This window comes from Dendrobates tinctorius, unplaced genomic scaffold, assembly GCF_039654945.1.
Source record: "Dendrobates tinctorius isolate UK_male_01 unplaced genomic scaffold, ASM3965494v1 ptg000158l, whole genome shotgun sequence".
In the NCBI taxonomy this organism is placed as follows: Eukaryota; Metazoa; Chordata; class Amphibia; order Anura; family Dendrobatidae; genus Dendrobates; species Dendrobates tinctorius.
This window is the reverse complement of record NW_027361825.1, coordinates 11,508,727-11,580,815: the sequence shown is the minus strand read 5'-3', so window position 1 is coordinate 11,580,815 and position 72,089 is coordinate 11,508,727. Positions and strand designations below refer to the sequence as shown.

At 47.4% G+C, this 72,089-nt stretch overlaps 1 protein-coding gene across 3 annotated transcripts; it reads right to left on the bottom strand.

Annotated features, from left to right (window-relative positions):
* Positions 1-19,148: 19,148 nt before the first annotated feature.
* FLOT1 (flotillin 1) lies at positions 19,149-71,506 on the bottom strand. 3 transcript variants are annotated; one of them, XM_073548931.1, is made up of 14 exons: positions 71,282-71,506; positions 66,281-66,326; positions 42,244-42,319; positions 42,083-42,173; positions 41,846-41,989; positions 41,367-41,486; positions 41,195-41,290; positions 28,471-28,623; positions 27,980-28,161; positions 27,858-27,903; positions 27,633-27,770; positions 26,513-26,677; positions 24,252-24,317; positions 19,149-20,090 (listed from the first exon to the last, which is right to left on the bottom strand). In XM_073548931.1, the coding sequence occupies exons 2-13, from the start codon at positions 66,324-66,326 to the stop codon at positions 24,270-24,272; spliced, it is 1,305 nt and encodes a 434-aa protein (XP_073405032.1). In that variant the 5' UTR covers positions 71,282-71,506; the 3' UTR covers positions 19,149-20,090; positions 24,252-24,269. The 3 variants fall into 3 exon arrangements, with proteins under 3 accessions (XP_073405032.1, XP_073405034.1, XP_073405033.1); XM_073548933.1 differs by lacking the exon at positions 71,282-71,506 and adding an exon at positions 61,716-61,910; XM_073548932.1 differs by lacking the exon at positions 24,252-24,317 and having other exon boundaries at positions 71,282-71,505.
* Positions 71,507-72,089: the final 583 nt, after the last annotated feature.

Genomic DNA, 72,089 nt, shown 5'->3' with positions numbered 1-72,089 from the left:
CCAGGCTTGCATCCGCCGAGGCCTGAGTATGGATATTATAATGTTTGGCAAATGTGTGCAGGCTGGACCAGGTTGCTGCCTTGCAAACCTGTTCCGCCGAAGCCTGATGCCGAAGCGCCCAAGAGGCGCCCACTGCCCGAGTAGAGTGTGCTCTGATCCCTGCTGGAATCGGCGTGCCTCTAATGCAGTAGGACTCCTGAATAGTCAAACGAATCCATCTGGCTATGGTCGATTTTGAGGCAGCGAGTCCCTTCCTGCGCCCTTCGGGGAGCACGAACAGCGTGTCCGTCTGACGAAAGGGAGCCGTCCGCAACACGTACCTCCGAAGGGCTCTTACCAGGTCTAACGTGTGAAGATCAAGACACTAGAATGTCCTTAAGACTAATTTTGACACTTCAAACACAATAATACACATAGGGGTAAAAAGAATTCACTAATTATCCCCAAAAGAAGCGAACCAGCAAACCATATATATATAAAAAATATTATTTTATTGAATATCAAAAATATTCCACTTTTTATAAAAATTGCAGACTACATAGTACCTTGCTCATAGCATACCCCAACGGGGAAAAATGCACAGACCATAAACACGGACAAATAATCCTTCTATAAATAATCATAATATCCCTGCACAATTAATGGAATAAGACAAAAAACCGGTATTATAACAATCCTAAAAAGGAAGCAATCTAACCTTGCCGTTATAAGGCGCCACTAAGGCATATAGTGTACAATCATAAGTCTCACTCTATGTATAAAAATTCAGGGTAAAAGAAACCTTATATAATTACAGAGATGAGACAGTGCCGGTACCATATAAAGCCGTCATATCGACATAGTCGGGGAGAAATAATCTAACCCCGCTGTCATAAAGCGCCAATACAACATAGGCTAAAATAAACCTGTAACACATTAAATGACAAGGTAGAAAAGCTATCAAACTGATAATTACCTTAGACCAAATTATACAGGTGTAGATAATCCTGTGCAGAGATCCCCGCGCCCCGACGCGCGTTTCGCCCTCTAGCTTCTTCCGGGAGCGGAAGAAGCTAGAGGGCGAAACGCTCGTCGGGGCGCGGGGATCTCTGCACAGGATTATCTACACCTGTATAATTTGGTCTAAGGTAATTATCAGTTTGATAGCTTTTCTACCTTGTCATTTAATGTGTTACAGGTTTATTTTAGCCTATGTTGTATTGGCGCTTTATGACAGCGGGGTTAGATTATTTCTCCCCGACTATGTCGATATGACGGCTTTATATGGTACCGGCACTGTGTCTCATCTCTGTAATTATATAAGGTTTCTTTTACCCTGAATTTTTATACATAGAGTGAGACTTATGATTGTACACTATATGCCTTAGTGGCGCCTTATAACGGCAATGTTAGATTGCTTCCTTTTTAGGATTGTTATAATACCGGTTTTTTGTCTTATTCCATTAATTGTGCAGGGATATTATGATTATTTATAGAAGGATTATTTGTCCGTGTTTATGGTCTGTGCATTTTTCCCCGTTGGGGTATGCTATGAGCAAGGTACTATGTAGTCTGCAATTTTTATAAAAATTGGAATATTTTTGATATTCAATAAAATAATATTTTTTATATATATGGTTTGCTGGTTCGCTTCTTTTGGGGATAATTAGTGAATTCTTTTTACCCCTATCTGTACTATCGTGTGAAGAGCCTTTTCCACACGGTGCTCCGGTGCTGGACAAAATGAAGGCAAGACAGCGTCCTCATTAATATGAAACGAGGACACGACTTTCGGTAGAAAAGGAGGGGCTGGTCTGAGCACCACCTTATCCTTATGGAAAGTGAGGAACGGAGCTCGGCAGGATAGTGACGCCAGCTCTGAAACCCTCCTGATAGAAGTGATGGCCACTAGGAACGCCACTTTCCAGGAAAGGTACCTCAAAGAAATATCCTGAAGCGGTTCAAATGGAGCTTCCTGCAGAACACTTAGGACCAGGTTAAGGTCCCAGGCATCCATAGGTGCCTTATAGGGAGGTACCAAGTGGGAGACTCCCTGGATGAAAGTTTTAACCTGCAAATTGGTAGCAATTCTGCACTGGAACAGGACGGATAAAGCCGATATTTGTCTCCTGAGGGAACTTGGGGCCAGGCCCGAGTCTAGGCCCGACTGGAGAAAGGCCAAGATGTTGGGGATCGAGAATCTCAGCGGAGAAACACCACGGCCTCGACACCAAGCGAAGAACACATTACAGGTGTGGTGGTAAATTCGTGCTGAGGCCGGCTTCCGGGCGCTAACCATTGTAGCGACCACCTTGCTCCCAAACGCTGCCTGGGTTAGAATCCAAGATTCAATGGCCATGCCGTCAAACACAGGGCCTCTGAGTTCAGTTGGCAAATCGTCCCTTGAGAAAGTAGATCTGGGCGCTCTGGCAGTCGACAAGGAACGTCGGTGAGCAGCTGCATTAGCTCTGCGTACCACGCTCAATGGGGCCAGTCTGGGGCCAGCAGAATCGCCGGAACCCCTTCTGTCTTGATCTTTTTGATGACTCTCGGAGGTAGTGGCAGCGGGGGAAATAGATATGGGAGGCAAAACTGGTTCCATGGCAGAACCAACGCGTCCACAGCGATTGCCTGCGAGTCCCTGGCCCGAGCGACATATGTGGGCACCTTGGCATTCACTCTGGAAGCCATCAGGTCCACATCTGGAGTTCCCCACAGTTGACAAATCTGCTGGAAGACTTCGGGATGTAGAGACCACTCTCCGGACGCAAGACCCTGCCGGCTGAGAAAGTCTGCCGCCCAATTTTCCACGCTCGGGATGTGGACTGCCGAGATCACCGAGTGGTTTGCTTCGGGCCCACTGAAGAACGTGCCCCACCTCGTGCATGTTTGCTCTGCTGCGGGTGCCCCCTTGATGATTTATGTAAGCCACCGCCGTGGCGTCCGATTGAATTCGGACAGGACGGCCTGATAGAAAGTGATGAAACTGTTGCAGAACCAGACAAATTGCCCGTATCTCCAATAAGTTGATCGGGAGGTGGGCCTCCTGCGGGGACCACCGCCCCTGGGTCGTGTGGTGGTGAAACACCACTCCCCAGCCGAGGAGACTGGCATCAGCTGTCATCACCAACCAATGGTCTGGGGGAAAGGGTTTCCCCTGGGTCAGAGAGGAACTGGTTATCCACCATTCGAGCGACTGCCTGACTTGAGAGGACAGCCTGCACCGCCGATCGAGCGTGAAAGGATTCTTGTCCCAGGCTGACAAGAGGGCGTGCTGCAGGGGGCGAAGCTGGAACAGGCCGAACGGTATCGCTTCCATTGCCGCCACCATTTTTCCTAGAATCCTCATCCTGAACCGGATGGAATGAGGGACTGGTTGCCGAAGTGTCCAGACTCCCTGCCGAAGAGCTAGCGCCTTTTCCTGAGGGAGAATTACCAACCCTCGGCAAGTGTCGAAGATCATTCCTAAGAAGGAAATCCTCTGAGATGGCACAAGAGATGACTTCTTCGCGCTGACCAACCACCCTAAGCGGGCAAGAGTATCCAGCGTGATGTTGACATTTTCCTCGCATGCCCATATTGAAGGGCCCTTGACCAAGAGGTCGTCCAAGTAAGGCAAGATGACTATGCCTCGAGAATGCAGTATGGCCATGACAACTGCCATAACCTTTGTGAACACTCTGGGAGCTGTGGCTAGCCCGAAGGGTAGCGCTACGAACTGAAAATGTCGACCGTTGATGGTGAAGCATAGAAACCTCTAATGAGAAGTGAAAATGGGAATATGCAGATACACGTCCTGGATGACGATCGAGGTCAAGTATTCTCCCTGCTCCATGGCTGATATGACTGAACGGAGAGACTCCATCCGGAAATGTCTGATCCTGATGATTTTGTTCAGAAGCTTCAGGTCCAAAACAGGTCTGACAGACCCGTCCTTTTTGTGAACCGCAAACAGATTAGAATAGAAGCCCTGAGCTCTTTCATGTTCTGGCACGGGAACAATGACTCCGTTATGCTGGAGCGATTCGATGGCTCCTAACAGAGCCCTTGCCTGGGTATCCACCCTGGGAAGACGAGAAAGGAAAAAACTGTCTTCGAGGGCATCTGACAAATTCTATTTTGTAAACTGAGGCCACCAACTCCTTTACCCACGCGTCGCGTGCGACACTGAACCAGACGTGGCAAAACCAGAGTAGGCGGCCGCCCACCTTGCTGGTGTCATCTGGCAAACGCCTCGAGTCATTTAGCTGATGATCTTTGGGATCTGGATCCCCTCGATCTGGGCTGCTGAGTCCGCATTCTCCCCAATGGGATGGTTCTATATGAGACCTGCCGCTCCCTATCCTGGTTAGGGCGGCCTGATGCGGTGGAATTGGCCACTGTGGTCCACCCGGGGTTGCGAAAGGTCCAAAAACGTGCCTGAAAAGGGTGGCGAAAAGGCGGTTTGACCTTTTGTTGAGGGAGAAAACCGCTCTTTCCTCCTGTGGAGTCAGAGATAAGTTTATCCAACTTTTCCCCAAATAGACGGCCGCACTGATAAGGCAGGGAAGTCAAGGACTACTTGGAAGCAGAATCGGCCCGCCATGTCCTTAACCATAGAGGTCTTCTGATAGAAATTGCGTTAGCGGCAGCAAGTGCCGAGCAATTGGCCGCATCCAAAGACGCATTGATTACATAGTCTCTGGCCATCGCCATCTGACTCGCGATCTCCGATATCTCTGCAGGTAGCTCTCGCTCCTGCGCGACCTTGTTTAATGACTCTGACCATGAGATCATGGCCTTGGCTACCCAAGTTGCTGCGAATGAGGGAGAGAGGATGGGTGGGAGGAGGTTGCACCTCGTTTCCCTGTAGCATAGCCTCTCGGGCAGCACTTACCCCAGTCCTGTCCCCCCCACGTTCCTGGACGCCTCCACCACCGATATTGCGTGCCAACAGCTGTGGGGCGGACTGCCAGCATATAAAACGCTCCAGGGGCGGTACTTTCGGGTCTGCGGCCTAGCCGCACTCCCAAAGGCGGGGGCTAAATTTATTCGCCGCCCAGCCTGGGGGGTGGGCCACCGGAAGTGACGCGTGGTCCGGAGGCGGAACTTTCGGTTGCGGCCTAGCTCTGGCTAAAGCCGCAGCCTCGATTTTCTCCCCTGCCCGCGACAGTGTGGGGGGGAGAACGGGGGGCGCTTCTTACTGGCGCGGGCTTCATCGCACCGCGCTTCTGCAGCCACGCTCAGCCAGGAATGGCCGGTGGCATCTGACAGCTACGGGCTCCAGCCCTGGATCTTCGTCACAGGAGCCCTCCCAGGCCCTCTTCTCACTGGCGATCCTCTTCAGCTTCCCAGCTCAGGTATGTGAGGGGGCCTTGACAAAATAGGACGGTGCAGGCACCCTAGCTCCATCTAACCCCTTCAAGGGGTGAGGAGAGGGACTGTCCGTCGCCTTGAAGCACCGCAGTCTAAGCATTGGTGGAGCAGTGGGGGCCGCACGGACTAGTCTTGTGTCTCTGTACAGCACATGGTTTCAATACCTAGGGGTGGTCAGGGCTAAGTCCGGCATTGTGTCCCGCGTCGCGGGAGAGGATACGTGGAGGGACACTTGCATGTGCTCGACCGTTGTTGGTTTGGGGAAATCGGACCCTTTCAGTAGGATCCGTTGCCCCTGTCTCATCTTCATGGAAAAAGTCTGGAGCAAAAAAACAGACGTGTGCCTCCATGGACACTAAGCAAAAAACTGATTTCCGCCCGCAATAGGGGCGAGGGTGTATACGATGGAGGAGGAGCTAACCTCTTTTTTTTCACTTAGTGCCAGCCTCCTAGCGGCAGAAGCATACACCCACAGTATCTGTGTCCCCCAATGAGGCGAAGGAGAAAGAGTTAAGGTGTTGCGTGTCACATGAGCGCTGCAGCCGATGTGAGGTCACTGATCGGCTGCAGCCTTCACATTACGCCCACTTTGGCTACTTCCACTCTGAACGTGCAGGATACCATACAGAGTGGCCCGGTCCTGGTAGGTGAGTGTCAATTTTTTTTCTTTCTTCCCGCCCTGGCACCATTAAGAAAAGGTTTTAAAGTTGTGGATGACCCCAGTAATATCTGCAGTGACAGATGTCAGAGTACGCGGAGCGTCGTGTGCTGTGCAGGGGGCTGCGTGGTCAGAGCGCCAGTATGGAAAGTGCCCACTGAAAGGTCATGGATCTCCAAAGTGGAGCAATGGAGGATGGCGGCCCAGTCTGAGGAATTGGGTTTCCCATCATGTGGACGGACGATGTGTGCGACACCTAGATGGCGCCCACCATGGTGGACTATGGAAGGAGGCGACCGGCGGAGGCCGTGTGACCTTCTTACGTCATCTTATGTTAAATAATCAAGTTATTTTATATGGAAATTATTTCAGATAATAACTAATATGGGAAGCCCCCCCACGTACTTGACTGATGGGCTGCAATGACGTAATGCAGGATCTGCAGTGCTGGACATGCAAACAAAAGGGTGGGGGGCGGCGGGGCCGTACATCCTGTGTGTGGTGTGGGGGGGCTGTCAGTAAGTGCTGCTGAACGCCGCAAGAAATGGACTTTCTGCAGGTTAAGTATTCATGAGGCAGAAGGAAGCCTTAATGGAAACTGCAAATTGTGATGTATGTGCAGGAACAGCCGGCGTCCCACAGGAGCTCTGCTGATGCAACCACCATCCGGGGGTCTGCTGTGGATATATAGAGGGGCTGGGGAATGCTGTGGATATATAGAAGGGGCGGGGGTCTGCTGTCGCTATACAGAGGGGCTGGGGGTCTGCTGTGGATATATAGAAGGGGCGGGGGTCTGCTGTCGCTATACAGAGGGGCTGGGGCCTGCTGTGGATATACAGAGGGGCTGGGGGTCTGCTGTGGATATATAGAAGGGACAGGGGTCTGCTGTGGATATACAGAGGGACTAGGGGTTTTCTGTGGATGTATAGAAGGGGCAGGGGGTCTGCTGTGGATATATAGAAGGGGCAGGGGGTCTGCTGTGGATATATAGAAGGGGCAGGGGTCTGCTGTGGATATACAGAGGGGCTGGGGGTCTGCTGTGGATGTATAGAAGGGGCAGGGATCTGCTGTGGCTATATAGAAGGGACAGGGGGTCTGCTGTGGATATATAGAAGGGACAGGGGTCTGCTGTGGATATACAGAGGGGCTGGGGGTCTGCTGTGGATGTATAGAAGGGGCAGGGATCTGCTGTGGATATATAGAAGGGACAGGGGTCTGCTGTGGATATACAGAGGGGCTGGGGGTCTGCTGTGGATATACAGAGGGGCTGGGGGTTTGCTGTGGATGTATAGAAGGGGCAGGGGGTCTGCTGTGGATATATAGAAGGGGCGGGGGGTCTGCTGTGGATATATAGAAGGGGCAGGGTCTGCTGTGGATATATAGAAGGGGCGGGGGGTCTGCTGTGGATATATAGAAGGGGCAGGGGTCTGCTGTGGATATATAGAAGGGGCAGGGGTCTGCTGTGGACATAAAGAGGGACTGGGGGTCTGCTGTGGATATACAGAGGAGCTAGGGGTTTGCTGTTGATATATAGAAGGGGCAGGGGGTCTGCTGTGGATATATAGAAGGGGTGGGGGGGTCTACTGTGGCTATACATAGGGGCTAGTGGTCTGCTGTGGATATAAAGGGGCATGGGGTCTGCTGTGGATATATAGAAGGGGGTGTCTGCTGTGGATATATAGAAGGGGCGGGGGGTCTGCTGTGGATATATAGAAGGGGTGGGGGTCTGCTGTGGATATACAGAGGGGCTGGGGGTCTGCTGTGGATATACAGGCGCTCTGGGTCTGCCGTGGATATATAGAGGGGGCGGGGGTCTGCTGTGTATATATAGAAGGGGCGGGGGTCTGCTGTTGATATACAGAGGGGCTGGGGGTCTGCTGTGGAGATACAGAGGCGCTCGGGGTCTGCCGTGGATATATAGAGGGGGCGGGGGTCTGCTGTGGAAATACAGAGGGGGCGCAGGTCTGCTGTGGATATATAGAAGGGGCGGGGGTCTTCTGTTCTTCTGTGGATACACAGAGGGACCGGGGTCTGCTGTGGATATACAGAGGGGTCGGGGGGTCTGCTGTGGATATACAGAGTGGTTGGGGGTCTGCCATGGATATACAGAGGGGCTGGGGGGTCTTCCGTAGATATACAGAGGGGGCAGAGGTCTGCTGAGGACATATAGAGGGGCCGTGGGTCTGCTGTGGATATACAGAGGGGTCGGGGGTCTGCTGTGGACATAGAGAGGGGTTGGGGGTCTGCCGTGGATATACAGATGGGCCGGGGGTCTGCCGTGGATATACAGTCATATGTAAAAGTTTGGGCACCCCTATTAATGTTAACCTTTTTTCTTTATAACAATTTTGGTTTTTGCAACAGCTATTTCAGTTTCATATATCTAATAACTGATGGACTCAGTTATATTTCTGGATTCAAATGAGGTTTATTGTACTAACAGAAAATGTGCAATCTGCATTTAAACAAAATTTGACCGGTGCAAAAGTATGGGCACCCTTATCATTTTCTTGATTTGAACACTCCTAACTACTTTTTACTGACTTCCTGAAGCACTAAATTGGTTTTGTAACCTCATTGAGCTTTGAACTTCATAGCCAGGTGTATCAAATCATGAGAAAAGGTATTTAAAGTGGCCACTTGCAAGTAGTTCTCCTATTAGATTCTCCTATGAAGAGTGGCATCATGGGCTCCTCAAAACAACTCTCAAATGATCTGAAAAGTCTTAGTTACTCACCGGTTAACGGTGTTTTTCGGAGTCCATGACAGCACCACCTGAGAGAGGGGATCCGCCCTTCAGGAACAGGAAACCTACAGATACAAAAGGGCGGCACCTCTCCCACGCATCAGTTGGATTACAGAGCACAAGAGGACCACAATGGTTAATAGCAAAATTTATACACAGTGTTTTTTATACAACTATTCCTTACTAGTGTACATATAAGAGAAAGAAGTGCATATCCAAAATTAAACTACAAAAAGGGAGGGAATATACGGGTGCTGTCATGGACTCCGAAAAACACCGTTAACCGGTGAGTAACGAAGACTTTTTCGGTCGTCCATGACAGCACCACCTGAGAGAATTACAGAGAGTAATAACTATTTAGGGAGGGACTACAGCCTGCAGTACCCTTATACCAAAAGAGAGGTCTGTGGAAGCACCCAAGTCTAGCCTATAATGATTATAGAAGGTGCTCGGAGAGGACCAAGTAGCCGCCTTACATATCTGGTCAATGGAGACTTCTGATCTCTCGGCCCACGAGGACGCCATGGCTCTGGTGGAATGCGCCCTTAGTTTTGCAGGTGCCGGTCTGCCCTTTGAGGTGTATGCAATTGAAATAGCCTCTCTAATCCACCTAGCTAGTGTATTTTTTGACACTCTTCAGCCTTTCCTGGGACCCTGATGGGAGATAAATAGGGCATTTTCCTTTTTCCAGGGGTCAGTAACCGCCAGATATTCTTTAAGGCATTCTCTAACATCTAAGGTGTGTAATTTCTCTTCCTTCTCATTAGCTGGATTAGGGAGGAAGGATGGAAGGACTATTTCCTGTGTTCTATGAAAGCTAGAAACTACCTTCGGTAAGTACGCCGGGTCAGGTCTGAGTATTACCCTATCGTCCATAAACTGTAAATAAGGAGGACGCCTAGATAATGCCTGGATGTCGCTTACTCTACGAGCTGAGGTTAGAGCTACCAGGAAGGCTACCTTGAGGGACAGGTTTTTTATAGAGGCTGATGAGATGGGTTCGAATGGAGCTTCTGTCATGGCCGTAAGGACTAGGTTCAAGTCCCAAGGCATGAATCTATCCTTCACCACTGGCCTGGATCTACCTGCTGCTTTGATGAATCTACTGACCCAGTAATTACCCGCGATGTTGCAGCTAAAGAGGGCCCCCAAGGCTGAAGCTTGTACTTTGAGGGTACTAGTGGAGAGCCCCATTTCTAGACCTTTCTGAAGAAATTCTAAGATTTGATTTATAGGAGCCGAACCCCCAGCGACTACTCTAGAGTTCTTTAGGAATCTCTTCCAAATTCTGACATAGATCTTGGTAGTAGTGATCTTTCTACTTTTAAGTAGAGTGTCAACCAGGTCTGGGGAGAAGCCTTTATCTTTCAGCAGTGTCCGTTCAAACTCCACGCCGTCAGATGTAGGCCAGCCACCTGAGGATGAAAGACTGGGCCCTGGGATAGGAGATCCGGGATCTCCGGGAGGACCCAAGGATCGGACACTGACATGGTCCTGAGGCATGAGAACCAAGCCCTCCTGGGCCAAAACGGAGCGATCACGATAACTTTCGCTCTGTCTCTCCTGATTTTCCTCACCACTAGAGGTAATAGCGATAGGGGAGGGAAGGCATAGGATAGCTCGAAATCCCACTTTATCAGCAAGGAGTCTACCGCCAGGGGGTCTTCTCTGGGATTTAGTGAGCAAAATTGTCTTACTTTCCTGTTTTCTCTGGTGGCGAAGAGATCTATCTCTGGCAGTCCCCACTTCTGAACAATCAGGTCGAAGATAGAGTTTTTTAGGGACCATTCTCCTTGCCTTAAGAGATTGCGGCTCAGGAAATCTGCCGTGGTGTTGTCTTTCCCCTTTATATGTAGAGCTGTTAATGATAGGAAATGCTGCTCTGCTAGCTGGAACAGCCGTTCTGCTACATTCATCAGGGATTTGGAACGGGTCCCGCCTTGGTGGTTGATATACGCTACGGTGACCAGATTGTCGGAAAACACTCGCACATGATGGCCCTGTAGATACACAAGCAGTTCTTTAGCCGCCAGCTCTACTGCTGTCAATTCTTTCAAGTTGGATGACATCTCTATCTGATGATGCTCCCATAGGCCCTGGACCAGAATTTCCCCCATATGAGCCCCCCAACCGGAAGGGCTAGCATCCGTGGTGATTATGCGGGATATGTCATATTCCCAGGGAACCCCTCTGGATAAATTATTCTCATCTAGCCACCATTCTAGGGACTCCCTTGTGTTTCGGGACAAAGTTAGCTGGCCCTCTAAGTAACCCCCAAGGATTTTTTGATGCCTTAAGACCTCGCCCTGTAGAGTTCTTGAATGAAACTGGGCCCACTGGACCGCCGGGATACAGGAGGAAAGTGAACCTAGAAGGGACATGGCTTTCCTGAGGGACATGGTCGGGTTATTGGATGCGTTCAGGACCTGACAGTGTAGGCGAACTAGCTTCTCCGGGGGCAGACGGCATTCCTGTTTTACGGAATCTAGGATGAGGCCCAAGAATTGTTGGATTCTCATCGGCTGTAATCGAGATTTTTTAATGTTAAGCAGCCATCCTAACCGTTCTAGGGCAGACATTGCCCTTTGTAGCTGTTCCAAACAATGGTTAGCCGTTTTCCCTACAATCAAGAAGTCATCTAAGTAGGGGACTACTAAAATGTCTGATTCACGTAGATGGGCCATAACTTCCGCTACTACTTTCGTAAACACACGGGGAGCAACTGCTACCCCAAAGGGGAGGGCCGCATACTGGAAATGTTGAACTGACCCATCTAACTGCACTGCCACTCTGAGAAAACTCTGATGATCTGCATGAATGGGTATATGGTAGTAAGCATCTTTCAAATCTAACACCACCATGAAGCAGTTTTGAAACAGTAATTTTATTGTTGAATTAATTGTTTCCATCTTAAATGGACGAGTGACCAGGAAATCATTGAGGGATTTAAGATTTATTATGGTCCTAAAGGAACTGTCTGGCTTGCGGACCAGGAACAAAGGGGAGTAGAAACCTTTCCCCCTTTCTTCATCTGGAACTGTAGTTAGGACCTTTTTATGGCAAAGATCCCGAACTTCAGCTTCCAGGGCAGACTGTTCTGATGAGGATGACCTAAGAGGAGTGACCTTAAAACGATCTTGGGGAACCCGGGAGAATTCTAGTCGTAGGCCCGCAGTTACCACCCCCAGTATCCAGTTGCTATTAGAGATTAATGCCCAGGCCGGGTAGAAGGCAGCTAGTCTCCCCCCTACCGGAGCAACTAGTCATTGGGGCGGCTTTTTAGTGTCCCGTGCTGGACCTTCCTGGCGCCCCCCTCCTCCGAACATGAATCCAGTACCTCTCCTTCTTTTGTCGTCCCATCTGCCCTGATCCCTGGACGGCCTCCTACGAAAATATCCTTTCCTAGTAAAGGGGCGTCTAAAAGAGGGGTTCGGCAGACTGGGGAACTTCTTTTTATCGTCCCCGGCCTTCTCTAAAAGTTCATCCAGGACGGGCCCAAACAGGTATTCGCCCTCACAAGGAATGGAACAGAGTCGAGATCTGGCCTGGATGTCTCCTGGCCAGCATTTTAACCAGAGAGCCCTTCGAGCTGCGTTGGATAAACCTGCGGTTCTAGCCGCCATCCTCGCAGAATCTGCTGACGCATCAGCCAGAAAAGCAGCAGCACTTTGGATAACTGGTAAGGCTTTTCGAATGTATGCTCTTGAAGTTCCATCCTTCAACTGGGAATCCAGCTGATCCAGCCAGACCATCAAGGATCTGGCCGTACATGTGGCCGCTACCGCTGGTCTCAATGCACCCGCTGACGTCTCCCATGTTCCTTTCAGAAAAGAATCCGCTTTTTTGTCTAGCGGGTCTTTTAAGGAGGCCATATCATCGAAAGGTATGGAGGAGTTTTTGGAGGCTTTGGCCACTGCCGCGTCCAGCTTAGGGGCCTTGTCCCATTTGGTTACCACTGGGTCATCAAACGGGTACCTTCGTTTGAAGGCAGGTGGCAAAGAACCTCTTTTTTCAGGCTTTTTCCATTCTCTATTTATTAGGTTCTGGACTTTATCATTCAACGGGAAGGATCTACGCTTTCTGGGATCTAGGCCTCCGAACATCACATCCTGTACTGAAAGTTCCGGTTTTGTGTCTGCTACCCCCATAGTAGACCTTACTGCTTTAACTAACTTATCCATCTGGTCTAAGGGAAAGCAGAAACGGCTCGAGTCTTCCTCTGAAGATGATGAAGTGGAGGCCGGGGAATCTGAGGAGATATCGATTCCAGGTGCGGCCGAGGACTCTGAACCAGAGAGGTTAACATCTCTTCCCTTAGAGGAGTCTTTTTTTAGATAGGGCCTTCATTTCTGTCCTGATTATCTCCCTCAGGCTTGTGGTGAAGTCCGGTGTTTCTTCCGCCACCTGTATGGACGGGGAAGAGTGTAAGGGCCTGTCAATCTACCCCTAGGGTACCCTTATCCAACCCCTACCGTTGGTCGCACGCATGGCTGACACAACTTTTTAGGGTGGCCGTCTGGCAAAGGGCAATTACAGAGGGCACATTCCCTGTGCTTCTGCTTCCCCGTAGCTTTCCTTGCCTGTGAAGGAACAAAAATAAAACACTGCATCAGGGTACATTCACGGAGATCTCTTACCCATGCAGATGAGGCAGGTACCGGGTCACGGAGGGAGGCAGGAGGGTCCTTTAGCCTGGAGGAACTTCTGTGGCTCTGTTCGCCAGTCCGTTTCTTCTTCTGCTGGCCACTCGCCTGTGAATTCACAGTGGCCTGTTTCTCTGGGCGCTCCTGCGCCTCGTCCTGCTGCTCTGTGGGGGCTTCTGTCGAATCCATTGCTGGGCCTTCAGAAGCACCCCAGCAGCGTCACCTCCTGTGTTTTAATGCCTCCCACAGTGTCCGGATTAGCAGGGCTGTGGCGCGGCACCTCCCCCCCGGGTCCTCCCCCCCCGCGACTCCCCCCCACATGCTCCGTTCCTCCCCCCCCCGGGTACCGCGCGCCGCCCTAGACCGCCGAGCAGCGGCGGCGCAACCCGGAAAGCCGGCCGGCATCCGACTTCCGGTTTCGGCGTTCCCGGCCCCGCCCCTTCCGCTGCGTCACTTCCGCAGCGCGATCAAGAGCGCGGGAGCGCGCGGAAAGGAGCCGGCACGGCGCCCCCGGCTCCGGAATGCCCGCCGCCCCCCATGCGCCGACCCGCGCCCGCCGCACAGGCGCGACCGCCAGCCCCCGGAGAGAGAGAGAGAACCAAGCGGAGACCGGGTGGACGTAACAGGAGGGGTTCCAGGGGTCATACATACCTCGTGCCGGCCCTATGGAGACGGCTGTCCACCGGACCCTCTGCTCCGCCTGCTCCAACCACTGTCGTGGTGACCTACCCGGCCCCACCGTGGCGCATCCAGGGACCCGAGCTTGACCGAGGTAGGAGACCCCCCCGCTACCTGGGTCGGTCAGCCGGCCTGGGAATCCCTCGACGACTCCATGATGGATCATCTGTAGGAAGTCCCGTCCTATAGGAACAGGAAACCAACTGATGCGTGGGAGAGGTGCCGCCCTTTTGTATCTGTAGGTTTCCTGTTCCTGAAGGGCGGATCCCCTCTCTCAGGTGGTGCTGTCATGGACGACCGATAAACAAAGATTATTCAACATAGCTTTTCAGGGGAAGGATACAAAAAGTTGTCTCAGAGATTTAACCAGTCAGTTTCCACTGTGAGGAACATAGTAAGGAAATGGAAGAACACAGGTACAGTTCTTGTTAAGCCCAGAAGTGGCAGGCCAAGAAAAATATCAGAAAGGCAGAGAAGAAGAATGGTGAGAACAGTCAAGGACAATCCACAGACCACCTCCAAAGACCTGCAGCATCATCTTGCTGCAGATGGTGTCACTGTGCATCAGTCAACAATACAGCGCATGCATAACGCCTTTTTGTATGACCAAACAACTCAATCTTTGTTTCATCAGTCCACAGGACCTTCTTCCAAAATGTAACTGGCTTGTCCAAATGTGCTTTTGCATACCTCAGGCGACTGTTTGTGGCGTGCTTGCAGAAACGGCTTCTTTCGCATCACTCTCCCATACAGCTTCTCCTTGTGCAAAGTGCGCTGTATTGTTGACCGATGCACAGTGACACCATCTGCAGCAAGATGATGCTGCTGGTCTTTGGAGGTGGTCTGTGGATTGTCCTTGACTGTTCTCACCATTCTTCTTCTCTGCCTTTCTGATATTTTTCTTGGCCTGCCACTTCTGGGCTTAACAAGAACTGTACCTGTGGTCTTCCATTTCCTTACTATGTTCCTCACAGTGGAAACTGACAGGTTAAATCTCTGAGACAACTTTTTGTATCCTTCCCCTGAAAAGCTATGTTGAATAATCTTTGTTTTCAGATCATTTGAGAGTTGTTTTGAGGAGCCCATGATGCCACTCTTCATAGGAGAATCTAATAGGAGAACTACTTGCAAGTGGCCACTTTAAATACCTTTTCTCATGATTTGATACACCTGGCTATGAAGTTCAAAGCTCAATGAGGTTACAAAACCAATTTAGTGCTTCAGGAAGTTAGTAAAAAGTAGTTAGGAGTGTTCAAATCAAGAAAATGATAAGGGTGCCCATACTTTTGCACCGGTCAAATTTTGTTTAAATGCAGATTGCACATTTTCTGTTAGTACAATAAACCTCATTTGAATCCAGAAATATAACTGAGTCCATCAGTTATTAGAGATATGAAACTGAAATACCTGTTGCAAAAACCAAAATTGTTATAAAGAAAAAAGGTTAACATTAATAGGGGTGCCCAAACTTTTACATATGACTGTACATAGGGGCTGGGGGTCTGAAGTGGATATACAGATGGGTCGGGGGTCTGCCGTGGATATACAGATGGGTCGGGGGTCTGCCGTGGATATACAGAGGGGCCGGGGGTCTGCCGTGGATATACAGAGGGGACAGGGGTCTGCCGTGGATATACAGATGGGTCGAGGGCCTGCCGTGGATATACAGAGGGGCCGGGGGTCTGCCGTGGATATACAGATGGGTTGGGGGTCTGCCGTGGATATACAGAGGGGCCGGGGGTCTGCTGTGGATATACAGATGGGTCGGGGGTCTGCCGTGGATATACATAGGGGCCGGGGGTCTTCCGTGGATATACAGATGGGTCAGGGGTCTTCCGTGGATATACAGATGGGTCAGAGGTCTGCCGAGAATATACAGATGGGCGGGGATCTGTCCATCCCTAGGATAGAGGTACAGAAGTTATATCCTGACCATTTTGTGCTAATATACATAAAGCTGAGAGATCAGATTTGTGGACAGGGACCATTTACCGTAATTTATATGTTCTTGATCACATCCGATATTGGGATTTGTGATCGTCCCTGTTTCACATGAGTCGGACATGCCACAAGGGTGGAGGTCTAGTAATTGGGGTCCCATTGATTTTTGTGAGGGTCTGCTCTCATTGGCGACTTCTCCACATGGGTATAATGCAGACATAACGTCCCATGGTGATCACGTCCAAGGGTCTTGTGGAAACACATAATAACACCTGTGAGGCAGATATATACAATGGGTGTCCACAAGAGGTTAAGTGAGTGGGCGCTCAGTGCCGCCATCATGTTGCACATTGACCTGCAGTTCAGGATGTTGCACTTTGATACTAGCAGCGTAGTGTAGCAGCTGGATCTGGCAGATGGTCGGCAAAGTGTCATAAATTCTGTCTGCCGACCCTTGTCCTATCAGTGACACAGAGTCCTGGTGATGCCCCAACGGCCCAAGCACCACAGGGGCCGGATACTGAGCCCACCCTGCCATCATTTACTCCCCTTCTCTTATTTGCCTCATAATATAAGCGATTGTTTTTCTCTGTCAGACATTTTTGGTTCTGATGGATATTATCAAGTGCTGCAGATACACTGGTATCAGGACACAGGTTAGCTGAATTCAGGTTTTCAGCCGGCCCCTCAGTGTATAACCTATGGTCCCCGCCATGCCGTCTGACTGTACCACCATATGATAGAACGGCCGGTGATGCAGAGGTCACTGATACCAGCAGGGTCCATTAATAGGAGCCCCCTGGGGTAACAAGTTCGTCCATGACATTTCTTCCCCATCACCTGTGAGTGAAATTATTGAGACACGGAAGGAACTGCAACTCAGCCACGAAGTGGAGACCACCTAACGTTACAGAGTGGGGGGGGGGGGGGGCGAGTGCAGGAAAGTCACCACTGCTCTGCTGACCCCATAACTGCAGAGTCCAGGACATCAGCACAAACACTGATCCCCCACAGGGAGCTTCATGGCTGAGCAGCTGCATGCAGCCATACATCACCAAGCACAATGCCAGGCGTCAGATGGAGTGGTGTAAAGCCGCCACCACTGGACTCTAGAGGAGACGTGTTCTGTGCAGTGATGGATCACACTTCTCTATCTGTGTCTGATGGAGGAGTCAGGGTTTGGTGATTCCAGGAGGACGTTATCCCCCGACTGCATTGTGCTTCCTGTACAGATAGTGGAGGAGGATAATGCTATGTATGGGCTGTTATCAGGGGTCAGCCATTTAAGCACTAGACATTGTGGACAATTGTCGCTTCAGCCCTGTGAGAACAGTTTTGGGACTACCCTTATCTGTTCCCCATGCCTGCCCAGTGAACAGGGTCCATACAGATCTGGGTTTACATGAGCGGCCGCACAGAGCCCTGACCTCAGCCCCATCTAAGACCGGAGATCATGAGCCCGGCCTCCGCTAACATCAGGGTCTGACCTCACAAATGATCATCTGGATGAATGTGAAAAAAAAATTCCCACAGATGCCGCCAAAATCTTGTAGAAATCCTTCCCAGAATAGCGAGAGGCGAGAGCCATTATATATGCAGAGGGGCGACTCCATATTAATGTCTATTGATTAGAGGTGAGAAAATCTCCTGGAGGGGAATGTGGCCTGGACTTTTCTCCTAAGGGCCCCGTCACACATAGCGACTCACCAGTGATCCCGACAACGATATAACCTTGTCAGGATCGCTGGTGAGCTGTCAAACACAACTTCATCAGCGATCAGGACCAGCGACGCACGTCGCTTTGTTACCCGCAGTGTATCTTAGTTACCAGCGTGCTGGTGCAGGGAGCTGGTAACCAAGGACAACATCAGGTTTCTAAGGGGCGAGCAGCACTTTGAAACCCGATGTGTACCTTGGTTACCAGCTCCCTGCATCAGCGTGCTGGTAACTAAGGTACACATCGGGTTTCTAGGCACAACACGTCCCCTTAGAAACCCGATGTGTACCTTAGTTACCAGCTCTCCCGCCTGTCACACGCAGCGATGCATGCTGGCCAGCGGGAGACCAGCGACCCCAAAAATGTCCAGACATTTCAACAGCGATCAGCGATACCCGGCAGGGGGCCGGTCGCTGATCGCTGTCACACAGCGATCTCGCTGGTGAGATCGCTGTTGCGTCACAAAACTTGTGACTCAGCAGGGATCTCGCTAGCGAGATCGCTGTGTGTGACGGGGGCTTAAGGGCAGTGTCAGACTTGCGAGAAACTCACATGAGTTTCGCGCCTCAATACCCGGCACTGCCGCTGGCACTCGGGACTGGAGTGTGCGGCTGCATGTATTTCTATGCAGCTGAGCGCTCTGGGTATTGAGAGTGCTGGGTATTGAGATGCGAGACTCATGCAAGTTTCTTGCAAGTGTGACCACGGCATCATTAAAAAAAGGGATGTATATCCAGCTCACCGACAAGTGTGTCCTGTTCCAGCTGTAGTGCAGGGACGTGATGCTTGGGTTGGCCGCCAGGTAGAAAATTAGTCAAAATGTACATGAAGCAATGGTTCCGGAGGAAAAATATTGTAAAAAAAACAACTATTTAGAAAAAATATTTTAAATAAAATGCATGGTTTATAAGGTGTTCAGTTCATCTAGGTATGCTGGCACCAACGCGTTTCGAAGTTCATAGTGTAGCACAAGCAAAAGGAACCAATATTTCTCCAGAACCGTTACTGGATGCAACTTTTGAGTCATTTTCTCCTTATAGTGGATGTACAGTATATATTTCAGCATGGCCAAGAATCCATCTCTGTATGGAGGTTACTGTGGGACGATTCCCCCATGTTTAGGACTTGAGCATACAGTGATACTGAATATTGGGGAAATGCTTCCAGCGCATGACACCTGCGGGGTCAGACCATGCCACAGACTATTCTGCATGAATCTAATGGACAGACGCAGTGACACCTGTACTGCAGCGTCGAAGGGTGTATGGCGCCATACTACAGCCCTATTCTGTGAGGACAGGACAACGGACGCTGCGCAGGGAGTGCCAGTATATGCTGGCATTATACAATCAGTATAATGGAGTAGCATTTTTTTTTGTGTAACCAAGTCCTTGGATGTCGCCCCTCCATATAATATAAGCACAGGATCAGTAAGATATACAATGTTTATTCGGCCGTCACGACAATAAACGGATAGATATAAGGCGTTTTTCATCTACAGGCACAAACTTCACAGTTAAAGGGTTCTCATCTGTCCATGGACAATCACTATAATATAAGGATCCTTCACAAGCATCTCGGGACTGGCACAAGCGTGGTGAAGAGCAGCCATTGGGGAGAAAGGAGGGCACATTCTGGGTGGCGTGGTGGTATGTTCTGGAGACAGCGGTATTTCTATCTAGGGCAGGGCCCTTTAAGGATTATTTCTAACCCTTTTTGCAGATGTTCGGCACAGTTACGCCATTACTTTCGATGTGACGAGGCTTTAAAGTAGGAGATTACATATGTAAGTAGGTCAAATAAAAACCTACAGTTCTTCCAAATCTAGCCTTGACAGGGCCGACAGATCCTGCTTGCTGCCCCCTGCTGGGGGGAAACCAGCGTGACAGTCGATGTGATGCTTAGCCGTCAGGTACAGGGCTGGCTAATAATAAGTCATTCGCTCAGCTCGGACATGGTAATTACTGGCACTGAGAACAAGGTCCGTGGCTTTTCTGGATTCAGAAACTAATAGGATCATGAGCAATTTTGCATAGTTCAATAGCGGCGTGACGTCTCGTATACGGAATATATAGGGTACGTGGTAATAAAATCAAATCTTAAAAAACATGAAAAAACGCACAGCAATCAAACCAAGCTACATGTAACAATAGGAAAAGGGGAAATGGCCGTCTCCGATACAAAGACGGATATAAGGGCCCAAATCTGTATATATCCGGAGCGCGGCTTCATCCGAATACACGGAGATCATCAGATGAGACTCGGCCATAATACATGTGAACACAGATACATCTCAGAGGCACCAGAAGAGTAAGGGAAGGACGCCACAGCCAGCCACACTTAGGACATGCGTCCGGGCTTCCTCTTTAGACTCTGGAAAAGAAAAAGAACAATGGTGTCAGGTGGCAGCAGTGAAAGCTGGAAAAGAACAATGGTGGCAGCGGTGAAAGCTACCACAGGGGACATTACAAAATTATTTCACGGCCCGATGTGTCAAACGGATAGATCTTAAAGGAACACTAAACGGAGAAGGAATGGGAGTTATATTTAATGAAGGGAACACTACCCTGCATTAAACGGTTACCATCAATTTAAGATTCTATCCCAATATGTAGTAGATGTAATAATATTAGCAACTACCATCAATTAGAAATGTAGTATAGTTCTTCTGATTCGCCATGTCTTTCCTTATGTGCAGGCATTAGGTATCCATGGTTAAAACCATTAGCCACTAGCTCTCACTGTATCAGTGGCTGTAACCATGGATACCTAAGGCCCTGCACATAAGGAAAGAGACATAGTGAATCAATTGAACCATACTACATTTCTAATTGGAGGTATTTGCTAATATCATTATTACACATCTAATATATAAAGCTCAAGTGTGTGTGTGTGTGTGTGTGTGTGTGTGTGTGTGTGTGTGTGTGTGTGTGTGTGTGTGTGTGTGTGTGTGTGTCCGGGATTGGCATCCGCACCGTCGCAGCTACAGCCACAAAATTTGGCAGTGTCACGCGTCTGGACCCCGAGAGTGTCCTAGGCCATGTTGCGAGGCGAAATTTTAACCCAGCGCGTTCTAATTCACCAAACAATTTTGCCCCTATCTACATAATGGGAAAAAAGTGTGTGCGTGTCAAGCCCTGCCCCTCATTATATCATAATGGTTGCCATGGCGACGCTGATGTCATCATAGGTTGCAAGCCCTGCCACTCATGATGTCATAATGGTTGACTATGGGATGGAGGATGTGTGATGGGTATATGGGCACGGGACTATGAGATGGCGGATATGTATGATGGGTATATGGGCACTGGACTATGGGATGGCGGATATGTATGATGGGTATATGGGCACTGGACTATGGGATGGCGGATATGTATGATGGGTATATGGGCACTGGACTATGGGATGGTGGATATGTATGATGGGTATATGGGCATTGGACTATGGGATGGTGGATATGTATGATGGGTATACGGGTACGGGACTATGGGATGGAGGATATGTATAATGGGTATAGAGGCACGGGACTATGGGATGGAGAATATGTATGATGGGTATATGGGCATGGGACTATGGGATGGAGGATGTGTGATGGGTATATGGGCACTGGACTATGGGATGGAGAATGTGTGATGGGTATATGGGCACTGGACTATGGGATGGAAGATATGTATGACGGGTATATGGGCACGGGACTATGGGATGGCGGATATGTATGATGGGTATATGGGCACGGGACTATGGGATGGAGGATATGTATGATGGGTATATGGGATGGAGGATGTGTGATGGGAATATGGGCACTCGACTATGGGATGGAGGATATGTATGATGGGTATATGGGCACGGGCCTATGGGATCGTGGATATGTATGATGGGTATATGGGCACGGGACTATGGGATGGCGGATATGTATGATAGGTATATGGGCATGGGACTATGGGATGAAGGATATGTATGATGGATATATGGGCATGGGACTGAGATGAAGGATGTGTGATGGGTATATGGGCACTCGACTATGGGATGGCGAATGTGTGATGGGTATATGGGCATCGGACTATGGGATGGAGGATGTGTGATGGGTATATGGGATGGAGGATGTTTGATGGGAATATGGGCACTTGACTATGGGATGGAGGATATGTATGATGGGTATATGGGCACGGGCCTATGGGATCGTGGATATGTATGATAGGTATATGGGCACAGGCCTATGGGATCGTGGATATGTATGATTGGTATATGGGCACAGGACTATGGGATAGAGGATAATTATAATTTGCTATAACTAACCACAGTTAGTTACTATGCCCGGGCAGCGCCGGGTTCTTCAGCTAGTACTACATATTGGGACAGGATCTTAGAGATGGGAATACCCTTTTAAGAGGGTAAAATTGCAAAGTGCAACTTTTTTTTTTTTTCCACTCAAATAGATGTTTATTAAGAAGAACATCACAGTATTCATAGAAGAGTGGTACAAGCATTTTTGATTTTCCCATAAACCACCCCCCCTCAACAATGCAAACTTACCCCCCCACCTTCCCCCTTTAGACAGCTCGTAAAGTGCAACTTTATAATTTATTTATAAAACAAAATTCCTTCGTTGTCAATTTGCAATGTGGTTTAATACTCTTTGTCTAGACCACAGGGGTGGCCAAATGTGTGCAGCATTTATAAACAGTTTCCAGTAAGAGCTTGTAAGCGCTGCCCAGGATGGCTGGAGTGCACTGGTCGCTGCCAGTCTGGCCAGCTGCAGTGCCGCAAAGCCTCATACAGAAGTATCAGAGGGCAACTACCATGCTGCTAGTGTGGACTATCAATCATCCCTACTCCCAGGATAATGGGGAGCAATATAGACTGCCCGTCACCCAGCAATCTACTCTGGAAAATAGCCGACTAGTGTCAGAAATCTCTTGCTTTCGGAGGAGACTCTGGCTTGGCTAAACATCTGGAGTTACGTGGTAAGGCTCGCTGACTTGTAGGGCGGTCCTCTGGTTTGGCAGAGACGCAATGGCACCTTGTCTGCACCTATAAGCCCCTTGAAATCCAACTGTCTGATCTCCAGAGCGACTGATGCCCGTCTAGGCTAATAAAGTGGCTGTCTTCGCTCAGGACTGCGCCGCTCATGAACACTTCAGACGGACACTTACATTTCTGCCACCTCAAGTTGAGTGTTCCTTGAAGATCGGGTGTCCATGAGCGGAGATTGCCCAAAACTAAGGAGCAAAGCTCCTCCAGTCCTGCCAGAGCCACCAAGTGCGAGAAATATGGGATCGGTGGCTGAATCTCAGACACCCTCACATCCCCCCCAGTGATGACGGCTTTGTCCTTCCCTTGGACAGTAAATGGCAACAGGTGTATAGAAAAAAAAACATGCAGATTCTGGTGTTCCCCTAGGTGCATGCAGAGATAGAGAAAAAGCGGGGGGCATAATGGCTTATGTTAGAGCAGGGTGCACGATGGGCTCATTGTCAGTTTGTACCACTCCCAAGGGCTGGCGATTCCGCATTACTCCCGCCAGGGCTGTGGAGTCGGTAAGCCAAACCTGCGACTCCGACTCCTCAATTTCCCTTACACCGACTCCGACTCCAACTCCACGACTCCGACACATATTGCTTATATTTAAGTGAAAAATTTATTGTATATATATTGGTGTACTACCCGGTTTTCATTCTTTTTGGTACAGATACGATATGGATAGACAGATATGGATAAATGGATAGATAGAGCAGATTTCTAATCTGTTTTTGCTATTGAAAACATTATCTATGAGCTCAAAAACCTTTCAGGTGATGCAGTTTTTTAAAAAGTTGATCAACTTTTGCAGCTGAAAAACGTATCCTCAAAAAACACAGGAAAAACGCTGTGTGTGAATGTAGCCTTAGATCAGGAATAGAACAGCCATTTATAGGACATTTCATAACTTTCCCAAATTCCTATGAAAAAATATTCAGCACATCCTGCATTGAATTACTGTACCCAATTTATTATATATTTTAGGAGTCGGAGTCGGTCCATTTTATACCGACTCCGACTCCACCAAAATGAGCACCGACTCCGACTCCACGACTCCGACTCCACAGCCCTGACTCCCGCGTACACTTTTATGTAACAGAGGGGCCATTATACCCCCACGGGCCCAGAGACAAGCGCCCTCTCTGCACCGCGCTAATAGTACATAAGGATAAGAGTGAAGACACATCTATACTCAGGGTCCTTTGTTTGTAGATTTTTGGGAGTGGCACAAGCCGACCAAAATAATGCACAAGGACACAAAGACATCCACAATGGAACGGGCAGTAAGGGATTGCAGACATGAGAGGTGAGGGGGAAAAACAAGAAAATCGCTCTGATCCAGCACATCTTGTGGGTTACTGCAATGCAACTCAGGCCCATTTGTAGCGGTAAATCTGGGGGATGGATGGTGCCACAGACGGGGACTACAGATATCTATAGGAGCTAGCGGCAGGGGGGAGCAAACAAAATGGAGACTTAACAGAAATTAGGTGCAAAAACACAAGGACGACTCACGGTGTTGCTGGCCACCGATCACGCTGAGATCAGTGGCTGGCCCACTTTTCCATTTTGCTGTAGGTTCTTCCCGCGATAGGAGAGCACAATAAGAGAAAATGCATTTCAATATCACAGCGGATCAGTCATTGTATGTCCATCCATGACCTGGGAGCTCCGGCCGCCCATACAGACCCGGGGGATCTAGATATAAGGACCTTCAGAATCATTCTCTGACCCTGGAGATCCAGCAGAAATCTGGGTGACCGACTTTCTTATAAGATACTGGTCCTTTCCTCCGGTATCCAAGGACTCTTGGGAGATAAAGCTCTAAGATGCCACCCGCCTATTATGGGTAACAGCGTCTGGGGGTCCAAATCTTTAGATGCTTTATGCCGGAGCCCTCGAGTTATGGAAGGACATAGGTGAAGACGTCCTTCATTATGAACCATGATGGATTTACTTTAAAAGACGAAGGAGAACGGTGAAGGATAAAACAAAGGGATTGCGGTTACATAAACTGAGCTGCAATACCAGACGCTGCCTACAGACGGATAACGTTCTTACAGGGACATAAAAAGCAGACCCTTTTATCTAATCCCTTTAGTCGGATTGTGACACCCCCTTTTTATATATGTCCTAATAGAGGGTTCTCCCACTCATAACCCAAAAAAACAGCATCTCTAGCGCAGGTGGACTCGGGTCCATCCATGTTGGACAATCATTCTCCCATCGCAATGGAGATAAGCAGGGTCCTATGATTTCTCCAGGAAGAAAAATAAGTCCATTTTTGTGGCCATAGGATCCATTGAGTGTGATTGAAAGGCCGACTAATTGTATTTATTTTTTAATAAATTTGTCATAATAGCATAAAAAGTGACTTTTACGTTCCGATGTTCCCCTGGTCCCCGCTGGTCTCATCATCATCTTCTTAACGCACAGGAAACGACTGCTCAGCCAATCACTGGTCGAGACGAGTCACCTCTGTGGCCAATGATGGGAAGAGACCAGTGGGGGGCTGGAAAAATACTAAACAAGAGATAAGCGAGGAGGGTATCCCCCTTTTCTATTTTTTTTTTACGCCATTCTGACCTTTGTCCTGGACAACCCCTTACTGACATCGGACGGTATAGTACTGTACTAACAGAAAAGTTCAAATATAAAATAATAATAATAAAAAAATCAAACAGACACATTTGGTATCGTCTCATTCAGAATTGCCTGATCTATCAATAAAAAAAGGATTAACCCGACTGCTAAATGGCGTAGCGAGGAAAAAAAAAAATCGAAACGCCAGAATTATGTTCTTTTGGTCACCGCGACATTGTATTAAAATGCAATAACGGGCGATCAAAAGATCGTATCTGCACAAAAGTGGCATCATTAAAAATGTCAGCTCGGCACGCAAAAAATCCCAAAAAATGGAGATGCTACGGGTCTTGGAAAATTGCGCAATTTTTTTTTTTTTTTAGCAAAGTTTGGATTTTTTCACCACTTAGATAAAAGAGAACCTAGACATGTTTGGTGTCTATGAACTCGTAATGACCTGTACAATCATAATGGCAAGTCAGTTTTAACATTTAATGGACCTAGCAAAAAAACAAAACAATGTAGAATTGCACTTTTTTTGCAATTTCACCGCACTTGGAATTTTTTTCCCCATTTTCGAGTACACGACATGGTAAAACCAATGGTGTCATTCAAAAGTACAACTTGTCCCTCAAAAAAATAAGCCCTCACATGGCCATATAGACAGAAAAATAAAAAAAGTTATGGCTCTGGAAAGAAGGGGAGCGAAAAACGAAAACCGAAAGAAGGGGTTAAATTCCCTGGTGGGGGTGGGATTGTCTATAAAACATCTGACTACATTTTTCTCCTAAGAGGTAAAATAAACCAAACAGATGAAAAATAACACATTTTTCATCAAGGTCATATGATAGGATGCCGCGGGTCCTGCCCGTCCTGTACCACGTGGCTTGTGAGCAAGATTTTGCTTTTGCTTGGCAGCACCGTGGAAAATAACGACTTTCTGTAAGGACTTCCCCTTAAAGTCATTTTAGGTATTAAAAAATACAATAAAAAAGGAAATGCTCAAGACCCTTATGGATTAAAAACGTAGAATATATTGGTTTTTGGCCGGTTGCATGGATCCTGCGGATATGATCACACACATGTGGGACTGGACGCCACTTCTAAGATTCCTCTTCACGAGACTTTACCATGGTCTGATACTTGCAGACACTTTGAGAAGTGGACGGAGCACAAACCCGACATCTACTGACCTGGATGATGTTGATGCCCGTTAGCTTCTCCACCGTGTCCGGGAGGCGGTTGAGTATATCCAGCACTTCTCCTGTGATTTTGGCAGCTCCAATCTCACTTCCACCACTGGACACCATCTTAATCTTCTTCACCTCAGTTAATGGCTTACTGATCTCCTCCACAACCTGGAATAGAAAACGTGAGAGCAACGTAAGGGGGACACAGTGGGCAGAGGGCACCGGTGGGCTTGTGACGTGTCAGACTGCAGGGAACACGCGGCCCACCCGATGCCGGGCTCTAGACCATGTGGGCTGCTGGCAGTGGTATTCAATCAGATCACCTGATTAAAGGGGTCTTCCTCCTTACTTGTTAAAAGGGATAAATGCCCTCCAGTTAGGAGCCCGATCTGTGACAACCTCAAATTCCTTGCATGGTTTGGGGGGGGGGGGGGGGGGGGGAATTGAAAATTCTGACTTTATTGTCCATTTTTTATGGTTTACATTATGGGTTAAAATATATATATATTTTTTAATTTGAAAGAATGCAGCAAAGCTATTTTTTTTCCGTATCTAGTCTGGATCTCGGTATGAACCTGAATACTACCACAGCATGGAACAGCTACTTTTCCAGCAGGGGCGGAGCAGTGTCAACCAGAAACATCCATCTCCTTTGGAATTGGAAAAAAGGTGCGATTTATTTTTCATATTTTTTTTTAAAACATAATTGAACTTTTTTTTGCTCTTTTATTTTTTTATTTTAGGAGCCCAAGTCCTCAGGGGTTGGGAGGGATCTTGAACCTACTGCATTATATTTACTTATTTTAAAGCCCAGCAATAGGAGATGATGAGGGTCTTCAGCAGACCCCTAACTGCCATGACAACACAGTCAGCGCAACAAATGCAATCTCCAGTTACTACAATTAGTGTATGATGGGGCCATACACCTGCACCAAAAGATGTATATCCCATGCCGGGAATGGATTAATGGAGACACTTATCTTACAGAATATGAAGACTGTATGGACATCAGGATTATGTGGGACCATAACACAGGACTTCCTGTCACCTACATGAGCGCTGCTCTGGGCAGGAGACATTTATACAAGCAGCAATAAATACTAGCGGGTCATGGACAATTTACCTCCGGCAGCTTCTCCAGCAGCATGTCCACTATGGCTGCCTCCTGATATTGCTGGAAGGCGTCCGCCTTCTTGGCCATCTGCTCAGCATCGGCTCGAGCTCGAACCTCCACGGCGTAGGCCTGCGCCTCCCCTTTTACCTGCGGTGACGAGGAGAGAAAGGAGCGATGTAAAGACACTGACTGGCCTCTGTTATTCTTGTGCTATCCACGTGAGACAAGACAGACCCTGATGGACTCTGCTTCTGCCTCAGCTTCAGTAATGAGCTTCATCCTGAAAGTCAAGAATATAAGTTGTGAGGAGATGACGGTACAGCGCCAATCAGGAGACCAGAGTGAACACAGCCCACCTCTCGGCCTCTGCGATTTTCTCCAGTCGATAGCGCTCAGCCTCCGCTGGCTTCTTGATTTTGGCCTCCAGTTCCTTCTCCTTGCGAATGATTTCTTGATCTTGCAGTTGGATCTGCTGAGCCCTTTCCACCACCTGCACCTGAACCTTCTGCTCCTCGATCATCTGCTTTGTTTTGGCGACCTATGATGAAACGAGGGACAGGTTCTCAGTGATGCTCGAGTTATATGGGCTCGGTCAGGGTATGTTCACACGTAACGTATTCGATGCATGAAAACCGCAGGTCAAAAGCTAGAAAAATGCAACAAATTCTGATGTCGACAGTGAAAAACCGACTAAAAAAATTGACATGGGCCAAAAAAATGCAAAGAAACATATCAGTATGTGTGACTGAGATTTTAGGAACTTCATTCTCCCCTTACAGTTAAACATTCTTTTTCGTCACAAAAAATACATAAGATAACCATTGTGAATAAGTCGTGATGGTTGTACCTGTAGTTGATAGGCCAGGTCACTCTCGGCTTTCCTGCTGTTCACCTGCAGGTCGTAAGTGGCTTTTTTCAGCTCAAAGTCTCGCTGTGCTTTCGCCATCTCTATTTCATTGATGTACTGAGCGGACACCTTCGCCTGTTGAGCCTCTGCTTCCTGTAATGGGGGGGGGGGGGGGGCAGCACAACAACAGTTTAATAATTGCCCACCTTTAACCACTGTGTCGCTTTCTGTCTGAAATCTGACCGTGAAAGTGAAAAGGCAAAAGCAGCAAATCCTCTGCACAGACATGATGGCATTGTAGCTTCCACCAGCCACCACTAGAGGGATCCTACTGCATGCTATAAGCTTTATAGCTTCCCCTGGTGGTGAATATGATCATGTAAACTGTCTATTTGCAGAATTTGGAGAACACCAAAGTTACTTACCGGTAGCCGTTTTTTCCAGAACCCATGACAGCACACCTGAGAGAGCAATCTGCCCTCCAAGGACAGGAAACCTACTGATGTAAAAGGGTGGCACCTCTCCCCCACATCAATTGGGTTCCAGAGCACGATAGGACCTCCAAACAGATTATACACAAACGACGCATGTAAAGTGCACACCAATATGGTGAGGAAGGTGGGGAACTATATGGGTGCAGTCATGGCTTCTGGAAAAAAACGGCTACCGGTAAGTAACCTTGGTGTTTTCCCTTCATCCATGACAGCACACCCGAGAATTGAAACACCTACCTTAGGGAGGGACCACCACTTGCAGCACCCTTCTAGCAAAGCTTAAGCCAGGAGAGGAGGATAGATTTCTCTAGTGCCTAGAGAAAGTAGATGATGGGGACCAGGTAGCGACCTTACAAATCTGATCAAGCTATATCTCTACTTTCTCTGCCCAGGAGGTCACCATGGCTCTGGTAGAATGAGCCTTGAGGTACTCAGGAACTGGACTAACGATAGAGTGGGCTACACTAATGGCCTCCCTGAACCATCTTTCAATGGTACTTTTGGATACCCCGTACCCCTTCCGGCTACCCTGAAAGGCTACAAATAGGAACTGGGCATAGATATGTACTCTATGAGTGTTCTCCTAACATCTAGACTGTGAAATTTCTCCTCCCCAGGATTCCTGGGGTTCTTACAAAAGGAGGGCATGATATTTTTCTGGACTCCTATGAAACTTTAAGGCTAGCTTAGTAAGATAAGCCGGATGAGGTCTCGGTATAACTCTATCCTCATATCTGTGTATAAGGACTTGTAGAAAGTGCGTGTATACCGTTTACCCTGCGGGCTGACGTCAGTGCTACCAATATGATAGTTTTTAGGGTAAGATACTTAGCCAACAGTTACTGTAGTGGTTTGATTGGATCTTTGGTCAATGCTTCTAGTATTAGGTTTAAATCTCATGGGGAAACCTTTGAGATTAGGACTGGCCTGGACCTATCGCAAGATTTTATAAATCTTGATACCCACTTATTGTACACGAAATTACAACTGCACAATTCCCCCAAAGCTGACACCTGAACCTTGAGGGTACTAGTAGCTAATCCTAGCTCAGACGCCGACTGGAGGAACTCTACGATGAGGCAGATTGGAGCCTTTTGTCCCAAAGAAATCCTGAAAATTCCAAAAATGTTTTCCATATCTTGCCGTAAATCTTTGTTGTTATAGGCTTTCTACTTTTTAGCAAGGTGGAGACTAACCTTGGCGAAAAGCCTTTCAGACTCAGTATTGCCCTTTCAAACTCCATGCTGCTAGATGGAAGCCCTTCACTTGAGAGTAGCATACTGGAACCCGAGAAAGACGGTCCGGGATCTACGGCCGGATCCACGGATCTGACACGGACATTGACCTCAATAGGGAAAATGGTGGTCTCTTTGGCCAGAATGGGGCAATCAAAATCACTCTCACCTGATTCTCCCTGATCTTTTTCACAACTCCTGGAATCATCGCTATCGGAGGGCAGGCATAAGTCATCCTGAAGTTCCAGGGGACCTGAAGGGCATCTACCGTATATGGGTTTTCCCTTGGATTTAGCTAACAGAACTTTTTACTTTTCTGTTCTGTTTGTCGGCAGACAAGTCTATTTCTGGCCACCCCCGTGACAGAACTATCCGCTGCAACACCAGGGAGTTTGGGGTCCATTCCCTGGGCCCCTTGATTCAGCCTGTTGAGGCTTGGGAAGTCTGACTTGGTGTTCTCTGCCTTTATGTGCAGCGCTGTCAGGGACAAAAGGTGTTGTTCTGCCAGTTGGAAGAGTTTGTTTGCAGCTTCAATTCACAAAGTGGGATCTATATACACCACCGTAGCCTGGTTGTCCAACATGACACAATGTATTGACCAAGGAAGAAGGCAACAAAGCCCTTTAGAGCTCTTCCTACGGCCCACAGTTCTATTAGGTTTGACGACTAGCCAATCTCAAAGAGTGATCGAGACCCCTGAATTGTATGATTCCTAAGGTGCACCCCCCAACCTGAGTTGCTTGCATCGGTTGTATGTTGTCTATTGGCCATTGGACTCATAATATTTTTTTTAGGCCCTGTCTGCCCACCATAAGAGGGAGTTTCTGACTTCTGAAGAACCTTTGTGCAGACAGAATTTCCCACTGAAGCTGCTTCGTGTGGAGCTGGGGAAATTTGATTGCTGGGATTCAGGAAGTTAGGGTTCCCAACTGGGACATTGCCTTCCTTAGGGTCATTTTTGGAAGATCTAATCGCTGCTGAGGTGAGGTTTACTACCCTGTTCACTTTGTCCTCAGGTAAGAGACAAGCCTGAATCTCGGAATTTAGAACAAGACCCCAGAAAAGATTGTACTCTTATTGATTTTAGCCTCGATTTGTGAGAGTGTCCACCAACCCAGCCCAGATCTTTTAAGACGGCTCTCATATCTCATCTGTGTTGCGCAGCAGTCTTCCGATCTCCCCTCTATGAGCAAGTTGTCTAGGTAAGGAACGATAACCGTGTTCCGAATGTGAAGGTAGGCCGTAATTTCGGATATTATCTTGGTGAAGACCCACCGACAACCCAAATGGAAGGCCTCTGAATTGGTAATGTTTGATTTCCCCCTGTACATACAGGGATACTCTTTAGGTACCTCTGATGGTCTGGATGAATCAGGATGTGGTAATAAGAATCGATGACCACCATAAGACAATTGTGAAAGAGCAGTTTCATAGCCGCGTTCACCGATTCCATCTTGAAGACGTAACTTTTTTGTACACCGATTGAGGTTCTTCAGATTGATGATGGTTCTGTATGAACCATCTGGGTTTTATTTGATCAAAAAGAGGGGGGCATAAAACCCCCTTCATTTTTATTTCAGACCTCGCACAGAACATGCTTCTTTATTAGGCCCAAGCTCTCCAACTCTAGGGCTAGCTGTTCTTCCACTGACTTCCTGGAGGGTGCCGCTATGAAGGTTTTAAGCGTCAGATGATAAAATCCTATTCTGAGTCCTTCTCTTACTATATCCAGAACCCAGGTGCTGGAGATGTGCTCCCAGGCCTGGATGAAGAGGAAAAGCATTCCCCTCTACTGCTAGTCCAGCATCATTGTGAGAATTTTTGGGATGTTGAAGAGGGACCCCCGAACATAAGTCCGGCCTCTTTCCTATGTTTAAACTCCCACTTACTTCTCTCCCCCAGAGGACGTCCCCTATTAAGTTTTTTCCTTCGAAAGGAAGTCTTCCTTGTATTACTTGTGAATCCGGGAAAGCCCTTCTTTTTATCACAGGCCTTTTTTAAGATGCTGTCCAATTTCTTCCCGAACAAATATTGGCCATTACATGGTATAGAGCGAAATCCGATTGGCCCCCTCAGTAGATAGAATGTTCTCACTAAATTATGAAGCTCTCAGACAGAAGATCAAAGGCGACATGCTGCGCATGAGACAACATAACATGTCCGGGTTAGGAAGAATAGCATCTGTAAAAATATTCATAATCCCCCAGATACTGTACGTATTCTGCAGCCTCCCTATCACAGTCCCCATGAAAATACTCAGAGTTACAAACAATCATATTAAAATACATATGGCAGGAAAAACAGCACAGAGTTAAAGCATATAATCTATGTATCCCAATAAAAGAAGGAGGACTGGGCTGCCCCTCAGTGGTGAGGTATTATAGGACAGCCATATTGGAACAACTGAGGTTGATGTGGAATGATAAGGATGACAGACATTGGATAGAAATCGAGAAACAACTCAAAGTCCTCAAACGCTGCATCGTTTTTTTTTATTCATATATCATTACTGGGCCTAATCCCGGCGATGATAAAAAATTGTGTCTGCCGCCAACGGTGGAAGCGGCGCTGGGAGTGTGGAACATTCTGTCAATAAATTGCATACTATTAATTTGGCGCTCTCTAAGGCCCCCATAGAGACTTTGGAGATGTGTATTCTGGACCTACAGATTTGTAACTGGAAATCCCTGGGAATCCTGATGGTTGGGGATATGTATGAGGAAGGATTATTATTGGCCACCTCTACGATCAGGGAGAGGTATCTCCTTCCACACAGAGATTATAAATACCTACAAATAAGACATTTCTTACAAGGAAAAAAAGGATATAGTGTTTTCACAACCCTCCAAATTATATGCAATGCTCCTCGCCCCAACGAGGCAAATACGAGCGCTGTCCGTAAGCTACAACTATATGTTGGAGGAGACCTTTCCCTCTCTGGACTCGTATCTCCATAAATAGGAGACTGATCTACAAAGCGGAATTCATCCCGGGTCAGTGGCGTACGTCCTTCTCAATGATAGGGACACATTCTAAGTGCATCAATCACCTGGAGAATGCCAGAAAGCTGCTGTACAGGTGGTACTTCACACCATTTAGATTGTCTAAGATCTACCGCAGCTCCCCAGTTGTGTGCTGGAGGTGCGAAGACGCCAACGTAGATATGTTACATGTCTGGTGGATGTGCTATAAAATTGAGCAGCTCTGGGACACAATCTCCCATTTAGTGTCTCAGACTAGAGGTATCCCAATTAAAATTGGGAGAGAGCAGGCGCTTTTGGCCATTGACCTGGATTTGATTCCACACGAATTCAGGACTGTGATTACACACATCCTCATAGCTACTAGAATTAAAATTGCAGGATATTGGAAAAACCTCAAATGTCCATCATTGTCTGAGATAGTAGCATTGGTGAATGATAATTGCTTCATCCACCAATAATACAACATCATATCTCAGGAAATGGGACAGCTGGCTATCATTCAGACTTAATACTGTGGTTATAGAGGTGTAAATAGAGCTATTAATGGTAAATTATGGGTACAGTAATATGTTGTCATCACCCCCTTCCCTTTTCCTTTTTGTTTCCCATAATGTTTAGTTATGTTAAAATACTATTATATTTGGCCGAAAAATGATTGAGGTAATTTTTGCAACAATGTTCAATGATTGGAAAGCTAAATGGTTGTTAAATGATTTTATTTAAAATCAATAAAATTTATGGTTAAACCCCCCCCTCCCTAGAAAAAAAACATGGTATAGAGCAGAGTTTATTTTTTGACTGAAGTTTCCCTGGACAGCCCTTGAGCCACAAAGCCCGTCTTGCCGCATTCGATAATCCACCAGACCTAGAAGCTAGTCTCAGCAGATGTGTCTGCTAGGAACAATGGGGCTAATAAAGCCAGGTTGGCCAAAATGCTATCCCTTGGGGTTTTTTCTTTGGGCTGTTCCTCCACTTGTTGCAGCCAAATCATAAGAGAACAGGCGGTACAGGTTCCGGCAATTGCCATCTTCAGGCCTCCTGCTGCCGCTTCCCAGGTGTGCGTCAGATATCGATCCACTTTTTTATCTAATGGATCTTTAAGCTCTCCAGATTCTTCAAAGGGTAGGGCTGACCTCTGAGGAATTTGATTCGGCCCCATCAATCCTAGGGACCTTATCCCAGAACGGAGTCCTTTTTCTCATAAAGACGTCTCCTTTTTGCAGATGAGGGCAAGACACCAGTTTTCTCCACTCCTTGTTAATGAGTGCCTGGATTTTACTATTAACTGGAAAAGACTGCTTGTTTCTCTGCCTCAACCCTCCAAACATCACGTATTCCAGACTTCTCCTTTAGGCCCATTGTTAATCTAATGGCTGTAACTAGGACTGTCCCACAAGGGTTGCCGTGACGTGGCGGGATGGCTTCTACATTATTTTGATCAAAATTATGTTAACTAAATACCCTTATTATTACTATTATTACTACCTTCATGCAATTTTTGCAATATATTTTTTTACTTTTTTATTCCAGGATATTTGTTTTGTGTTTTGCTTTTGGTTTTCTCTGTGTAAAGGTCATGTGTTCATATGCAATTACATTTTGCATGCACATTAATTTACTTTTTCTGCTCAGACCCAGTTTCTCATTTGTTTCATTGTGCATTCTGTGCATATAAGGGTGTGACCGCCCTGTTTCTGAGTTGGAAAATCCATCCTGTCTGGCCTATACTATTACTGGTGGTTCAGTCCCTCTGTCCTTGTTCACATTCACGTCACTTGACAAGTGGAAAGGTTTTAAATACAAGAGTTAGGACTGTCCCACAAGGGTTGCCGTGACGTGGCGGGATGGCTTCTACATTATTTTGATCAAAATTATGTTAACTAAAGTATTATTACTATTATTACTACTTATTATTACTTATTATTACTAATAAGTATTATTACTATTATTACTACCTTCATGCAATTTTTGCAATATATTTTTTTACTTTTTTATTCCAGGATATTTGTTTTGTGTTTTGCTTTTGGTTTTCTCTAATGGCTGTAACTAGCCTATCTGTATCCTCTGCCAGAAAACATGGTCTGCCCCCGATGTCACTGTCCAAGGAGGATGAGGATGAAGATTCAATGAGGTATTGCTCCTCTGATAACGGACAAGAGTCAGAATCAGATACTGCCCTAGGTTTTTTCTTTCCTTTTTAAATAGGGTTTTTCAGGAGTAATCTACTTTAGCTCTGGTGACGGATCTAAAGCTTAGTGCAAAGTCTGGGGTCTCCTTACTGATTGTTTTGTGGATGCAGTCTGACCAGAGACTTTTCTGACAGTCCACAGCTAGTGGGGGGGCTTACATAGTGCACACTCCCTGTTCTTCTTAGCGCTAGCTTTTTTAGATCTCTAATAGGAGACAAGGAGCCTATTAAAATGGTGACATTCATGGAGGTTCACTCGCCACCCGATGTCACTTTAAGGGTACTGAATTCGGAGGCTGTTCTGGGATACGTAAAGCATGCTCTCTGGACCCCATATTTCTCTGGCTGGGATGGCTGCTGCAACATGAACGGCTGCCCCCTTTACGGTGTCCACGCTTGTAAGCTGGTGGTTGCGGCTGCCGTCTCTAATCCTCCATGGTAGACAGGGAGGAGAGGTTGAGCCAGAGAATAAGCGCCATCCTTGTGGAATGTTCCCTTTTTTCAATGGGATCCACAGCGCTGTATTCAGAGTCCACCTCCTCCAGTCTCTCCAGACAATTGCCCTCGCGTGTGCCCCTTCTTACATCTAAAGAATGGAGTTTTTGTTCCTTTTGATTAGTGGGATTAGGGCAGAAATAGGGGAGAACTATTTCTTGCAGTCTGTGAAACTTTGAAGCTCCTGAAGGTAAAGGGGGTCTGGCTTCAGAATAACTCTATCCTCTCTAAACTGAGTGTATGGGGGGTTGTCCAGAGAGAGCCTGCAGGTCACTAACCCTCCTCACAGATGTGAGCGTGACTAAAAGGGCAGTTGTAAAGGACAGGATTCTTATTGGAGCAGAATCGATAGGCTCAAATGGAGCTTCTGTTAATGCTGTAAGCACCATGTTTAGATCCCACGGAACTAACTTCTGTTTAACAATGGGTCTGGACCTAGCCGCTGCCTTAATGAGCCTGGCTATCCAGTAATTGCCCACTAAGTTACAATTGTACAGTGCTCCCAGAGCTGATACCTGGACTCTAAGAGTGCTCGTGGCTAGACCCATTTCTAATACTTTCTGCAGGAATTCCAGTATCTGGCTAATACAGACCCTTTGACCAAACTCCGCCCCTGAGATTGCTAAAAATTTCTTCCAGACTGACAAATATTTGTTGCAGAAGCCTTCCTGCTTTTCAGCAAGGTATTAGCAAGTCCCCGGGAAAAACCCCTCTCCCTTAGTAGTGCCCTTTCAAATTCCAAGCTGCCAGATGTAAATTGGACACTCGTGGATGGAGAATCGGACCTTGGGAGAGGAGAACTGGGAGCTCCGGAAGAATCTATGGTCAGGAGACTGACATCTTCCTCAGCCAGGGAAACCATAGTCTCCTGGGCCAGAATGGAGCTATTAAGATTACCCGAGCTCTGTCCTCCCATACCTTCCTCAAAACTATCGAGATTAGGTTTAATGGGGTAAAGGTGTAAGCCAGATTGAAGTCCCATGAGATTAGGAGAGCGTCCACTGCATACGGATTTCCCATGGGATTCAAGGAACAAAACCGGTGCAGTTTTCTGTTCCCTTTGTTGGCAAAAAGGTCTATATCTGGGGGCCCACACATCTGCACCATCTGACTGCAGACGGCATGATTTAGTACCCATTCTCCTTGTCTGAGTCTGTTGCGGCTTAGGTAATCGGTCATGATATTGTGTTTTCCTTTTATATGAAGAGATGTGAGCGACAGCAGATGAACCTCGGCTATCTGAAAGATACGATCCGCCACTTCCATTAATGACTTTGACCGAGTCCCCCCTTGATGGTTAATGTAGACAACAGCTACCTGGTTGCCTGAAAAATAGCCTGACCTGCTGGCCCTGTAGGGATATATGGAAACTACTTAGAGCCCGTTCTACAGCTAACAGTTCTTTTAAGTTAGATGATAAATCTTGTTCAGATTGCATCCATATCCCCTGGACCCACATATCTCCCATGTGTGCTCCCCAGCCCTTGGGGCTAGCATCCGATAGTTACTACTCGAGATATAGGATTTATCCAGGGAACTTCTTTACGTAGGTTTGGCAAGTGTAACCAACAACGTAAGGACTGTATAGAAGTAGCAGACAAAGAAAAACTACTTTCAAGATAGCCCTCTAGACAACGAGCATTGTGTAATACATCCCACCTGCAGGGTTCTGGTGTGATATTGGGCCCAAAGAACCAACGGAATACATGACGTGAGTGAGCCTAACAGTGACATTGCTCCTCTTAGTGTGACTGATGGAATATTCATGACCCTGAGCGTCTGTCGTCGAATACTGTCCACCTTCGACTCCAGTAGGCGACATTCCTGCACTCTAGAATCTAGGACAAGACCCATGAACTCTTGCACTTCCAGGGGCTGCAACCGTGATTTTTTGAAATGAATAATCCACCCCAATTTCTGCAAGGCCGATATTACCTTCTACAATTGGGCAGTGCAGTGTGATTCTGAGTGTCCCACAATTAACAGGTCATCCAGATAGGGAATCACTAGAATGTCCTGTTCATGTAGATGTGCCATGACTTCAGCCATTATTCTAGTGAAAACCTGGGGGGCAATAGCAACCCCAAAGGGGAGTGCCCTGAACTGGAAGTGATCAAATACTCCACCCAGTGAAACTGCTACTCATAGAAACTGTTGATGTTATGTGTGTATTGGGACATGATAGTAGGCGGCACGGTGGCTCAGTGGTTAGCCACTGGGTTCGAATCCCACCAAGGACAACATCTGCAAGGAGTTTGTATGTTCTCCCCATGTTTGCGTGGGTTTCCTCCCACATTCTAAAGACATACTAATAGGGAATTTAGATTGTGAGCCCCATTGGGGACAGTGATGACAATGTGTGCAAACTGTAAAGCGCTGCGGAATACGTTAGCGCTATATAAAAATAAAGATTATTATTATTATTAGGCGTCTTTGAGATCTAAGACTACCGTGAAGCTCTATTGCTGATTTCAGACTCCATCTTGAATGAATGGACCAGTAAGAATCTATTCAGGTTCTTCAAATTGATAATGGTACGGAAGGAAACGTCTGGTTTCTTGACCAGGAAGAGGGGTTGAGTAGAACCCCTTACCTCTTTGTATGGCAGGAACCTTCACCAAGACCCCTTCTGCTGAAGTTCCTGGACCTCAGATTCTAGCACCAGTTGTTCTGTAGGTGAAGAACGGATGGGAGTTAGGAGAAATTTGTCTTGAGGTGTCCTCTGAAATTCGAATTTAAGCCCTGTCTTGATAACGCTAAGAATCCATGGGCTATTTGAAATATTTAACCAAGCCAGATAGAAGGCTAAAAGCCTGCCTCCAACCTGGTCCGGCAGTCATTGTGGTTTTCTGCGGTCACGGGAGGAATTGAACATATATCCTCTACTTTTCTTCCTGTTGCTATCGTATCTGGTCTTCTCCTTAGTCGACCTTTTACGGTTGGACCACCTTCTATTAGAATCTCGCCTGTATGAGGGTCTTCCCATGTAAGGGAGCCGTTTTCTACTATCACCTGCTTTCTCCAACAGCTCGTCCAATACAGAGCCAAACAGATGTACCCCTTCACATGGAATGCTGCACAGCTTTGATCTGGCCTGCATGTCCCTCGGTCAACACTTCAACCACATACCTCTATGGGCAGCATTGGAAAGGTCCGCTAACCTGGCTGCTAGCTTTACGGAGTCTGCAGACGCGTCTGAAAGAAAAGCCGCAGCTCCCTAGATCACAGGAAGGGAGGATAGGATCTCATCTCTAGGGACCTTATCCTTAAGTTGCTCCTCTAGGCGGTCTAGCCATACCATTATTGATCGGGCTGTACAAGTGGCTGCAATTGCTGGCCTGAGGGATCCGGCCGACGTTTCTCAGGCCCCTTTTAGAAACACATCGGCTCTTCTGTCTAGCGGGTCTTTTAAACTCCCTAAGTCCTCAAATGGTAGAGAGGTTCTTTTACATGCCTTGGTCACAGCCGCGTCTAGTTTTGGGGCTTTATCCCATGCGGATGAGGCTGTCTCCTTGAATGGGTACCTCCTTTTAAATGCGGGCGGTAGAGAACCCTTCCTTTCGGGTTTTTTCCCATTCCCGTGTTATCAGGGAGCTTACTTTATTAATCACGGGAAAGGACCTATGAGCTCTTCAGTCTAGTCCTTTAAACATCACATCCTGCATGGACTTTTCTGACCGGGGTTCTTCAATCCCCATGGTATTGTTTACTGCTTTCACAAGCCGATTTATCCGATCAAGCGGGAAGCATGAGCGACCCGATCTGGCCTCTGAAGATGACAAGGATGAAGGGGATGAATCTGACCTTAGTTCTCTCGAGTCACTCTCTGAAATTGAAACCGGGAATCTGGGCTCTTTCCCCTTAAATCCTCTTTCCTGAAATAGGGACTTAACCGAACCCCTGACCTCCTGTCTGGCCATCCTCCTCAGGCTGGTGGTAAAGTCTGGGGTCTCCTCCGCTACTAAATACTGAATGCAAGGTTTACACAGTTTCCTTTCATGGCCATCCGCAAGTGGAACCCCCGGACTCCGCACACTCCCTGTGCTTAGCTTTAGCGAAACACTTTTTATCCTGACAGATAAGGAGAGGGGGAACATAAGGGGAAACAGTACATCACCTAGTGAATTTTCTCGAAGATCACTTACCCGTGACGTGTGAGTGAGTGGTACCGTAATCTGCGGGGGGGGGGGGGGTCCTTCCCAGCCGATGATACATCTCTATGGCCTGAAGACTTGCGGGGCTTAGATTTTTGACTGGCTTTAGCTCCTCCAGGGTGACTACTGCCGCTAGACCGCCGCTGGGTAACTGTTACGTGGGGCTTCTCTGAGAGCTGACATTGCTGCTGCTGCTGCTGCTCAGGTGCGTGCTGCTGCGCTTCTTGCTCCGGTGACTCCATCTTGAAGAATGGGCCTAGAAGCACCTGGCAGCCATTGTAGCCCTCTTAAGTGGCAGGGCACCCAAAAGGTACTGCCACTGGACGGGGCCAGCAGGCAAGTCCGGGTGGTCTGCCCGGTACTATAATGCGCGCTACTGGGCGCCCGCCCTACTCCCGAGACCGCACCCCCAGCCGAAACCCGGGCCTCCCATTCGCCCGAACGCGTGCCCCCGCTCATCAGACAGCACCGGCGCCCGCACCGTACACCGCACTTGGACCACGCCCCCCATCCGCACTGCGGGCCACCATCCTCCTGGCGACCCCCAGCACACCACAGGGCCGTGCCGGCAGACGTAATCACCACCCGCAGCCCAGACCGCAAATGCCCGGCCGTGTTACGCCAGTCGCGACCCGGCCGCGCCAGAGGCATACCGAAACTGCACCATCGCCATGCCTGATGCGGAATGCCGACACCGCCGCTGGGAATGCCGCCCCGACCTGGATGCATCGGCACAGTCCCAGGGGATCGCCCCCCCCCCGCGGATTATACTCACCAGTACCTGCGGCGACGGGCCACCTTGAAGCCATCAATCCCCCTGAAGGCTGCTTCCTCCTGCTGCCGCCTACACAAGCAGTTCCCCTGCCGTGTGCTTCAGGCCGAGGCAGGGGACCCCTGCTACCTGGACCGGCCTGCTGGGCCTGGGTACATCTTCCATCTGCACCTTCTTCATAAGATACGTTTGAAGGGGTCCCCCTGTCAGGGACAGGAAACCAACTGATGCGGAAGAGAGATGCCGTCCTTTTATGTCTGTCATGGCGATTGAATAAATACAGGATATTCACTTTTTGGCAGTGGTCACACTTGTCACAACACCTCTGCGATCAGTATATTGCTATGACAATTATTTGTTTCCTTCCTCTGCCTCACAATGACATAGTTACAGTAAGGTTACCTTGATCCCAGCATCTCTTTTGGCCACCGCTTCCCCGATTCTTGCATCCTTCTGCACCTGAGCTGTCCTGGCTTTACCCAGAGAGTGCAGGTAATCCTACAGGAGACAGGGGCGACCCGCTTCAGTACTGCTCCTTCGTAGCTCAGCACCTCCCTTTACCCCCTTCATTTACCTGATCATCGTGAATGTCCTTCAGGGTGTAGCTGACAACGCTGATCCCCATGTTCACCAGATCAGAAGAAGCCACTTTGAAAACCTGCTCAGAGAACTTCTGCCTGTCCTTGTAGATCTCCTGATAACAATATAAGGGGCTTATGTCAAGCTGCAGTTTTATTTTATCGTGATACTTAACTCCAAATCCTCAGCGTTAAATGCTAAAATTCTGTGTGTAATTCTAGTGCAGCCACCACTAGGGGGAGCCCACTGCTTATGGATAGTACAATGAACTCCAAGCAGTGAGCTCCCCCTAGTGGTGGCTGCAGGCAGATCAAATTCTACATTTAACTCTGTCTATGGAGAGGATTTCAGCTCTATATTGGCTGGTACAGAATTCAGGACCTAAAAATAACTCTGGGCTATAAAGCTGGACAACTACTACCCCCTTTTGGAAGTAAAATGCTTGGTAAGTAATGCAGACGTGACGTCACCTACCTCCACAGTCATGTGCGCCATGATAGCGCGCTGGTGACCCTCCAAAGTCTCAAGGGCGATATGAGCCACTTCATTCTCAGTTTTACCCAGGAACATCTGACAGGCGGCTGCAAGCATCTCCTTATTCTGACCCTGGATCTTCACCTGTGGGTGTGATGCACGGAAACCTGAGACCCCTCCAACCATCGGATTAATACCCATCGCCTGCACGTGGCAGCAGCTTCAACCCTGCCTTACCTGAGCAATGCCAGTGACTGAGATGGGGACCCCATGCCGCGTATAGACCTTCTCACTTTTAACGTTCAGGGTCAGTGTATTCAGAGAGATCCTGCGGATGATTATTGGGTGAATACATGCTCTGATCACATATATATGATGCCCGGACCACCATATCTCACCTCTGAATCTGCTGCACGCAGGGGATGACGAAGACCCGTCCCCCAGCTATCATAACCGGGGGGCTGCGGCAGAATCCTGCAATACACCACAGAGGTAAGAGCCCTGTATACATGACTGTGGGATCTCCGGGAATCACACAGATTGGGGGGCTGCACGTCTGCGCCCCTTCACCGGGAATCTACATTCAAGTGAAGGAGGCTGACTCAAGTGGAAGCCATAATGCTGTGCAGTTCTGTTGTAAGATGGATCCAAGGCACCGAATGGACCCCACTGACCGCTACTGGGGTCTGTCTAGGTTTCCATCACTTTCAGGGGGAAAATTGTGTTAAGTGAAAAACACCAACAGCTGCTCGATATATTAAAACTGCATTGCGTTTGTAGTTTCTCTTCTTTTATGGTGTAATACAGATTCTTCTCATTAAATTAGAATATCATCAAAGTTTTTTGCTGTGGAGCGTGCACACAGAGTTCCCATGCAGCCACAACCACCGGGTAGGGGACCACGCACTATGCTTGCTAAGCTTCTCCATTATAGGGATAGAGACATAATTCTAAGGCGGGCGAGAGAGATGGGGGATCTTGCCATGAATGGTGAAAAAGTAGCTATCTACCCAGACTTTTCTATTGCAGTCCAAAAACAGCGTATGCAATTTGGAGGAGTGAAGAAGCGTCTTAGAGAGCTGGGAGTGCAGTACTCCATGATTTTCCCGGCTAAACTAAGGGTGGTGGCGCTTGATAAAGTGCAATTTTTCATCGATCCGATAGAAGCCAACCAATGGATTGACATTAATGCGCATAAACTCCGGGGGAAGACATGAGCTGGAATTGATTGATTAGTCAAGAGGACTATGCCCGAGATGGTCGGCTGAGGACATATTACATGTTTCAGTGTCTCGCAAGGAATTCATAACCGTTTTTTTCCTGTCGAAGAACTGATTTTTGGTAGGCTTCGGCCTTGTTCCTGGCTTTCCTGTCTTTTTTTTTTTTTTGCCATCGGTTCTTTGGCCCTTTTTATTATACGCCTCTTGATCTCCTGAATACGATCTTCTTTAGATCCACTGGCATATGGTTGAGATTAAGGCTTCGGCGGGGCGAAATGATTGCGATTTGGTGGTTGCCAAATGTTGGGCACAGCGGGGGTGTTTATTGTTATAGTTTCCAAAATTTGAATTGTTTATATGTTTTATTATATCATTGATGATGTTATACAATGGGATCTTCTATCCTACACAACAGGACTGGGGGGGGGGAGCTGGGAAGATAGTTGCTCTACGTAGCCAATAAGATGAATGTAGAAGCATAGTGGTGGGGGAGGCGGGAGGGGGGGCCAGGGACCAGATTACCCAGCTCTCTGAGAGTATATGCACTAGGAAGGGGGAGAAGAGGAAGGGGGGGAGAGATGGGTTCAGACAGCAAGGGGGAAAACTACACCGATTAATAATTCCAGTTATCAACACTATGGAGGGGGGGGGGGGGATTAAGGTACTAAGTTGGAATGTTAGGGGTTTATCTGACAAAACTAAGAGGGCAGCTATATTCAAATATATACAAGACCAGGGCCCATCGGTGGTATGCCTCCTGGAGACTCATCTTTTACCGGACACAACGAGACTCTTGAATAGGCGATGGATACAGAGGGCCTATCACTCTACTTTTTCTAGCTACGCAAGGGGGGTATCTGTGCTAATTCATACTTCAATACAATATGAGGAAATAGAGGTGCATATTGACCGGGATGGGCAGTGTGTAGTCGTCAAATGTAAATTATTTGGCCACCTTATGTGCATTGCCGCTATTTATATTCCACCCCCCTACTCGAGTACTAAGCTGAGGGAGACTTGGGAATTCTCAGGAAGATGGGGAGTATTGTCTTTTTTGATAGTGGGTGACTATAATAATGTAATAGACTCTTATTGGGACAGGAATAGGAGGCCGTTGGGAGTATTGAGTGACACTATAACCCCATTTGGCAATTTAGTTAGGGAAATGGGTTTGATGGACATTTGGAGGGTAAGAAATGACGGGAAACAGTGCTTCTCCTGCTATTCAGCTTCTTATAATACCCTATCTCGCATCGACATGGCATTAGCTAATGAGTTGATGAATGCAGTGGTGGGGGATGTGCAATACTTACCGAGAGTGATCTCGGACCACAGTCCCATCCTTGTGTCCATTAAACGGGAGCGTTTGAGAGGGGGGATAAGGGGAGAGTGGAAGTTACATCCGGCCTGGATACAACATATAAATATGCAGGGCATCATGCGGGAGATTGGGGAATTCTTTGTCCATAATGATGATAGTGCTCATCCTCTGGTGGTATGGGACGCCATGAAGGCATATCTCCGGGGAATTCTATACAGGGATATATGTAGGAGAAAGACACAAACTAAGCGAGATGAGGTGGATAGTCTGGAAGCCCTAACTAGGGCGGAAATAGAAATGGCACAGCACGCTACACCCGACACTCAACTGACACTTAGGCAGGCACATGAAAGGGTCAATAGGATACTACTAGATAAAGCAACTAAGAAGCAGGCTTTTCAGAAGATTAGATTCTATGAAGAAGGGGAAAAAGTTGGTCATCTATGGTCGAATATAGCTGCAGCCCAGAGAGGCAGCTCATTTATACATAGTATGGATACTGCAAAGGGGACAAGGGTTACTGAGACGCCCGAAATTCTGGAGGTCTTCGCAGGTTTTTACCAGAACCTCTATTCATCGAGTAGAATGGGAGGGGAAGGGGGGGGCGGAGGCATTTCTAGGAGCGGGACTGCTTCCGACACTATCTATGGATGATAGGGATAAGTTGGAGTCTCCTATCACAGTAGAGGAGTTGGAGATGGCTCTGCATAGCATGACACCTAGAAGAAATTCTGCTACCCAAGCTATTAATAGTGTTTGAGGAGGCTATGAAAGAAGGGATTTTGCCTGCGTCTATGCGGGAGGCGGTGATAGTGGTGATTCCTAAGGACGGTAAGAATCCAGGAATTCCAGATTCATACAGGCCAATATCCTTGCTTACAGCTGATGGATCAATCGGGGTTTATGCCCAACAGATCAACAGCAGCCAATATACGGAGACTATATCTCAATCTGCAGTTGCCAGTCGATAACCCAGGTGGGAGGGTGATAGCCTCACTTGATGCCCATAAAGCCTTTGACACTGTAGAATGGTCATACCTGTGGAGAGTGCTGCATAGTATGGGCTTTGGTCCTCAATTTACAGCGTGGATTCAGCTATTGTATACTCAACCCACAGCTAGAGTTAAGATTAATGGGGTAATGTCCGCGGGAATACAGCTGCATGGAGGAACGAGGCAAGGCTGTCCACTGTCGCCGCTCCTGTTCGCTATTGCGATAGAGCCATTGGCGGCTGCTATTAGACGCAACAAGGCAATAAAGGGGTTTCAATATGGCGATTTGAAGGAAAAGGTGGCCCTGTATGCGAATGACCTTTTGTTATTCCTAGGGGACCCCTCGTGTTCATTGGATCATGCTGTGCAGACCATTGAGGGGTTCGGTGAGATCTCAGGACTGACCATAAATTGGTCTAAATCAAGCCTATTTAAAGTGGACAAGGAGGTGGTACGGACTCAGGAAGACATAGGGGCCAACAAACTACAATGTGTGGAAATGTTTAAATATTTGGGGATACAGGTTTCCCTACCGGTGACTGAGTACCTTAATACTAATCTAGTACCCCTAATGGCAATTCTAAGAACTAAGGTGGATACTTGGAACAAATTACACTTGTCGGTGGTGGGAAGGATTAATCTACTTAAAATGGTTTTAATGCCCAAGCTTTTATATATACATTACACAACTCCCCAATCTGGATACCGCAGATAAGGTTTGGAGTGGTGAATTCACTGTTTAGAGCCTTGGTATGGGGTAAGAAACAACCTAGAATAAGGCTTGAAACCTTGCAAAGACCAAAGGATGAGGGGGGACTGGCACTACCAAATCCGGAACTGTATTTTTTAGCTGCCCAAAGTCAACATCTCAGAGGGTGGTCTAATCAAGAGAAGGCAGGCGTCATCAGAGGAGTGCTGGAATACGTACTAAATAGAAGCCCGTTGATACTTTGCGTAGAGGATGGGAAGATGGGTGTAATGGGAGATGGGTGTCCCACTCTGCGACTCTTACAAGACCTGTGGAACAGACTAAAGAGGGTGAGAGGGGTGACCGGGTTGACTAGATTCACAGTTATATGGGATAACAGTAACCTCTCAGAGATTTGGAAACTTGGGAGACTGGAAGGCTGGAAACGTAGAGGGCTGACATTAATGTCTCAAATTATGGATAACGGGGAGCTGAGACCGTTTGTGCAATTACAGAGTGAGTTTCAGTTGCCGGATTCTGAATGGTACCACTACTGTCAGGTACAGCATGCCATTACGGCTCAAAAACTTTCCAGAAACCTGCAGATACAATCTGACATAGTGTTGGACTATATATGTGGTGGTGCTGGACTTACAAAAGGGGTAATTTCTAACACCTACAAAGATATATTGCATACACATTTATTGGGGTTCCCACTTAAAGGAAGATCCAAATGGGAGGGAGAGATTGGGGTGATGACTGACGAGGTATGGGACAGCGTCCTAGAATATGTCCCCAAACTCACTATGAGTGAACCAGCTAGGTTGTCCCATCTTTATGTGATCCATCGTGTGTACCGTACCCCCCTTCTGATGTTTAAAATGGGGCTGAGGAACAACTCTGACTGTCTAAGATGTGGGGGGTCTGATGCCGGAATCCTTCATATGATGAGGACTTGTCCCAGGCTATCTGCGTTCTGATTTAATGTCATTAACAGAATAGAAGGGGCTTACGGAAGTGTTATACCCAAAAACCCACTGGTCTGCATACTAGGATATGTGGAGGAAATTGAAATAGTTAATAGTGCAAAGCTTGCTATAGCCAGACTACTATATGTAGCAAGGAAGCTGCGAGGAACTGGATCAGGAAAGAACCACCTTCTGGGAGAGAGTTTGTGTAACAGGTGTCTAGTATCATCCAGCTGGAGGAAAGGATATATGCTAAAAGAGGCAATTCTAAAACCTATGAGAGGTTGTGGAATCCCTGGTTACAATACGGTACAGTTAACTGATGGGAATGTGCTATATTTTACAATGCTGGTGTTGTGGATAGACCATTAATACCAGGACATAGGAACATTTCTGTTTTGTATGGTTTGATTGACAATATGGGTAAAAAGGATGACTAATGGTAAATTACGGTGTAAGAGAAATCTTATGGAGAAAAGAGTTATATATGCTGTCTACATGGGGGGGGGGGGGGGGGACAGGGATGTTCAATTTGTAAATCTATTGTTTGTGGAAGATTTACTGTATATTCTGTATTTTGAATTCTGATTAATCAAAATGTATTTGATCAAAAAAAAAAGATCATCAAATAATATTTAATTTCTTTCAGTTCTTCAATACAAAAAGTGAAACTCATTATTTAGAGTCATTACCTACAGAGTGATCTATTTCAAGTGTTTATTTTTGTTAATATTGATGATTATGGCTTACAGCCAATGAAAACCCAAAAGTCATTATCTCAGTACATTAGAATAATTAACAAAAAACACTTGCAAAGGCTTCCTAAGCACTTATAAAGGTCCCTTAGTCTGTTTCAGTAGGCTCCACAATCATGGGGAAGACTACTGACTTGACAGATTATTATTATTTTTTCTTTATATAGCACCATTGATTCCATGGTGCTGTACATGAGAAGGGGTTACATACAAATTACAGATATTACTTACAGTAAACAAACTTACAATGACAGACTGATACAAAGGGTGGAGAGGACCCTGCCCTTTTGGGCTTACATGCTACAGGATGGTGGGGAAGGAGACAGTAGGTTGATGGGTTGCAGCAGTTCCGGTGTTGGTCGAGGTGATATCTCCGGTAGTGGTGAGGAGGTAGCGGGGTCATTGCAGGCTTTCTTGAAGAGGTGGGTTTTCAGGTTCCGTCTGAAGGATCCGAATGTGGTTGATAGTCGGACATGTTGGGGCAAAGAATTCCAGAGGATGGGGGCTAATCGGGAGAAGTCTTGGAGGCGGTTGGGTGAGGAGCGAATAAGTGTGGAGGACAGAAGGAGGTCTTGGGATGACCGGAGATTACGTGAGGGAAGATATCGGGAGATTAGTTCAGAGATATATGGGGGAGACAGGTTATAGATGGCCTTGTAGGTCAGCATTAGTAATATGAACTGGATACGCTGAGGGAATGGGAGCCAGTGAAGAGATTTGCAGAGGGGAGAAGATGAATTAGTCGGGCAGCAGAGTTAAGGATGGACTGGAGAGGTGCGAGGGTGTTAGCAGGGAGACCACAGAAAAGGATGTTGCAGTAGTTGAGGCGGGAGATGAGGGCGAGCACAAGCATTTTAGTAGATAGAGGGTTGAGGAAAGGACGGATTCTGGAAGTATTTTTGAGCTGGAGGCGACAGGAGGTAGAAAGAGCTTGGATGTGCAGTTTGAAGGACAGGGCAGAGTCAAGGGTTACTCCGAGGCAGCGGACTTCGGGTACTGGGGAAAGCGTGAAGTCATTAATAGTGATAGATAGGTCAGGCAAGGAAGATCTGTAAGATATAGGAAAGATGATGAGTTCAGATTTGTCCACATTGAGCTTGAGGAAGCGAGAGGAAAAGAAGGAGGATATGGCTGATAGACCCTCCGGGATTCTGGACAGCAGAGAGGTGACGTCTGGGCAAGAGAGGTAGATCGAGTGTCATCAGCATAAAGGTGGTACTGGAATATGTGGGACTTTATGAGTTGACCCAGGCCAAGGGTATAAATTGAGAAGAGTAGGGGTCCTAGAACAGAGCCTTGGGGGACTCCAACACAGAAAGGGTGGGATGAGGAGGTAGTGTGGGAGTGGGAGATGGTGAATGTGCGGTTGGAAAGGTTGAGGAGATCCAGGATAGGGCGAGGTCTTTGATGCCAGAGGAGGAGAGGATCTGTAGTAGGAGGCAGTGGTTAACTGTGTCGAATGCAGAGGACAGGTCTAGAAGCAGGAGTATAGAGTATTGTCCGTTTGCTTTGGCTGTAAGTAGGTCGTTAGTAATTTTGGTCATTGCAGTCTCAGTGGAGTGATGGGGGCGGAAACCAGATTGTAGATTGTCAAAGAGCAAGTTAGATGAGAGGTGGGAGTAAAGTTCAGCGTGGACATGCAGCTCCAGGAGTTTGGAAGCGAATGGGAGCAGTGATATTGGGCGATAGCTGGACATAGCGGTTGGGTCGAGGGTTGGCTTTTTAAGGATGGGCGTGATAGTGGCATGTTTGAAAGCAGAAGGGAAGGTACCGGACGTTAGTGATAGGTTAAAGAGGTGCGTCAGGGATGGGATAAGTGTGGTGGTGAGGTTGGGGAGGAGGTGGGATGGGATCGGGTCAAGTGCACAGGTTGTGAGGTGCGATTTGGAGAAGAGGCGATTAAGCTCCCCTTCAGTGATGTTGGAGAGGGAGGTTATGGGGTTTGGGCATTGGTCTGGTGTACAAAGGAGTTGTCGTGGTTGAACAATGAAGACTTGCCTTGTTTGGGCGATCTTATTTTTGAAGTGTGTGGCAAAGTCCTCAGCAGAGATGAGGGATGTTGGAGGGGGCAGTGGTGGGTGGAGGAGGGAGTTGAAAGTTTTGAATAACTGTTTGGGGTTGTAGGATAGGGAAGATACGAGCAGGGCTGTGGAGTCGGAGCTTATTTTGGTGGAGTCGGAATAAAATGGACCAACTCCGACTCCTAAAATATATAATAAATTGGGTACAATAGTTCAATGCAGAATGTGCTGAATATTTTTTCATAGGAATTAGGGAAAGTTATGAAATGTCCTATAAATGGCTGTTCTATTCCTGATCCACACACAGCGTTTTTGCTGCGTTTTTTGAGGATACGTTTTTAAGCTGCAAAAGCAGATCAGCTTTTTAAAAAACCGCATCACCTGAAAGGTTTTTGAGCTCATAGATAATGGCTTTCAATAGCAAAAGCAGATTAGAAAAACGCCACACAAACTGACATGCTTATTGTTATGTCCCATGAATGAGACATTTTACATGCTGTATTGCAGTCTCTCATGTTGTTTTATTGTTGCTATGTGTTCCTTTGTTTGCATAGCTGAAATCCTCCCTTTCCATGAAGTTTGTCTCTTCTGTCTCCCTCTTCTGGGTGTGATGTCACTTCCTTCTTCTTTCTCCTGTGTCTCTGTCTCCATCTTGGCTTCATTAGAGGCACATGTGTTTTCAGCCTGTCTGAAGAAAGTGTTTTTTACCTGCTGCTGTTTGTATGTCAAAGTCTCTTCTGGATTCTTCATAACGTGTGCTGGCAGTTGAGTTGAGCTATCTGCGACCGTCGCCAATTGTAAGTAAGGTGAAGAGATTCAGCATCTCACAGAGCCATATGTGCAGCCACAGGCCCTGGGGACAGATTAGTAAAAAAGACTTTACAATATTCATCTGTAAAGCAACCACAGCTTCTATAAAGCTACAGAACTTCCTGCAGAGCAGACACTCTCAGCATATAAGAGACTATACAGCTCCCCTTCACCCTGTGAATCAGGATGGCTGAAGGAATGACGACACGGTCTCTGCCAGACCCATTGTTAGAGGAAGAGTGCATAGAACTTGATCCACCATCTAGTGAGAAGGCTAGACGTCCCACAAAGCCCACATGGAAAGGGAGAATCTACAATCCAGTAAACATGGATCTTCTATGTGCTATAGCAGCGCTATGGCAAAAACTGCTGAGTCACAGACAGCCTGTCTCAGCCTGCTTCTTTTGAATGACCACCAGAGGGAACCCTTGCACAACTGTGTTAAGATTATCAACAGTATACAGAAATAGCAGATCAGTACATCTCAGTGTTGAGACTTAACCCATCAGTTCCCTGCAAAGAGCTGCAAGCTTTCCAACAACTTAACTCAGAGAGAAAGCATGGTGCGCGATATAAAAGCCAAGACAGAGGCAAGAATCGCGCTAATAGCCGAGATGTCATCTTGTATTTCCGGCTCAGCCAGACAGTCAAAGCGATCATCTAAGTCACGCTCTTCAAAATCCTCAACCCTCAGCGAACAGCTCGTAAAAGCATGTGCAGAAGCTGAGGCCACGAAAATATGAGCTGTCTTCGCTCTAAAGAAAACGGAGATGGAAACAGAGGCAGCCGAAGCAGTGAACAGAAAGGCAAAAAAAAGGGCAGAAACAGAAGCCCTAAAGAAGGAACGCGAACACGCCACAGCCATGGCAAAGTTAAAGGTCCTGGAACAAGCCATCAGTGGGAGCCAAAGAGACAGCATCAGTTTAAGTGATTTTGATACTGAAGACCCTCTTAAGCGTACTAGAGACTATGTACAAAGCCAATACAGTGCTACCCCTGCTCCTGCAATCCTTCCTGACCGCACAGATGCTCCCCCGAGACAACAGGACACAGAGTGTTTACCCGCATCCTGCACCCAAGGTCAGTAAAATACGCTGCCAAACTTGCATCCTGATCCTCCTGTGCACTGGAATGTACCGGAAACCTGCACCTCACCAAATCTTATACACAGAAACATACGTGCAGGCCAATATGCAGGCAAGTCACCACACTCCAGTCAGTCACACAATTCCAGTCCTATGTGTGGCAGAAACTAAGCTCATTAAGCCATTTAATGGACTGAACGCCTACGTTGCCCCATATGTACCTGCATTCCCAGGTCAAAGCACAGACTGTAGGAACAATGCTATCCAGCCAGCAACGGTCCTTCCAAAATCGGAGAATGCTGATATGACCGGCTTTGCAAGGTACATGATTCGGCGCGATCTAACTAACACCGGTCTTACAGAGTTTGACGATAAACCTGAGAACTACAGGGGTTGGAAGTGTACCTTTAAAACCCACAATCAGTGACCTCGGCATCACCGCCGCTGAAGAGCTAGACCTGCTAATCAGGTGGCTTGGGCCACAATCCACGGATCGGGTCAAGAGACTTAAATCCATCCACATCAGTAAATCCCATCGCGGGTCTCACCGCTGCATGGAAGAGGCTAGAAAGAACCTATGGCAGTCCTGAGGCCATAGAAAATGCCCTGTTCAAGCAACTAGAGGATTTTTCAAAGGTATCTAGTAAGGACAGTACAAGGTTCCAAGAGCTCAGCAACCTCCTGTTAGAGCTTCAGCTGGCCAAAGCAGACCCGTACCTGTCTGGTCTCAGCTACCTGGACACTGCTCAAGGGGTAACCCCAATAGTATACAAGCTGCCATCCAATATCCAAAATAAGTGGACCATGCTTGGATCAAAATACAAAAGGGAAAACCAAGTCTGCTTCCCTCCATTTTTCTACTTCTGCGAGTTCATCGAAAATATTGCAGAGTGTAAGACTGATCCAAGTTTTTCCTATGGAGAACACAGCGACCCTGCTTCATCTCCTAAACACGAGTCCACGTCTTAACTACAGGAACCGCCGAGCTCCAATGTCCGTCAACAAGACGGATGTTCTTCCCACACCTACAGTATCACAAGATAAGAGTAACAAAGGTGAGAAGATTGAGAATCCTCATATTCACAAGAAGCATCATCCCTTAAAGAAGTGCATTGGCTTCAGAAAGAAACCACTCCAGGAACGCAAAGAGCTTCTGAATAATTTTGGGACATGTTACAGGTGCTGCGCTTCTACTGAACACTAAGGACTGTAAAATATCTATTAAGTGTTTGGAGTGCGACAGTGAGGAACATGTGCAAGCGCTCCATCCATCCCAATCTAACATTGCACAGCTTACTCCTTCCCCCACCACAAGGCAAGGCGGGGAGGATGCTGTTCAAACGGTGAGTTCTATCACAATATCTTCTTCATGCACAGAAGTCTGAAGAGAAGGCCTCTGGGACAAGTCATGTGCGAAGTTATGCCTGTTGAATGTGTATCCCAAGGGTCGGCCAGAGAAAACCGCAAGGGTGTACGTTATCCTGGACGATCAGAGCAACCGGTCACTTGCAAAGTCAGAACTCTTTGATATGTTTGACTTAAAGGGAAACTCTCACCCCTACACTCTGGGCACCTGCAGCGGTGTTACGGAGGTCTCTGGGAGAAGAGCCAATGGACTCATGGTGTCTTCTCTTGAGAACAATGTGGAGATACCCTTACCCACTCTGGTCGAATGCAACCACATACCGTCCAACAGAGAAGAAATCCCAACTCCAGAGGCTGCACTCCATCACCCTCATCTAAGGACCTTGGCAGGCAAGATACCAGCTCTCGACAACAGCGCAAACATCCTGATCCTGCTTGGCAGAGACATTCTGCGACTACACAAGGTACGTCAGCAAATCAACGGGCCACACGACGCTACTTTTGCTCAATGCTTAGACCTAGGCTGGGTTATCATAGGCAATGTCTGTATAGAAAGATGAAGAGACCAACGAGGATTTCCTCATTTAAGACTCACGTCCTACCGAATGGTTGCAGCACTTACTTTCAACCATGCCCACATCATTACTGGGTGAAAGAGATGATAAGCGACAACAAGTGGAAGAAAGAAACCACTGACGACACGAATATATTCCTGTCCCGTAATGATGACCTTGGGTCAACAGTGTTCATCATCTCTACAAGAGAAAACAACCAGCTAGCACCTGCAAGGGAGGAGAAAGAATTTATAAAGATTATGGAAAAGGAATTCGCCTAAGACGATTCAAATAGCTGGGTAGCACCTTTACCTTTTCGTTCTCCAAGAACAAGGCTACCTGATAATCTGCAACAAGCAATGGAAGGTTTTCATCCCTAAAACGCACCTTAAAGAGAAAGCTGGAGACGGAGAAACAGTTTGTCGACTTCATGCAAAATATCTTCGATAGATGTCACGCGGAAGCCGCACCCCTGCTAATAGAAGGTGAAGAATGCTGGTATCTTCCATCCTTTGGTGTCTACCATCCTCGCAAACCCGACCAAATTAGAGTGGTGTTTGACTCCAGTGCTCAGTATGAAGGCATGTCCCTAAATAGCCTGCTCCTCACTGGGCCTAATCTAAACAGCCTTATAGGAGTACTGATTCGCTTCAGGCAAGAATCTGTCGCAGTAATGGCCGACATTCAACAAATGTTTCATTGCTTTATCGTGAGAGAAGACAGCGGAAACTACCTCAAGATTCCTATGGCACAAAGACAATGACGTCCGCAACAAGGTCAGACTACAGGATGAAGGTGCATGTCTTCAGGAACAGCCCATCACCTGCAGTGGCCATCTATGGACTAAGACGGACAGCATGGGAAGGTGAGAGAGAGTATGGGTCTGATGCTCGTCTATTTGTGGAAAGAAACTTCTACGTAGATGATGGGCTTAAGTCTCTTCCCACAAGTGAAGAGACTATCGATCTGCTCTCTAGGACTCAGGAAATGCTGTCAACAGCAAACCTTAGGCTCCACAAAATCATCTCCAACAGTGAAAAGGTAATGAAAGCATTTCCATCTGAGGATCACGCTGCTGGTGTAAGGGATCTTGTTCTGGGTTCTGATGTTCCTCCCATGCAACGCAGCCTCGGTCTGCTTTGGGATATTAAGCAGGACACGTTCACTTTCCAGGTGTCAGCTTGTGATAAACCTTTCACTAAACGAGGATTCCTATCTGTTGTGAACAGCATCTATGATTCTCTCGGGTTTATTGCACCCATCACAATTCAAGGCAAGATACTGCTGAGACAGTTGACCGCCGAGAGTACGGATTGGGACACTCCGCTACCATTCCAGAAACAACAAAGGTGGGAGGTGTGGAAGAAGTCTCTGAAGGTCTTAGAGCATTTCCAAGTCCCACGTTGTTATTCCCCAGGCACCCTTTCAGCCACCATCAGAAAAGAAGTCCACATTTTCTCCGACACTTCTACAGAGGCTATAGCTGCCGTAGCCTACCTGAAGACTTTGGAAGAATGTAACAAGGTGCATTGTGGATTCATCCTCGGTAAGGCAAAACTAACCCTGAAACCTGCTCACTCTGTTCCAAGACTCGAACTTTGTGCCGCCTTTCTGGCAGTGGAGATAGTTGAAGCTATAAAGGACGAAATGGACATTGCTATTGATTCATTTACCTTCTACACAGAGAGTAAAGTGGTACTTGGTTACATCTATAACCAAACAAAACAATTTATATCTACGTCTGCAATAGAGTAGAGCGTATCAGAAGCTTTTCTACCCCTGACCAGTGGTACTATGTCCCTACTGACATGAATCCAGCTGCATTTAAACTGAACGACAACATATGGGTGTCACTTCCAAGGCTCCTGTACGAGGATTCCAGTTCAAGGGACTTCAACAACATTTATGAGCTGGTGGAACCAGTGTCTGACACAGAGATCAGACCAATCATTTCTACTCACTACACTTCTGTGTTGCCAAAATTGAAACTGAGATCTCTCCGCTTTGAGCGCTTCTCAAGATGGTCAGCTGTCGTGAGGGCCTTAGCTCGTCTTATTCACATCACCCAGTCCTTTGTCGGTAACAAGACATCAGAGTGTTGTGGTTGGCATATGTGTAGAGGACACCCTACCATTGCTAATATCAGACATGCCGAGCAATTCATCATCCAATGTGTGCAACAAGAAGAATATGGTCACGAGATTGACAGTATCACAAGGGGTACTAGCCTGTCTAAGAACAATTCTCTGTTTGAATTGGACCCAGTGATCGATCATCACGGATTGCTGAAGGAGGACATCACATGAAAGACGTTGTTTATGGACACAGCTCACAGCGGGAAGCCTACCGCCATACACTCACTGGCCACTTTATTAGGTACACCTGTCCAACTGTGTGTTAAGACTTAATTTCTAATCAGCCAATCACATGGCGGCAACTCAGTGCATTTAGGCATGTAGACATGGTCAAGACAATCTCCTGCAGTTCAAACCGAGCATCAGTATGGGGAAGAAAGGTGATTTGAGTGCCTTTGAACGTGGCATGATTGTTGGTGCCAGAAGGGCTGGTCTGAGTATTTCAGAAACTGCTGATCTACTGGGATTTTCACGCACAACCATCTCTAGGGTTTACAGAGAATGGTCCGAAAAAGAAAAAAAATCCAGTGAGCGGCAGTTCTGTGGCCGGAAATGCCTTGTTGATGCCAGAGGTCAGAGGAGAATGGGCAGACTGGTTCGAGCTGATAGAAAGGCAACAGTGACTCAAATTGCCACCCGTTACAACCAAGGTAGGCAGAAGAGCATCTCTGAACGCACAGTGCGTCGAACTTTGAGGCAGATGGGCTACAGCAGCAGAAGACCACACTGGGTACCACTCCTCTCAGCTAAGAACAGGAAACTGAGGCTACAATTTGCACAAGCTCATCGAAATTGGACAGTAGAAGATTGGAAAAACATTGCCTGGTCTGATGAGTCTCGATTTCTGCTGCGACATTCGGATGGTAGGGTCAGAATTTGGCGTAAACAACATGAAAGCATGGATCCATCCTGCCTTGTATCAACGGTTCAGGCTGGTGGTGGTGGTGTCATGGTGTGGGGAATTTTTTCTTGGCACTCTTTGGGCCCCTTGGTACCAATTGAGCATCGTTGCAACGCCACAGCCTACCTGAGTATTGTTGCTGACCATGTCCATCCCTTTATGACCACAATGTACCCAACATCTGATGGCTACTTTCAGCAGGATAATGCGCCATGTCATAAAGCTCGAATCATCTCAGATTGGTTTCTTGAACATGACAATGAGTTCACTGTACTCAAATGGCCTCCTCAGTCACCAGATCTCAATCCAATAGAGCATCTTTGGGATGTGGTGGAACGGGAGATTCGCATCAGGGATGTGCAGCCGACAAATCTGCGCCAACTGTGTGATGCCATCATGTCAATATGGTCCAAAATCTCTGAGGAATGCTTCCAGCACCTTGTTGAATCTCTGCCACGAAGAATTGAGGCAGTTCTGAAGGCAAAAGGGGGTCCAACCCGTTACTAGCATGGTGTACCTAATAAAGTGGCCAGTGAGTGTATATTCCTTCAGCTGTGTTGGAACATTCTAATATTTGAACTTTCTTCAGCGGATTATTGGGTTGGTGGAAGTGTTTGCACGTTGCTGCTTCCCCAATCTGAAGATGGGTTTACGTCTGGACTCGGACTATTCTGCCATTGAGGACTTCATGCCTCCAACTGAAGTTTGGACCATGCCATTTGGGCTACAACTGTTGTTGTTATTACTTGCATGCTTGTTTTCCCTTTGTTTTTCAGGTCTACAGTGACATCTCCGGACGACATCATAAAAATTATGAAATCTATAGATTTCAGACGGGGAGGTGTTATGTCCCCATGAGCGAGACATTTTACATGCTGTATTGCAGTCTCTCATGTTTATTGTTGCTATGTGTTCCTGTGTTTGCATAGCTGAAATCCTTCCTTTCCATTAAGTTTGTTTCTTCTGCCTCCCTGTCTCCCTCTTCTGGGTGTGATGTCAATTCCTTCTTCTTCCTCCTGTGCCTCTGTCTCCATCTTGGCTTCATTAGAGGCACATGTGCTTTCAGCCTGTCTGAAGAAAGTCATTTTTACCTGCTGCTGTTTGTATGCATTCAACAAGAATTCTTAAAGAAATCAAAGTCTCTTCTGGAGTCTTCATAACATGTGTGCCGGCAGCTGAGTTGAGCTATCTGCGACCGTCGTCAATTGTAAGTAAGGTGAAGAGATCCAGCATCTCACAGAGCCATATTTACAGTCACAGGCCCCAGGGACAGATTACTCATTTAGCCCAAAAAACGGATCCTCACAAAACAATGTGTCTGAATGTCACATCTTGAAACCCACTGACTTTGCTGGGATGCCCAGAGTCACTGCATTTTACTGCAAAAAACGGATCCGCAAAAACTCTGTGTGTGAATCATGGCCGTAGCCAGCGAGGGGCAGGAGGGCAGCTGCCCCCCCCTAAAAACAGGGGCATGCACCTATCAAAACTCACTTGTATGCTTCAGTGCTCCCGTCCTGCACCGCCTCCAGACTGCAGGGGGCAATCGCCCCTCCTCTGTTCCTGTCTTCTGACGTCTTCACCAGAGAGAAGAGGGGAAGGTGTGCCTGCCCTGCACAGGATCCGATTCCTGGGCCCCGAGCTGGAGAAAGTTGTGCACATGCTGCAGCTGGCAATAAGAGATAGTCTGCAAGAGGGACATGCTGGAAATCTGATTGGAAAAGTGAGGAAATTGGTTATTGCCGCCAGAACCCCTAAAATTGATTCCATCTTGAAGAGACGTGCTGGAAAAGGGGCAATTGTCGATCAAGCCACTCGGTGGGGCAGCACTTATTTAATGATTGAGCCATTGCTTGAACTAAAACCGTTTCTTATAGATATGGTGAAGCCTCAGGTAACCCTAAATGAAGGTCAATGGACACAGGTGGCTGAATTGAAGGAATTGCTTAATCAGCCATTCACCGTGACTAAAAATTACAAGCTGAGGATATAACTCCTGGCATTTTCATAAGGGAGTGGAAGAACTTGCTGTTTTGCCTGTCCCAAAGAGGAAGTTCAATCACAGATGACATTTCTGCTTCAATGAAACGGAGAGACACAGCTATTGGAAAATAAATTTTTTTCTGGCAGCTGTTTATGTGGACCCAAGTCATCGTACACTGCTTGATGACCAACAGCTTACTAAAGGAAAAGAAGCTCTGACTGAGGTAGCAGTTAGGATGAGTGGCCTACAGGAAGACTGCCAGGCGCAAGAGGACTTGGGTCCTGACAGTGCTACTGCTGCCATATCTTCATCCTCATTAGATGAGGAGTTTGACTTTGACAAGTATTTAGATGACATGGAGCAGGCAAAGCATTGCCGCAAGGAAAAAGATTTCACTCCGTCTCCTATAGCAAGCAGATTGACCATATTTCAGCAAAATGTTTTACTTGCTCTCAAAGAAATAGAAAATTTCAACCATTCATCAAAACTGACTGTGCATGAGGCAATTCCTTTATACCAGGAAATTGTTAGAGATGCTGCCCATGTGGTTACGGCTTTGCCTCCAACCCAAATTAGTGTAGAGAGGTTGGTCTCTAGCCATAAAATTATTAGGTCAGATTTGAGGTCATCTATGAAGCAGGATCTCATAGAGGCTATTCTATTTCTTAGAACAAATTCATAGACTGCACAAAGGTTATTTAGTATGTTTTTGTTGAAAACTGTTTTTTGCCACTTACATAGTTTATTACATAGAGATATATATATATATATATATATATATATATATAGATATATATACACATATACATACACACACATATATATACATACACACATACAATATATATATGTAATCGATATTACATAGTGTATTACATATTTACAATTTATTACAGTTTTTGTGTTCTAAAGGTGTATTCCAATAAATAGATATTATGTTCTATCTAAATATCTTGATTATTGTATCAAAAATGATTAAATGTCTGATGTTCACATTGTACAACAATACATTTTTCACTTAAATATAATATATGTGGGAGTCGGCGTCGTGGAGTCGGTGTAAGGAAAATTGAGGAGTCGGAGTCGCATGTTTGGCTTACCAACTCCACAGCCCTGGATACGAGGGTTGTGAAGTAGGCCTGTTTAGTAGAGGGGAGGGCAGATTTGAATGTGAGTGTTGCCTGTTTGAATGCAGTGAAGTCGTCTTGCGAATTTGTTTTCTTCCAACGCCGCTCTGCAGCCCTGGACACTTGCCGGAGTTTTTAGTGGTGTTATTGTGCCAGGGCTGTCTGTTAGTACGTCGCATTCTGCCATGAACGAGAGGGGCCACCGTGTCAATAGCTGATGCGAGAGTGGCATTGTAGAAAGCAGTGACACTGTCTGTGTTGTGGAGTGAGGATATGGATGCCAGTGGTAGAATAGAGTCAGAGAGCGTGTGGGTGTCTAGGTTTGCAAGGTTTCTGCGGTGGTGCGCATGTTGCAGGACATGGGTGCCAAGAGAGAAGGACAGGGATGAGAAAGTGAGTAGATGGTGGTCAGATAGAGGGAGATGGGAGGTGGTGAAGTTAGAAAGAGAGCAGAGGCGGGTGAAGACCAGGTCTAATGTATGTCCGTCTATGTGGGTGGCTGAGGAGGACCACTGAGTAAGTACAAAGGATGAAGTAAGGGACAGGAGTTTTGAGGTTGCTGACTGAAGGGTATCAGTGGGGATGTTGAAGTCACCCATGATGATAGCGGGGATGTCCGTTGAAATAAAGTGAAGAAGCCAGGTAGAGAATTGGTGAATGAAGGCAGTGGTCGGGCCTGGAGGTCGGTATATGACGGCCACTTGGAGGTTGGAGGGAGAGTAGATGCGGACAGAGTGGACTTCAAAAGAGGGGAGGATTAGGGAGGGAAGAGGTGGGATTGGGTTGAAGGTGCAGTTGGAAGAAAGGAGAAGACCCACTCCTCCACTATGTCTGTTGCCAGGGCAAGTAGTGTGGTTGAAGTGGAGGCCGCCGTAACACAGTGCAGCAGGGGAGGCAGTGTCAGAGGGTGTCAGCCAGGTTTCTGTGAGGCCAAGAGAGGCAAGATTGCGAGAGAGAAAGAGGTTATGAAACACATGAAGCTTATTGCACATGGAGAGGGCATTCCAAAGTGCTCCAGAGAGAGGGAGCAGGAGGTCGGATGTCAATGGCACGGGTTTTAAGTTGGAAAGATTGCGGTAGTTAATATTAGATAGGGAGCGGTAGGAAGGGGTAGTAATGGGGGTTATGAGCTGTGGGGTCCAGGATTTGGAGATATGTCGCCAGCAGTGAGGAGAAGCAGAGAAAGAGAGAGCAGATTGTAGAAGGAGAGTGGGTGGCTTGTTTTATGTTTCATTAGGACAAATTTGAGGTTGAGGAGCAGTTCAGCAGAGGAGGTCAGGTGTGGAGGAAAGAGGGAAGGGGAGATGATTATTTGGTTAGAGGGTGCTGGGGTTTGGAGATAGCGAAGGAAAGTGAGGAGTAATGGAGCAAACACTGTGAGGGCATATGTAAACATGGTGAAGGAGTAGGAGGGTTAATAGAAAAGCTTGATTCAAGTAATAAGAAGTGCTTACTCAGCAGACATACCCAAAAGAGACAGGTACATAGTGTGGGGTCCTGACTCCTGCCGTGACTAACTGCCGTTGTAATAACTGAATCATCAAGATACTTTTGCTGCAATGATACTTATGCTGCAGGGAGACACGTGCCAGATGTCCAGAAGGCAGTCACTGACACTCCACAAGGAGGGTAAGCCACAAAAGGTCATTCCTAAAGAAGCTGGCTGTTCAGAGTGCTGTATCCAAGCATATTAATGGAAAGGTGAGTGGAAGGAAAAAGTGAGGTAGAAAAAGGTGCACAAGCAACTGGTATAACCGCAGCCTTGAAAGGATTGTTAAGAAACGCCATTCAAAAATTTGGGGAGATTCACAAGGAGTGGACTGCTGCTGGGGTCATTGCATCAAGAGCCACCACACACAGACGTATCCAGGACATGAGCTACAAGTGTCACATTCCTTGTGTCAAGCCACTCATGACCAATAGACATAGCCAGAAGCATCTTACCTGGGCCAAGGAGAAAAAGAACTGGACTGTTGCTCAGTGGTCCAAGGTGTTGTTTTGCATTTCATTTGGAAATCAAGGTCCCAGAGTCTGGAGGAAGAGTGGAGAGGCCACAATCCAAGCTTCTTGAGGTCTAGTGTGAAGTTTCCACAATCAGTGATGGTTTGGGGAGCCATGTCATCTGCTGGTGTAGGTCCACTGTGTTTTATCAAGACCAAAGTCAGTGCAGCCGTCTACCAGGAAATTTTAGAGCACTTCATGCTTCCCTCTGCCGACAAGCTTTTAGGAGATGGAAAGGTCATTCTCCAGCAGGACTTGTCACCTGTCCATACTGCCAAAAGTACCAATACCTGGTTTACAAACAACAGTATCACTGTGCTTGTTTGGCCACCAAACTCGCCTGACCTTAACCCCATACAGAATCTATGGGGTATTGTCAAGAGGAAGATGAGAGACACCAGACCCAACAATGCAGACGAGCTGAAGGCTGCTATCAAAGCAACCTGGGCTTCCATAACACCTCAGCAGTGCCACAGGCTGATCGCCTCCATGCCACGCCACATTGATGCAGTATCTGATGCAAAAAGGAGCCCCAACCAAGTATTGAGTACATTTACTAAACATACATTTCAGTAGGCCAACATTTCGGATTTTAAAATCACTTTTTCAAGCTGGTGTTTTAAAGTATTCTAATTTACTGAGATAATGACTTTTGGGTTTTCATTGGCTGTAAGCCATAATCATCAACACTAACAGAAATAAACACTTGAAATAGATCACTCTGTGTGTAATGACTATATAATACAGTTAGGTCCATATATATTTGGACAGAGACAACATTTTTCTAATTTTGGTTCTAGACATTACCACAATGAATTTTAAACAAAACAATTCAGATGCAGTTGAAGTTCAGACTTTCAGCTTTCATTTGAGGGTATCCACATTAAAATTGGATGAAGGGTTTAGGAGTTTCAGCTCCTTAACCCCTTCACGACCAATGACGCCACGTAGGTGTCATTAAAACTGGTGCAAATCTGACCAGTGACGCCTATGTGGCGTCATGACTTTAAAGCCCCCCTGCGGGTCGGGTGACCTAGGTCACTGAAAGGTCACCCGACCCGCAGATAGAGGGGGCTTTGTTCTTCAGCATAGGGGGCGTGGCTTCGCCCCCACGTGACTACGATCGCTCTGATTGGCTGTTAAAAGTGAAACAGCCAATCAGAGCGATAGTAATATTTCATCAATGAAAATTGATGAAATATTACAATCCAGCCATGTCCGACGCTGTTATAGCATCGGACATGGCTGGTGACAGCGATCCGACCCCCCCCCCCCACCCATTAACGGGGGCGATCTGCCCCCCGCCACTGAATGACAGCGGCGATGTGCCGCCGCTGTCATCATCTCCCCCCCGCCTTCCCTCAGCTACCCCCCGGGTGCATGAGCAGTGCGCCCGCCGGCTCCAATTTCCATTCATTCATGTTGATCACTTTCACAGTGATCAAAATAGAATGAAATGTAAGTAAACCCCCCCGTTTATCACCCCCATAGGCAGGATCAACTGATAAAATAAAGAAATTATTTTTATTTTTCCATTAGGGTTAGGGTTGGAAAGAGGGTTAGGGTTGGAATGAGGGTTAGGGTTGTGGTTAGGGTTGGGATTAGGGGTGTGTTGGGGTTAGGGTTGGGATTAGGGTTAGGGATGTGTTGGCTTTAGGGCTGTGGTTAGGGGTGTGTTGGGGTTAGGGTTAAAGTTAGAATTGTGGGGTTTCCACTGTTTAGGCACATCAGGGGGTCGCCAAACGCGACATGGTGCAACCATTGATTCCAGCCAATTTTGCGTTCAAAAAGTTAAACGGTGCTCCCTCCCTTCCAAGCCCCGACGTGTGCCCAAACAGTGGTTTACCCCAACATATGAGGTATCAGTGTACTCAGGAAAAATTGCACATCAACTTTGGGGGTCTAATTTCTCCTGGTACCCTTGGGAAAATAAAAAATTGGGGGCTAAAAAATTTTTTTTTTTTTTTTTTTTTTTTTTTTTTTTAATTTTCACGTCTCTGCGTTATAAACTTCTGTGAAGCACTAGGGGGTTCAAAATGCTCACCAGACATCTAGATAAGTTCCTTGGGAGGTCTAGTTTCCAAAATGGGGTCACTTGTGGGGGTTTCTATTGTTTAGGCACATCAGGGGCTCTGCAAACGTAACGACGACCGCAGACCATTCCATCAAAGTCTGCATTTCAAAATGTCACTACTTCTATTCCGAGCCCTTATGTGTGCCCAAACAATGGTTCCCCCCATATATGGGGCACCAGCGTACTCAGGACAAACTGTACAACAACTTTTGTGGTCCAATATATCCTGCTACCCCTGTGAAAATAAAAAAAATTGCTGGCTGAAAATCTTTTCTTTGAGGAAAAAAAAATTTTTTTTTATTTTCACGGCTCTGCGTTATAAACTTCTGTGACGCGCTTGGGGGTTCAAGGTGCTCACCACACATCTAGATAAGTTCCTTGGGGGGGTCTAGTTTCCAAAATGGGGTTCCACAGTTTAGGTATATCAGGGGCTCTGCAAATGTTACATGGTGCCCGCAGACCATTCCATCAAAGTCAGCATCTCAAAATGTCACTAGTTCCCTTCCGAGCCCCGACATGTGCCCAAACAGTGGTTCCCCCCCACATATGGGGTACCAGAGTACTCAGGACAAACTGGACAACAACTTTTGGGGTCTAATTTATCCTGGTACCCTTGTGAAAATAAAAAATTGCGCACTAAAAAATAATTTTTTGAGGAAAAAAAAATATTTTTTATTTTCATGGCTCTGCGTTATAAACTTTTGTGAAGCACTTGGAGGTTCAAAGTGCTCACTTCCCATCTAGATAAGTTCCTTAGGGGGTCTAGTTTCCAAAATGGGGTCATTTGTGGGGGTGCTCCAATGTTTAGGCACACAGGGGCTCTCCAAACACGAGATGGTGTCCGATAACGATTGGAGCAAATTTTCCATTCAAAAAGTCAAATGGTGCTCCTTCCCTTCCGGACCCTGCCGTGCGCTCAAACAGTGGTTTATGGTCACATATGAGGTATCGGTGTACTCAGGAGAAATTTTTTAACAAATTTTAGGATCCATTTTATCCTGTTGCCCATGTGAAAATGAAAAAACTGAGGCTAAAAGAAAATTTTTGTGAAAAAAAGTACTTTTTTTTTTTCCACAGATCAATTTGTGAAGTACCTGGGTGTTCAAAGTGATCACTATGCATCTAGATAAGTTCCTTGGGGGGGGGGGTCTAGTTTCCAAAATGGGGTCACTTGTGTAGGAGCTCCAATGTTTATGCACACAGGGGCTCTCCAAACGTGACATGGCAACCGCTAAATATTCCAGAATATTTTCCATTCAAAAAGTCAAATGGTGCTCCTTCCCTTCTGAGCCCTGCCGTGCGCCCAAACAGTGGTTTATGACCACATATGAGGTATCGGTGTACTCAGGAGAAATTGCCCAACAATTTTTAGGATCCATTTTATCCTGTTGCCCATGTGAAAATGAAAGAATTGATGCTAAATGAAAATTTTTGTTGGAAAAATTAAAATGTCCATTTTTTCTTTCCACGTTGCTTTAGTTCCTGTGAAACACCTGAAGGGTTAATAATCTTCTTGAATGTAGTTTTGAGTAGCTTGAGGGGTGCAGTTTTTAGAATGGTGTCACTTTTGGGTATTTTCTGCCATATAGACCCCTCAAAGTGACTTCAAATGTGATGTGGTCCCTAAAAAAAATGGTTTTGTAAATTTTATTGTAAAAATGAGAAATCGCTGGTCAACTTTTAACCCTTATAACTTCCTAACAAAAAAATATTTTGTTTCCAAAATTGTGCTGATGTAAAGTAGACATGTGGGAAATGTTATTTAGTATCTATTTTGTGTCACATAACTCTCTGGTTTAACAGAAAAAAAATTCAAAATTTGAAAATTGCGAAATTTACCACTAACATGAAGCCCAATATGTCAGGAAAAAACAATCTCAGAATCGCTAGGATCTGTTGAAGTGTTCCTGAGTTATTACCTCATAAAGGGACACTGGTCACAATTGCAAAAAATGGTCTGGTCATTAGGGTCAAAATAGGCTGGGTCATGAAGGGGTTAACATGTGCCACCCTGAACTTCAACTGCATCTGAATTGTTTTGTTTAAAATTCATTGTGGTAATGTCTACAACCAAAATTAGAAAAATGTTGTCTCTGTCCAAATATATATGGGCCTAACTGTATAGGAGTTTCACTTTTTGTATTGAAAAACTTAAATAAACTTTATGATGATATTCTAATTTTGTGAGAAGCACCTGCACATAGGGTAGATGAGGAGGGTCCCAGACCCTATTGGGGCCCCACAGGTAGGTGTGGACCCAGATGATCGCAGGTGTTATTGTGGCTTCCCTACTTCTACCACATTTAGTCTGTACACGGATTTACATCCACTGCAGGTGAACGATGAAGATTTATATTCGGTGACAGCAAGCAGAGATCTGGATACAGAACATACATTGGGAAACAGTCATTATATGAAGAGGGAGAGTTCTTACCTGACACCACCATGGCTTCGTTCGGTCCGCAGGTATAAAACACCATCTAAATGTGGGGCAAAAAAACAATGAATGGTGGCAAGAAGCGTTTTATCAGAACTTTCTTGTACTTTTCTATAAAGCCTTTATGTCCCGCATTAGGTTTTCATCCCGCTCATCGGCGCCTGATGACCCTGTCATTACGATCCTCCTGTGAACGCCGGCTTGTGGCCGTAGTTCATCGGAGACGGAAGTAGTGGAGGCCTGCTATGTGCAGCAAAGGTGATCACAGCTCCTAAGGGGACTACTCAATGCAGTTAAAAAGTGAGAGAAAAAAACTTAAGAATATGAAAATAAATAATACAAAAGTTCAAATCACTCCTTTTCTTCCCCATTAAGAATATACAATAAAAAATACACCTATTTGGCATTGCTGAGTTCAGAATCGCTCAATCTATCAAAACATTAAATAAATTAATCCGATCGGTAAACTGCGTAATGAGAAGAAAAAAAAAAAACAATCAAAACACAGAATTACATTTTTCTGTCTGCCACAAAATTGCAATAAGAGACGATCAAAACATCGTATCTACCCCAAAATGGTATTAATAAAAACATAGCTCAGGTAAAAAAAAAAAATAAGCCATCACCCAGCCCCAGATCCCCCAAAAAATTGAGACGCTACAGGTCTCGGAGACGGATGACAAATGGAAATTTTTTTTTCTTACAAATTTCTAAAAAAGGTTTTACTTCAATAAAAAAACAACCTATGCATGCTTCGTATCTGCGTCCTAGCCCAGATCTGGGGAATCATATTACAAGGTCAGTTTTACTATGTGGTAAACATGGTAAATAAAAAAAATAATAAATTAAAAAACAATTACATTATTGTGGAATTGCACTTTATTTTTGAAATTTTATCGCAGTTGGAATTTTATTCCTGCTTTCTCGCGCATCACATGATAAAATGAATGGTGGCATTCAAAAGTACAACTCATTCTGCAAAAAACAAGCCATCACACAGGTATACTGATGGAAAAATAAAGTTATGGCTCTTGGAAGAAAGGGAGTTTATAAAAAAAAAAAAAGAGCAAAGACGTAAAATCGCTTGCTTAAAAATAATCGTTCTTGGCAGCTCATCTTCCGGTGTAAGCAACATGTGCTGCCAAGAACGATGACCTATTACTGATTGTTCTGTGCGCATGCATGTGCGGACGGCCTGTCAAAATAAGCGTTCTCAGCTCTTCTGCTTCTTGATTCCCGAGCGTGCGGTGCGCTCCCCACCACTGACAGTTTGGGCAGGCAGCTGAGCGTGCACAGCTCCTGGTGTTGTGAGCAGAGGCAGCTTGGTCTCTGCTGTATTGGAGGAGCGCAGGGTAAGTGAAGAGGGCCAGATCCCGTGATCTCAGCTTCCGAGCAGCACTTGCAGGCTAGACAGCTTGTAAGCGCTGCGCTCCTTGCTATGAGACCGTCCACCGCTGATAGACAGAGGTGGTCGGTTAACCACCAGCTTTCTATTAAACGACCACTCCATCACACACGTGGTCCCACCCATACATGTATCCAGGCCACAGGTCTCCCAGAACAGCAGGATCAGTCCTGTGTGACCTCTGCCGGTGATCTCTCGGCATCACAGTTCCGTCTCCTGGTCCTTCCTGTTTGTGGTCATCACACGACGACCGGACTCCGTGTGACTCCAGATTACACAATCGCTGGTTTCTGGACGAGTCATGTCAGCGCATTACTGCCCTGCACAGCAGATGGATGAGAAGGGCAGCAGTGCAGACCACTGCTCCACGCAAAAGCCTCCATCACTGATGCCAGCAATCAGACACGATCAGTGGGGGACTTTCAGTGAGGCTGCTCACTATGCCTGCAGCGGCCACTACAGGGGGAGTGTAATATAACATGGTGTCCAGTAACAAGCGGTACTGCCAAAATTTTTCACCTGTGGGATAGCAGCAAGTCCCAGCCGAGTCACAAATCTAATGATCTGAAGTTACATCATATTCCAAAATTCACCACTGGACCACCAGGGACCAAGCACCAGAAGCTGCTAGCCCAGTGGGGTCCACGCGCCAGAAACAGCTAGCACCCCTCCCCCACGGATCCATGCACTAGAAACCGCTAGCCCAGTTGGGTCCGCGCACTAGAAACCGCTAACCGCGCCCCCCCGCTAGAAACCGCTAGCCCACCAGGGCCCACGCCCTAGAAACCGCTAGCCCACCAGGGCCCACGCCCTAGAAACCGCTAGCCCACGCCCTAGAAACCGCTAGCCCACCAGGGCCCACGCCCTAGAAACCGCTAGCCCACCAGGGCCCACGCCCTAGAAACCGCTAGCCCACCAGGGCCCACGCCCTAGAAACCGCTAGCCCACCAGGGCCCACGCCCTAGAAACCGCTAGCCCACCAGGGCCCACGCCCTAGAAACCGCTAGCCCACCAGGGCCCACGCCCTAGAAACCGCTAGCCCACCAGGGCCCACGCCCTAGAAACCGCTAGCCCACCAGGGCCCACGCCCTAGAAACCGCTAGCCCACCAGGGCCCACGCCCTAGAAACCGCTAGCCCACCAGGGCCCACGCCCTAGAAACCGCTAGCCCACCAGGGCCCACGCCCTAGAAACCGCTAGCCCACCAGGGCCCACGCCCTAGAAACCGCTAGCCCACCAGGGCCCACGCCCTAGAAACCGCTAGCCCACCTGGGCCCACGCCCTAGAAACCGCTAGCCCACCTGGGCCCACGCCCTAGAAACCGCTAGCCCACCAGGGCTCACGCCCTAGAAACCGCTAGCCCACCAGGGCTCACGCCCTAGAAACCGCTAGCCCACCAGGGCCCACGCCCTAGAAACCGCTAGCCCACCAGGGCCCACGCGCTAGAAACCGCTAGCCCACCAGGGCCCACGCCCTAGAAACCGCTAGCCCACCAGGGCCCACGCCCTAGAAACCGCTAGCCCACCAGGGCCCACGCCCTAGAAACCGCTAGCCCACCAGGGCCCACGCCCTAGAAACCGCTAGCCCACCAGGGCCCACGCCCTAGAAACCGCTAGCCCACCAGGGCCCACGCCCTAGAAACCGCTAGCCCACCAGGGCCCACGCCCTAGAAACCGCTAGCCCACCAGGGCCCACGCGCTAGAAACCGCTAGCCCACCAGGGCTCACGCGCTAGAAACCGCTAGCCCACCAGGGCTCACTCCCAGGGACCGTATAGTGAAAAGCACTAAACAATCTGGGGCCAAATATTAAATATACCCATCATGATACCTCATTCTGTCAGCTGTTATTATGTTGGACCACTAAAAACAGATCTGCCATCAAATTATGCAACATCGGGCATCAGCCCGCTCACCTGTCCCGAAGTGACAGCACAGGACCACCAGGGAACAATTACTGGAAATGGTCAGCAAGCACTAAATATCCCACCGTGGGTCAGCTGTATGATGTGAGAGAAAAACCTTCATTTTCCGCTTTTCAGGGAAACTACATAATTACACGATCATGACATCAACTGCAGGAAGCGATGAGCAAATCCAGAGCAAGACCCTGGCGGCCAGAAGCCCCTCCATGTCTGCCGGCGGGAGGCTGATTACATTACTGGGACTGCAGAGCTGGCAGCCAGATCCTGCATTACTGAGCTGGCAGCCAGCACGTCTGCTGGATCCTCAATCATCGCTGCCACCGATTATCAATGGAGAGGAGCGGCAATCGCAAAGAGACCACAGCAGAGAAACTACAACTTCCAGCATCTCCTGACAGACTGTGTCTGGGCTGTGCTAACACAATCTATCATCATACTGTCTTTAGCATTGCATAGGCTTAAAAAAAAAACGAAACAGGGCAGCGCCATAAACAGCGCCACCTCCGTGCCCAGGTTGTGTGTGGTATTGCACCTATATGTCATTCTTTTTAAAGGGGTTGCCTGGATTTTTCAAAAACCTGCTGCAAAATAAAGTGAGCCCCCACCGGCTCCAGCACTGACGCGTCGGTGGTCCCCACCAGTCTTTGTTTACTCCTCTGCAGTGACCGCTGCAGCCAATCACCGGCCTCAGCAGTTTTATGCCACAAAGCCAGTGATTGGTTGCAGCAGGCGGGATCTGGATGGGATGGAACCAGGAAGGTTTCTACTCACTGACAGCAAGCAGAGGTTGTGCAAATGTGAGGAAAGTGAATATTAGAGAGAAGCAAGGGGAGATAGATAGAGTACATGACTTTTGATAATGGCCGCACCCAGACCCCCACTATGCCCACACACCGGTATGCCCAGACCCCCACTATGCCCACACCCCCACTATGCCCACACACCAGTATGCCCAGACCCCCACTATGCCCACACACCAGTATGCCCAGACCCCGGTATGCCCAGACCCCCACTATGCCCACACACCACTATGCCCACACACCACTATGCCCAGACCCCCACTATGCCCACACACCAGTATGCCCAGACCCCCACTATGCCCACACACCGGTATGCCCAGACCCCCACTATGTCCAGACCCCACTATGCCCACACACCGGTATGCCCAGACCCCCACTATGCCCACACACCGGTATGCCCAGACCCCCACTATGCCCACACACCAGTATACCCAGACCCCCACTATTCCCAGACCCCCACTATGCCCACACACCAGTATGCCCAGACCCCCACTATGCCCACACACCAGTATGCCCACACCCCCACTATGCCCACACACCAGTATGCCCACACACCAGTATGCCCAGACCCCCACTATGCCCACACCAGTATGCCCAGACCCCCACTATGCCCACACACCAGTATGCCCAGACCCCCACTATGCCCACACACCAGTATGCCCAGACCCCCACTATGCCCACACACCAGTATGCCCAGACCCCCACTATGCCCACACACCAGTATGCCCAGACCCCCAGTATGCCCACACACCAGTATGCCCACACACCAGTATGCCCACACACCAGTATGCCCAGACCCCCACTATGCCCACACACCAGTATGCCCAGACCCCCACACGTGTGTGCTGCACATATAGCACGTATACTGCACCTTGCTGGGAGCAGCGGGGGGGATAACGTGACCTTCAGGTGATAATAACACTCAGCCCTCCGTTTTCCCTCAGTTCTCTTCCTCCTGTGTTTTCCTTCCCGTTACTGCTCCACCCTGTCGCCCCCTCCTCCTGCACTAATCACTGGTGGTAATGACAGGGCCATAGAGACGAGCTAAGCGCCCACAGCGCCATCTGGTGTCTGGGACAGCTCAAAGCACACAGCGCCATCTGGTGTCTGTGACAGCACACTGCATGCTCTTATAGAATGTCAGTGCAGTGTGTCACAATTGTATAGGTTTTTGTTTTCTATTGAAATTTGTCATATACAAATTGTCTCTTCAGGAAGAGGACCAGGACATTAGCGCCACCTATTGGAATCAGCAATTCTAAAAGTCAATATTGACCCTCTAAGCTTCGCCGCATGTCTCAGACTAAAGGCCAAGCCAGGATTTTAGTTTGCAGACACTGTGTTTTGGGTTGTTGCCCCTCATCAGTGCAAAGATCCAAGATCTGATTTGGCTAGATGAGAGGCTCTGGACTGAGGTCTAAGGGGTAATGTTTCTACAGGTGGAGAGTCCCGCCAGGCATGTCAAAATGAGGAGACATATAAGCCATGGATGCTCCTATGGGAAATTAAATGTAGAAATTGTCTCCTCAGAGAGGAAGAGGACTAGAACTCTACCGCCACCTATTGGAAGCAGCGATCCTGAAAATAAATATTGACTTTTTAATGAGCATACATGGCTTATAATTCTCCCGACTCTGACCTACCTGCCTGGGCTTGCCACTCTCCACAAGGAAATGTTA

Bases quoted from the DNA above. Each gene is read 5' to 3' on its own strand.
- FLOT1 (XM_073548931.1), bottom strand. From the start codon at position 66,326: ATGGTGTTTTATACCTGCGGACCGAACGAAGCCATGGTGGTGTCAG. The intron at 28,162-28,470 runs GTACAACCATCA...GTTTCATCATAG, and splicing joins ACCTGGCCTATCAACTACAG to GTCGCCAAAACAAAGCAGAT. The intron at 26,678-27,632 runs GTAAATTGTCCA...TTTCTATTCCAG, and splicing joins TGCTGGAGAAGCTGCCGGAG to GTTGTGGAGGAGATCAGTAA.